Below are 67017 nucleotides of genomic sequence, written 5' to 3'. Positions count from 1 at the left end.
GGTAGCATGTGCCTGTAGTTCCAGCTACCTGGAAGGCTGAGGCGGAAGGATCGCCGGAGCCCAGCAGGTCGAGGCTGCAGTGGCCAGGAGCGGCCACTGCAATCCCGTCTGAGTGACAGAGTGAGACTCCAACTCAAAAAAAAAAAAAAGAAAAAGAAAAAAAGAAAGAATGTTAGATTTCTAGAAGGGCTGTAAAGATTATACAGAGTTTCTTTATATTCCTCACATAGCTTTTCATAGTGCCACCATTTTACAAAACTAAAACTAGATATTTTTATCAAAATCAAGAAGCCAGCAATGGTACCTCACTTTTAACCAGACTCCTGATTCCAAACTCAGATTTTGCCCGATTTTCTACTCATCCCTTCCTGTTTCAGGCCCCAGTACAGGATTCCACAGTGTGCTTGTCACGTCTGCTTGATCTCCTGTAGTCCATGGCAGTTTCTCAGCTTTTCTTTGTTTTTCATGATCTTGGTAGTTTTGAGTACTAGTACTAGTCAGCTGTTTTGCAGGATGTCCCTGAGTTTATGTTTGTCTAGTGTTTTCTTGTGATTGATGGAGGTGATGGGTTTTAGGGAACCATCTACCAGAGGAAAGGGCCTTTTCCCTCATCTTCCTGGAGAGTACATGGTGACAATGTCACTTGGTTAGGGTGGCGTTTGCCAGGTTTCCTCCCTGCAAAGTCAATATTTTTTGTCTTTTAGAAGTTAGTTGCTAAGTTCAGCCCACATTCAAGGGGGTGGAGAGATTGTTTCATCTTAGGGATGGGACATATCTACTTGTGTTACTAGGATTTCTTCTGTAAAGAAAGTTTGTCCCTTCTCTTCCATGTATTGGTTCGATCATTTATATCAATATGTAGTTGTTTTGTACATTGGCTTATGATCCAATGTATATGTTACTCTGATGCTAAAATTGTCCCAGTGTTGGTCCCTGTATCTTTCTGACATGTCCATTCTTTTCTTGAGTACTTCCTCGATTTCTGGTAGTCTGAGATCTTTCAGGCTTATCAGGATGTTCTCTGCCTTGCCCCTGGAATCAACCCTGAGGAGTCCTGGTTTTTTGCATTGGAGAACTCTGTTTAGAAACCATTGTCTGTCAGGGTGCTGGTGATGTTTGTTCTTATTGGAGTGTCATTCTAGTCCTCTGAGGACAGAGTTAGGAAATATACATGTGTATACTAATCCCTGCATCTGTGCACATCCGTGATTGTTTCTGTATCTATCCAGGTATATTCCATATTAAGCAGCTTCCACAGGAAGTTCATACTGATGTCTGTGACTCTAATCCAGGACCACAGGGTTCATTCAAGGCTTCCCTACTTGGCTTATCTGTAGCCTTTGTCTCTAACGAGACACCTGGCTTTGGTCATCCATTTACTTATTTGTTCCAGCCTAGTAAAGCAAGTTAAGAGTTTTTAACCAGTACCCCTGTGAGAATAAATTTAACCATTTGTTCTCAGAAACATTTCGCGGATCACCTACCAGCAACTTGACTGTACTTTTTTGCAAAGTGGTGAAAAACGAGTCACTTCATGTTAAATAGTATGGCGTTGGAACCAATTATTTTATTGTAAAGTTATTTGGCTTACAATGGAATTTTAGACATCGAGGAACTTATTTATGACAAAAAATCAGTTTTATATCTTATATTTTTCTAACGTGGTAATGTGTGAAACAGTCACCAACATGCATTGCATGTTCATTGATGCATGTTGTATGATAGTAATTTGATGTTTTCCACCTGGTGTTTTTCTATTTGAGCAGATAGTACAGTCTCGTTTTCTTCCTCCCACATTAGTAATATGTAATTTATTGTCCAATCTGTAGTTTGAAATTGACGTGAAAGGACGCACTCATAATTCCTGAAAACCACTTCTCAACTGATTGCATAGAAGCTTGACAAACTTCAAATGGGACATAGGTTTTTTGTTGTTTTTGAATGAAAAAGTCAAGGAAACATACATTTTTGAAGAATTTGCACTTGCATAAGTTTATCCTGTATTATCACCATCAGATCTTCATGTCCTCTGAGAGGGGACATCCAAGTGGTTTGCTAGTTTTCCAATGTCCCCTCCAAGGGGACATCTGAGTGCAAAGGGTTAATAACTACCCCCTTCGGTGGGGTTATGTCATTTCTAATTGTGTACAACTGAATTTTATCTTGAAACACCCTCAGCATCTTAGTTGATTTTTAAAAAATTTGTATACTTAAAGTTCAGTCTTCATGTACAGTTCTATGGATTTCGAAAAATGCACAGGTCATGTATATACCACCTCAGTACCATGCAGAACAACTTCAGCACACTAAAAAATTCCCCTGTGTATTTCCTGTTCGGCAGCCACTCCCCAGCCCCCAGCCTCCAGCCTCCAGCCTCCAGCCTCCAGCCCTCAGCAGCAACTAATCTTCTGTAGTTTCGCCTTTTTCAGTGTATCCCATGACTGTAAACATTAAATATATTGCTTTTTGGATCTGACTTCTTTCACTTAGAAAAATGCAGTTATGCTTTATTCCTATTGTTTCATGAATTGAGCAGCTCATTCCTTTTTATGCCTGCATAGTATTTTTTTCTTTTTTTGAGTTGAAGTCTCACTCTTTGTTGCCCAGACTGGAGTGCAGTGGCATGCTCACAGCCACCACAGTCTTGACCTGCTGGGCTTAGGCGATCCTTCTGCCTCAGCCTTCCTAGGAGCTGGAACTATAGATGCACACCATCACTCCTGGCTAGTTTTTGTGATTATAGAGACGAGGTCTCACCAAGTTGTCCAGGCTGGTCTCAAATCCCTGGGCTCAGGCAGTCCTCTCTCCTTGGCCTCCCAAAGTGCTGAGATTGCAGGCTGAGCCACCGTGCCCGGCCACCTGCATAGTATTTATTCTGCTGTGTGGGAATGCTGTAGGTTGTTTATCCATTCACTGTGGAAGGGCATCTCAGTTGCCTCCAGGTGTTGGTGATTTGGGGTAAATCTCCTTTAAGTATTTGTGTACAGGTTTTTGTGTGCATGTAAGTTTTCACTTGAGAAGATATCTAGGGGTTTGATCGCTAGGTCAATGGTAAGTGTATATTTAACATTAGAAGAAACTGCAACTGTCTGTCTTTCAGGTGAGCATGCCAAGTTTTTCATTTTATGGTTCCTACTACTCCCCTTTCTGCAAGAGTGTCACTATCTGTGTTATTATATTTGAAGAGTGTTTCTTTTCTGCTGTTCTTTCTTGACTTTTAATTGGTATGCTTCAATGCCATATATTGTAGTTATTGATGTATTTGGATTGATGTCTACTATGTTATTATTTGTTGCCTCTGTTTTTTTGTTTCTCTGTTTTGTGTTTCCTATTTTTGGGGGGGTTATTTGAAATTTTTTTCTTTTTTTAGTTAGGTACTCTGTAACTTATTGATTGTGTTTTTAACTATAATTCTCTGTATAGCTTTTAAAGTGGTTGCTCTGGGGATGCACTTAATGTTCACATCTACTTAGAATCAATATTAACTACTCGAAATGGCACAGAGAGATTATATCACATGTAAGCCCCTTCGCTTCCCCTTATGCTGTAGTTGTCCTATATTGTATGATATTGCATGCAGTATTTCTGTGTGTGTGTGTGTGTGTGTGTGTGTGTGTGTGTGTGTGTGTGTGATCTCCCCGTCAGACATGATACTTTCTGCTTTCAAACATATTTTAAGGAATTTCAGAAGTTAAGAGTAGCCTATTATATTTGCTGAGATACTTAACACTTTCTTGCTGTTCTTGTATTCCTGATGTTTCAAGTTTTCCTTCTACTATTGTTTCTCATCTGTTGGAAGAACTTTTTTGGCATTTGTTTCAAAGTAGTTCTGTTGTCAACACATTGTTCTAGTTTTCTTCACCTGACAGCGTCTTTATTTTACCTTCATCTCTGAAAGATGTTTTTGCTTAATGTGGAGATTGGGGTTGACAGTTCTTTTCTTTTCTTTTTGTGGTTATTTAGTTTTTATTTCTCTGCAATCCAACCAGACATGGAAAGGAATAAGGAAAATATGTAACGCAAAGAATTGTAGTGAGAGCACAAAGATTATAGGGATACTGCAAGCAAATGGGATGGAGGGGGTGTTCTCCTGAGCTACAGAAGGAATGACCTGATAGTTTAAGATAAAACAAGTCAAATTTATTAGATCACCACAGTCAGCAATGGTGATCTTGCTGGTCTTGCCTTTCTTGGACCCAAAGCCCTCCATGGCTTACACAACATTCAAGCCCTCTTGCCAAAAACCACATGCTTGCTATTCAGCCATTCAGTCTTAGTAGTGCAGAAGAAAAACTGGGAACCGTTTGTATTGGGTCCAGCATTTGCCATGGACAAGATGCTGGGACCTGTATGCTTCAAGATGAAGTTCTCATCATCAAGTTTCTCCCCATAGATGGATTTGCCGTCAGTGCTATTATGGTATGTAAAATCACCATCCTGGCACATAAACCCTGGAATAATTCTGTGAAAGCAGGAACCCTTATAACTGAATCTTTTCTCTCAAGGGCTCAGAGCATGAAAGTTTTCTCCAGTCTTTGAAGAACATGGTGAGGTTGACCATGGCTGATGGGAAAAGGTTCAAGGCAGTAACATCTGCAAAGCGACTGACAATTCTTTTCTTAAAATGATTCCACTTCCTATCGGACCCCATGGTTTCTTAAGATAAATCCATAGTCGGTTGAACACTTTTGTCCCAAGAGTAATGTTAAATTTTTCTGGTTGCTTTCAAGATGTTTTTCTTTGTCTTTAGTTTTCTAAAGTTTGATTAGGATTTCTTTGTATTTATCCTGTTTAGGGGTTGGCTGAGCTTCTTGAATCTGTAAGCTTATGTCTTTCAACAAATTTGGAAAATATTTTATTAAAGTATTTTTGCTTTCGCCGAACTCTTCTGCTGGTATTTGAGTGTCACAAGAATTGGACCTCAGGTACTCTACTCTCCCCCCTGTTCATCTCTAGTAAGTTTACTGACTTTTTCTTCAATTTTCACATACTATAGAGCTTATTTAGTGAGGTTTTTATTTTGGTTTATTGATATTTTTCAGTTTCTAAGGTTTCCATTTGGTTTTTCATTTTTCTTTCTTTTAAGTCAGAGTCTCACTCTGTCACACAGGCTGGAGTGCAGTGGCATGCTCACAGCCACCCCATCATCGACCTGCTGGACTCAGGCAATCCTTCCGCCTCAGCCTTCCAAGAAGCTGGAACTACAGGCTTGCACTACCACACCTGGCTAATTTTTTGATATATTGTAGAGTTGCAGTCTCACCAAGTTTCCCAGACTGGTCTCGAACCCCTGGGCTCAGGCAATCGTCTCACCTTGGCCTCTCAAAGTGCTGGGATTACAGGCTTGAGTCACTGCACTCAGCTCTGGTTTTTCCTTATATCTTTTATTTCTTTTCTGAGTCTGTCTTTCCATTTGTTTCAAGAATGTTGGATTTATTTGTTAAAGCATTCTATAATAGTGGCTTTAATATCTTCATCAGATAATTTTAGCATCTATGTTTTCTTGGTGTTGGCATTTTTTCCTGTACAAGTTGAGATTTTCCTGGTTCTTTGTGTACCTAGTAATTTTGGATTGTATCTTGGACATTTGACTGTCATGTTAGGAGACTTTTGGTAGGTCTTGTTTAACTCCCATGCAGAGTATTGATGTATTTGTTTCAGTGAGCAATCAATCTGGTGAGAGTCAGATTTCGTTCCTGGGGGTTGTGGCACAGTGTCAGTTCTGTTTTCAAAGCCTTTGCCATATTGTTTGGTTCTGGACCACTTGGGCGCACCCCTTGCCAGTCTGGACCCTGGGTAGCAATCTGTCCCATAATTCTGAAAGTCTGTGTTTGCTTGTTGGGGTCAGATCCTCACATGGGTCACTGGAGGGTTGTGCTCCTAAACCCACTTTTGTCTGTAATATCCCAGTCCTAGTTCTCTGTGGCCCTGACCTCTGACCAGAAGGCGGAGCTTTATTTTTCTTTCATGGGGATACATAGAAGTGTACTTCCTGTGGCTACGCCCATATCCAGAGCCAGTTGCTACAGGACAGAGAGAGAGAAGCACACAGTAGGGATCCCCACATTCTCCTGGGACCACAGCTCTCGTGACCAGAGAGGTAGGTTTCCTCCCTTGCAGTTTGAGGTTCTTAATGGTCTCATCACCAGGGCAGCCACTACCGTGAGTGGCTAGACTGGAAAAAAATAGAGAAAAAAGGAGAGAAACAGGTGGTTTCTGTCCTTCTCTGGGAGACCCTCTCCCTCTTCTCGAGCCAGAGCTAGAGAGGATCTCCTGAAACCCTTGGGCGGTATTCACTTCAGCCTGGATGACACCAGAGGCGGACATGTTAGACCTCTCGTTGTGTCTGTGGTGCTCAGTCTTGGCCCTCCACTCTGTGCCCTCGGCTATGTTCTCCCCAGAATCCTCAGTGGCTGCTCCACGCATTCTGCCCAGGTGGTGCTACGTCCACTTGGTTGGCGTGTGGTTACTTTGTTTTTATCTGGAACTAGAACCCAGTTTAAGCCTTCTAATTTTGTTTTTCTAGGAATTTGACAAGAAAACGAAGCTTTGATTCAGATACATTTTGAATTGAAACCCGAGATGTACTAGAGTTTAGATTCTTTCATTTGAATAAGGTAAGATTATTTAATAAAATGTGATCATACCCTTACTATACATTTTCAAACCTATATTTTAATGTGTGCTTTGTAAACATATTTTAGTTTCCCAGTCTAACCTGAGATTCTGACCTCGAAAATATTTTCATGTTTCCTTTACCATTTAAATAGCTAATATTCCTTGTAACAGCAACCAAATGCAAGGGCAGCATGATTACATGTTTATTGAAGGTGTTATATACTGATAATTAAAGCTGTTTGCCTAGAGCAGGAGTCAGCAAACTGTGGCCCACAGGCTGGCCACTTGTTTTGATAAATAAAGTTTTAGTGGAACAGTAGCCACACTTACATAATACATATTGTTTGTGGCTGCCTTCTCACGATCATGGCAGAGTTTTTGTTATGATGATGCCAGTATGGATTACAAGCCTAAGATCTGGCTCTTTTAGAAAAGTTTGCTGACCCCTTGGCCTAGAAGACTGAATCACAGTATCTTATGATGCCACGGTATCTTATGTGTAATTATAATATGTGAAATGGTAGCTAACTGATTTTAGTTGTCATTGTGGGTTGTATAACGAAAACTAATTTGAGATTTAAACATGCACATAAGTATATGTGTACCTACACTAAACCTAATTTCTTGAAGTGAAGGGTTTGTCTTATTTCTTAGAGGACATACTCGTTTTCTGAAATAATATATTTTAAAAATAAAACTTAATGCTGTGAGCAGTTTAATGCCAAGTGCTTATTTCTTAAGTAGAAGTCTTTATTTTACTTAGATTTTCAAAAATAAAGTTTATATGATAAAGATCAAACTTGTTCCTGCTCTAAAAGAAATTTACACGAATATATTTAATTATATTTTGTCTTTCCTACTAAATTTAAACAGAACTAGAGTTTGAGAGTAATGATTGTGTTTTTATTATCTCTTATAGTAACATAGTGGTTTAGAGCAAGTATATAAAGTTTTAAATGAAAACTTTCTAATATAAAACTGCATTTAGTGGTTAAAGTTGGAGTTGCATTTCTGTCTGAGATTTAATTTAAACCATTTATACTTGTTTGTGATTCCTAAAATTATGAGTGTTTAAAAAAACATAAGATAGAAGAATACATTAAAATTTGAGCCTAGAAAGTATAAAATGCTATGGTGCTCCATAGGTATCTCTTGGCTGAAGAAAAAAAAAACAGTTTTAACCCTTTGCACTCAGATGTCTCCTCTCAGGATACATAAAGAGATTGCTAATGATTATACAGGGCAAACTTAGGCCAGCACAGATTTTTAAAAAAATATATGTTTCCTTGAAGTTTTCCATTCAGATTGTACAAAAAAGCAAATAAAGGGATGGAATAAATACCGAGATGTATGTAAAAAAATATCAGCTGGCATTATGTAGAAAGAGAATTATGTGAAGTGCTTTCATAGTGGTACACAGATTGGACAAAGTTACATATTATTAATGTGGGAGAAATAAAATGAGACTGCATTAGCTGCTCAAATAGAAAAACTCCAGATGGAAGACGTTCAACAAATTCCTATTGCACATCATGTATCAGTGAACTTGCAATGCATGTCTACTGTTTCACACATTTACCACATGTTAGAAAAATATAAGATATAAAATTTTGATTTTTTTGTCATAAATAAGTTCCTCAATGTCCAAAATTCCATTATAAGCCAAATATCATTACAATAAAATAATTGGTTCCAACATTATACTATTTAATATGAAGTGATTCATTTTCAGTTTTGTAAAAAAGTACGATCGAGTTGCTGGTAGGTGATCTCAAGATGTCTCCGAGTGCAAAGGGTTAAAATATGCCATATAAATTAGAATTTCCAACCAATATCAAATAAGGATGTGTCTGGGCACCAACTCTGAAAAAGAAATTTTTCTAGTTTAGAGATAATTTTAATAAAATAAAGTATGCTTCTAGACTCTTCATTTCATAATATTTGATTTGAAAAAGAGCCTCTTTATGGCTTGCCTCACCTGAGATATGTTTGGTTTCCTAGTAGACTCACATGCAGTATCTTTGTTTGCTTGTGTCTTATAAAGCACATTTAAAAATTTTTAAAGGAAGAAATTTGAAAATCTGTCTGAAAGAAAACACTTTATAGCCAGGTGTAGTGGCTCACACTTGTAATCCCAGCATTTTGGGAGGCGATGGTGAGAGGATTGCCTGAGCCCACAGGTTTGAGACCAGCCTGGGCAATATGGCGAGACCTTGTCTCTACAATAAGTAAAAAAAATTAGCCGAGCATGGTGGTACGTGCCTGTAGTTTCAGCTACTTGGAAGGCTGAAGTGGAAGAACCTCCTGAGTCCAGCCTGGGTGACAGAGTGAGGCTCTGATTAAAAAAAGAAAAGAAAAGAAAACACTGAATCTTTTTGTACCATTTTATATTTAAGTCCATATGGATTGAGAATGTGAGTGGATTTACATTTGAATTATGAAAGGTGATGAAGGTAGCTGCAGAAGAAGAGGTTGGAATCTTGGTAGCTTTAACATGCTGATGGGGCCTCCTTAGCATTGCAAGTGTTTGGCTGTGGTCTAAACCCAGTTGGGTTGGAGAGTACCTATCTGATTAGAGGCTGAGACTTATGAATAGAGTAATAAATTTATTATGAATAAATAAAATTTCCTTTTAAATGATGGATGATATAAGAAGTTACTACTAAAGTTTTAGCCTCTACTAAAATCTTATGATGTCTTTTAAAAACTTCCCTGATTTATGTCCCATAGTGGTACCTAAAACAAGGGGAAATAAACCTGTAGTAAAGTTCACACTTTGATTTTCTCTTCATATAACCTTGGATTATTTAGATGTTTCTAGGTCAGCATAAAATACTTCATTTAAAAAAATCTAATACTGAGTCATTGCCAGATTGATAGTATCATTGAAATTAAGTGTGTGTGTGTTAAAGGGATAGAATTTCTTCTTTAAATTCAATATACTCTGCTTGAGTTTTAGTGTCCGTGTGGCTGGATGAGCGAAGGCCTGAATGGACTTGCTCTGGAATTTTCTCTGTTCATGTCTTTGAAAGTATTCAGACTAAAAGAGAATGTCAGCTTTTAAATTTTGTAAACCCTGATCAGTATTACTGTGTGGCTGTTATTTGCAGTGTTGAATTTTTGAATTGAGTATTTTAACTACTAACAGCAAGGCAGGCATATGGATTATTTTTATACAGCTGTCAGGGCAGCAAAGAATCTAGTGCGGAAATAAACCTCCAAGGTTTATCCTCATAGGAGATACTGTAAAAATATCATACTTCAATTGATTACTGTGGGGTTGTCTTAAAGAAACATTACATAATGTGTTTTTTGAATAGTATGTTCTTTGTACCCTGTCATTTTATTTGCTACCAGATAAAAAGGTTTTGTGGAAAAAACAATTTTATCCACAGAATTTGCTATCAATCAAGGTCTATATACACTTGAAAGAAAGGAATAAGCCAGGCTCGGTGGCTCAGCCTGTAATCCCGCGCCTTTGGGAGGCTGAGGTGAGTGGATTGCCTGAGCCCGCGGGTTCGAGACCCGCCTGGGCAGGCGAGCCCTCATCTCTACAATAAATCAAAAATCAGCCGGGCGTCGTAGCGCACGCCTGTAATTCCGGCTACTCGGAAGGCTGAGGCGAAAGGATCGCCGGAGCCCAGCAGGTCGAGGCTGCGGTGGCTGGGAGTGGCCACTGCACTCCAGTCTGGGCGACAGAGTGAGACTCCAACTCAAAAAAAAAACAACAAAAAAAAAAACGAAAGAAAGGATAAAGGCTCTTTTTCTCTTCGTTAAAATTTTTTAAAAAACAACTTTTTATCTTGAAATAATTTTAGATGTACCAAACGTTGTAAAGAAAGAACGAGGCGGAGAGTTGCTCTATGGGCTTTACTCACTTCACTGACATTAACATCTTACAGAACCATGGCCAATGCTCAGAACTAGTCCTCACTGACTTACCCATCAACAGACTTTGCTAGAATGTCCAGTCTTAACACCAGTATTTTTCTTCCAGGATCCCACATTACATTTAGTTGTGGTATATCCTCAGCCTCCTCCTGTCTTTGAAAGTTTCCCAGTCTTTCCATGTCTTTCATGACCTCCCTACTTTGGAAGGTGACTGCTCAGGTGTTACTTGTAGACTGTTACTTAGTTAGGGTTTCTCTGACATTTTCTCTTAATTAGAGTGAAGTGACAGATTTTGGGAGAGAATGTCACAGAAGTGATGTGCCTTTCTCCCCACGTAATACTGTGCCATGATTTCAGAGTTTCTTATAACTGAGAATGTTGTCCTCGATCCCCTGATTATGGTGATGTCTACCATATTTCTCCTTTGTAAAGTTAATATTTTCCCCTTAATAAATATTGAGGGGATACTTTCAGGCTCCACAAGTGTCCTGTTTCTTCTTACATTTCTGGATACTGATTGGAACTTTTCTTGGTCGATCCTGCCTACAGCAGCAGTGGTGTCCTAGTGGAGATTTGCTATTCCGTTATTTTCTTGACGTGTCTCAGTTAAAATTCTCCTGTAGGAGAGAGTAGTTCCTCCTCACATGTGTCTATTTAATTATCTATTTGTATCAGTGTGAACTCATTTATATTTATTTTATTTTCTGGATTAGGGTCAGCACTGTTGTTACTTATTTTGTTGTTCAGATTGTCCCAGTTCTGGTCACTGGGAGCACTATTAAGTTTGCTTCTGTATCCTTTCAACATGCTGTGTTGTTCCACCCTCCCCCCCCCTTTTTTTAAAGCAGTTCCTTACTTTCTGGAGACATAAGATGCCACAGACTTATTGTGTATTTTCCCAGCTCTTGTATCACCCACTTCAAGTAACTGAGGTTCATCTTGTTTGTTTGGGTTTTTTTTTTTTTTTTGAGCTGGAGTCTCACTCTGTCACCCTGGCACCCTCACGGCCACCGTCCCCTTGACCTGCTGGGCTCAGGTGATCCTTCTGCCTCAGCCTTCCAAGTAGCTGGAACTACAGGCATGCCCCACCTCGTCCAACTAATTTTTTAAATTATTATTTATTGTAGAGATGAGGTCTTACCATATTGCCCAGGCTGGTCTGGAACCTGTGGGTTCAGGCAATCCTCTCACTTCCGTCTTCCAAAGTGCTGGGATTACAGGTGTGAGCCACCATGCTCAGCCTACTGAGATCCATCTTATTGGAATAGAAGCCAGAAACCAGCATCTGGGTGCTAGGTCTGCTCATTGCTACTGAGGCGCAACTGCTTTTAGGCTTTCTTGGGTCAGAGTTAGGAAATGCATGTGTATATACCACCCGTATGTCTGCACACATCTGTATTTATTTCTGTGTCTACTGTCTGTATGTGCATATTAGGAATCAGTTCTTGTTGATCCTTTCAGCTCCAGTCTATCACCACAGGAATTATCCTAGCATTCATGTTTTGCCTGACTATACCTGCTTTCTCCCATAGGGAGAAACTGTCATCTGCCATATGTTTATGTATTTGTTATACATGTACAGTAGCTCCAGAACTGTTAACCCATACTCCTATGAGAAACAAATTTACCAAATAGAATGGTGTTGTATACAGATCCCTTTACCTTTAACCTCACAGTATCCAGCCAAAGTGCTTTTTTCTGAAGGCAGTCAAGTCAGGCCTTTTCTCCCCCAGCCCCTTCAGCTGACTGGGTCATTCATTTGTATCTTGGTTGTGTTTATGTGTCACAGCTTACATTCTGTCCTGTGTTTCCCTTACAGGCTGGTTGGTTGTTTTTAACACACACACACACACACACACACACACACACACACACACACACACACACACACAGTAAAACTTCCTGTTTGTGTTGTACAGTTATATAGGTCTTGAAAAATGAAGAGTTATGTGTCTGCCAGTGGCAACTCCATAGTTCCACAGTCCTGCAGCTACCACTTTGTGGTTAGCCCCTCTCCACACCCCAACCCTGGCAGCCACTGGTTGTTCATCTGTGTACCCTTTTCCAGAATCTCAAGTAAATGAACCATGCAGTATGTAGCCTGTTAGATCTGGCTTCTTTCACTTAGCACAATGCATGTAGGTTTTATCTGTTTGTCATATAGATATCCTTAGTTTGTGCCTTTTTGTTGCTGAGTAGTATTCTGTTGTGTGTCCCACGGTCTCCTTATTGTTTATCTGTTGAGGTTCATCTGGGTTGTTTCCAGCTTTGGTCAATCATGATAAAGCTACTACAGATGTTTACATAAAGGATTTGTGTATCTGTTTAAGTTTCCATTTCACTTGAGCAAATCCCTAGGAGTGGGACCATGGACTTTATTGTAAGTATGTATTTAACTTTACAGTAGCTGGCAGACTCACACCACTCATATGTGAGTCTCTTGCCCTGCACTCCTCAGCCCTTGGTCCTGTCAAGGTGTTTTGCTTGAGATGCACGTGGAGTAGTGTCTCGTGCTTCAATTTGCATTTTCCTAATGACCAATGCTGCTGAACAACCTTTCATACAGCATCCATGTATGTTTGCAAAGGAGCAGCAGGTCCCGTCTGTTACTCTCTATTTCTTCTTTATGATCAGAGTAGGTAGATGGACTTCCAGCATCCTCTTGATTGGATTAGTTACCAGTCTCTCTGTTTGACAGTACTTTATAATAAGATAACATTTCCATATATAAGTTGTGGTTATCTGTGCTTATTTCAAGAAAATGTATGTATAGTTTTTATGTTGCTGAGTGCTTGAGTGATAATTTCATTGTTGTCTAAAGCTAGATTGCATCATAGGAATCTGTCCAAGGATTACATCTGTAACTGAGAAGACATAAGATGAGATAAAGTCTAGTGAGTTCTGCTAGTGCTAAAGATGAGCTTTGGGTTGACAAATGTCACTCTAGACAAGCATGTTTTAGGGCCTTTGATGAGGTCTTTCCCTTTTGACTGTCAAGGGAACCAACCAACCTGATAAGTTCTAGGGATGTCTGTCAACATATGCAGTCTTTGGTGTGGTCTTTCAACTCATTAGTTGCTGTTAGGGGAAAGAGCAGAAATGAATGTTTTCAAACTTGGGCCACTTCACATACAAATCTAAATGGCAGCCTCAAAATACTTTTAAGACATTGCTTTGTTGAACTGAATTAGTAAGAATGTGTGGAACACACGTCACCTACTTTTTGTGTTGCAAAGTCTACTAGTGCTAAATAACCTGTAATCCAATGACTAATTGAATTCTTAGCTTACGTTGAGTCTTTAAGAATGGATAAAAGGCATATCAAGTTTTAGTGAACGCTTCCTACCCTGTCTGAGCCTGTATTTACGATTTCTTTTTTGTAAAGACTTATATCTACTAGAATATGTGCAGGGATGCTGTGTTACTTAGTTAGGCCTCTCTATTTGTTTGCTGTATAAAGTCCTCTTAAGAGCTTTATATATTATATAAAATAATTTGCTTAAATTTGGAAAATACTGTATACCTTAAGGGACAGCATTCCTGTCACATCATTTGGGTAATTATGATTGATTCTGGTTGATAGTTCAAGTTAACCTAGTTATTCCCTTTTTCAGTAGGAAAAAGCTAAACTATAATAAACAGTGTTTTATTTGCATATGCAAATTCTGAAAACTGTTAGTATTAGAAATAATTACATTTGGGAAGATGACATTTTCTGCTTTAGAATAAGCTTATCTCTTTAAGTGTCCTGTGTGATAGTATGATTATATCACTGATATGTCTGCTGGCTGAACCCAGTGTTATTACTATTCTGATTATAGTCTTTGATTTAAACCAGCAAGTTTTATATTAGAAAGTATACACCTTTCTATGGTGGCTGCTGTAGCGATTGTATATAATATGTTGTCTTTCCTTCTCAGGTTTTATCTATAAATGAGATATAAGTAAGACAAACAGTGTTTTCCAAGACTTGTGAGCGAAAAAAATAATACTGCACATACATATATTATAAATATGGAGGGTACCCAAGAATGTATACACATTTTAAGAAAGGAAAAAAACTATTAAATTGTAATCTTCCATATACACACCGATAACAACAGATGAACACAAAAAAAGTCATGTTTGACTTATGCAATGACAAGAGGTGCTCAGAGTGGTTAGCATCAGCATCCATACACTAATGATTACTGCAGATAAAAGTAATGCATAGATTTCTTCTCTTAAAATGTGTATACATTTTTTTTTGGCACCCTTGGCATGTTTTTTATTTCTTTTTTCCCTTTTGCTGAAAGGCAGAGGGGGAAAAAGGGAAAGAATGTGGGCGTTTGTTGTGTAAGGTTTCGATATGGCCTGCTTCCTTGTTTATAGAAGACTCTGAGGGTGACCTTTGTGACTTCGGTTGAGTGTGCTGCAGAACCCGAGACTCATACAGTGACAGCTGCTTGCAGTTGTTCACTTCTGACAGTTAACATGATCAGTTTTTCCTTTCAGTGTCGGAATCAGCTTTTTTTGACATAGGGGAATTGAGGAAGGTTAGAGTTTAACTTCTTTTGAGCAGCTGTTCTTTGGTTGACTCTGACTCAGGCTCTTTATTTTCCATATTATTTTCTTTAATTCTCACAATTTGCCTACAAGGTAGGTGTGATTGCCCATATTTTACAAATGAAGAAAATTTATTCAAAGTAGCACAGCTAAAATAGTATCAGAGTCAGAATTTGAACCTTTGTCTTTTGACCTATTCATCCACACTTTTACCAGCTATTTTATTCTTTTCTTAACTTATTTGTGAGCTGACATGAATTTACTTCATTCCAAATTCTGTTCCTAGTTGCCAGTGACATGAATTTTCCTCACTGTGGAAGACTGTCTTTTTGGGTTTATAATCTGAATAAAAATATAAACTATGGAACGCTAGTCAGAGTGGCGTGTGAGGCAAATACTAGGTATGTCTGCAACTTTCAGCTGTATTGTGAAAAAGGTGACAATTTACAACAGACCTTTTTGCTTGTTTTTAATGACAGAAGTTTGTGGCAACCAGCTTCAGATTTTTTTTAAGTTTTCACCCACTCTTAGTATTAGGAAAGTGGAAAATGTGCTGGTCACGAATGTGTTAAGATTAGAAAAGTAGCCGGGCTCGGTAGCTCAACCTGTAATCCCGCGCCTTTGGGAGGCTGAGGTGAGTGGATTGCCTGAGCCCGCGGGTTCAAGACCCGCCTGGGCAGCGAGACCTCATCTCTACAATAAATCAAAAAATTAGCTGGGCGTGGTAGCACATGCCTGTAATTCCGGCTACTTGGAAGGCTGAGGCGGAAGGATCGCCGGAGCCCAACAGGTTGAGACTGCGGTGGCCGGGAGCGGCCACTGCACTCCAGTCTGAGTGACAGAGTGAGACTCCAACTCAAAAAAAAAAGATTAGAAAAGTAATGAAAATTATTAGAAAATCTCTCTAAATTTTTTTTAAGTCTTTGGGAGGGAAATTAATATGTAAGACTGCGATGATCTCAGCCCTAGGTAGTATTTTTCTCAACCATCAGGGACTTCGCTTTGGAACACCTGTTTTATTTGTGTTATGTGAGGGAGCTGTCGCATAATGCTCCTTAATGCTAACCATGTGATTAAAACTCCATTTGATAGCTCAGAAAGGACTCTCTAATGACATTAGTGATTAACAAAAGCAAACTATGAATCAGAAATGGTACACGTTTGCATTACTGTTAGTAGTAAAAATATGCATCTCAGAAATTCTGCAAATATAAATTTTTGACAATCTAAACCAGCAGTCTCCAACTTTTTTGGCATCAGGGACTGGTTTTGTGGAAGACAGTGGGTGGAGGAGGGGGAACTAGCAGCAAACCCCACTGCTAGTGTTGATCTGTATTTGCAGCCGCTCCCCCTGTGCTAGCATCGCTGCCTCAGTTCCACCTCAGATCATCAGGCATTAGGTTATCATGAGTGTGCAGCCTAGATCCCTGCATGTGCAGTTCACAATAGGGTTTGTGCTCTTATGAGAATCGAATACCACCACTGATCCAACAGAAGGCAGAGCTCAGGTGGCAGTGTGACTGATGGGGAACAGCTGTAAATACAGATGAAACTTTGCTTGCTCACCCGCTGCTCATTCCTACTGTATGGCCTGGTTCCTAACAGCCACGGATGTACTGGTCCACAGCCCTGGGGTTGGGGACTCGTGGTCTAAACTCTTAAAAATGACACTTAGTTTGATAGTTGCTAAGCAAACTTGTATAGCTTCAAATAATACTTATAACTCCCTTGTCAGTAAACTCATTTTCTGGTAGGTCAATAAATTCATTTGCTTAGCGATTAAACTGTCTTTAACTTAATGGTATTTTACCCTGCAACAATGTTATACTGTCAAGATTAATGACTTTATGTAGAATTGTCAGTTGTAAGAGTTTTTCTTAACATTTTTATTATATTAGCAGCCTTATTGTACGCTTAATGTCCTTTTATCTATAGGCCAGTCTTAGTTATTTAGTCTTTATTTCCAGCATTTAATATTCTACATCAGTAAATATAGATGTTTCAAGTATGATGAAATTGTATGGGTAATTGTTTTCAGTATATGTAAGCAGCCAAACTATAGACTTGTTGAAAAAGTATAAATGTTAGTTGATATTTGGTAAGGAAGAAGCCTAGTACTTCAATATTTCTTTTGTTACTTTCCAGGGTAAAGTATATTGTGATACTAAGTAGTCTATACAGAAGTGTCACCTAAGTCTGTGTTTATTTCAGTGCTGCAGACAGAACAGCAGAGTTGCAAAGGAAAGCACAGCCATAGTCACCTGAAGAGTTGAGGCTGGTGTTGCTATAGCCACAACTGGCTGTGTGACTTGGGACAAGTCAGTAAGCTAGATCTTACTTTTTTTTGTTGTTGTTGTCTGTAAATAAAGTAGTTGGACTGTAGTTTCTAAGATTATTTCTAGCTCTGTGATTCTTTTAGTTTGTTTTCCAATTTTTTTACTGTGTTAAAATGCACATAATGTACAATTTACTATCTTAGCCTTTTTTAAGAGTACAGATCAGTGGTATTAAATACCTTCACAGTGCTGTGCATCCGCCTCCATGACTCTCAGTCTTGTAATCCTATAAGTCTGAAAGGCTGTGCTTGTTAACCTGGAATTTCCATTTCCCCCTCCCCCAGCCTCCAGCCCCTAGCAGTCACCATTCTACTGTCTGTCCCTGTGATTTTGACTATTTAGTACCTCCTGCAAGAGGAATCATATAGTATTTGTCTTTTTGTAACTAGCTTTCATTTTAAATGTTCTGTCTTCTAATGAGTTATTCAAAAAGAAGCACAAAATTATTTTATCACATCCTTTGTGATAGTTTTTATAACTTTCAATAAAATTGGTTACTTTTGTAAAGTATGTTATTTTATACATTAAAGAACATTACTCTATGAAAGTATTCACTGGCTTCACCAAAAGGGTTCGGGGTGGGGGAAAAAGTTAGAAGCAGAAACTTATGCAAGTACCTGCGCCCACATGTTTATTGCAGCAGTATTGACAGTAGTTAATATACAGCATCAACCTAAATATCCTTCAAGAGACCATAGATGGATAAAGAAAATTTGCTATATATACACAATGCAATACTATGCAGCCATGAACATGAAGGGAACCCTGTCATTTGAGCAAGGATAAGCCTGGAGGACAGTCACATTAAGTTAAATAGATCAGGTGTGTTTTTGTAAATGTGGGAACTAAGAAAACAATGTTGTGCTCGTGGACTTCGAGAGTGGAATTGTGGGTATTGGAGACTGGGGAGGGGAGGGAGGATTAGGAGAGGCTAGGAGATACAAAATAACAGTCCCGTTTTCTGCAGCACTGAAGGGTGAATATGGTGTTGAGTAGACCATATTCAAAATTCTGTATTTTATTGTAGTAAATAATTTATTGCATACTTTCAGAAAGCTAGAAGAGAAGAATTTGAATATTTATAACAGATGTTTGAGGTGACAGATAGCCAGTTGCTGTGATTTGATTGTTACACACTGCATACACATTGCAGGTAGAAATATTCTGTACCTCATAAATATGTGCAGTTACTACGTGTCAACCAAAAATTAGAAAAAAACCAGATACGTGTTTGGAGGAAGCAGTGAGTCGTGAACCTCAGTGCCTGTGCGTGTCATTTGCTGTGCCTGTAGGGGGAAGCGAGCCAAGTGTTGTAGCAAGTGGGCATCCCTGCTTGGGTAGTTGCAGATCTGGCCTCCTGGTCATTCCAGTTAATGTCTTGGCGCTGTGGTTGACTCCTCATTCTTTCATGCCACACATACATTTCCTGGGTGTATCTTGTTGGTTTGGCCTTGAAAGGATGTCCAAAATGTGACCAGGCCTCATTCACCCCTTTAGCACTGCCTTGACTGAGTCGGCTTTCCCAAGTGTCTCATCTCGATTGTTCCAGCCTCTGAGCAGCCTTCTGACCTGCAGGAGCTTCGTGATCTGGTTTCCTGTCGCATCTCTGATTTTGCTTTCTGCTATTCCTATTATACCCACACTAGTGTCTTTGCTGTTTCGCAGATGTACCAGATACACATCAACCACAGGACCTTTGCCCTTACTTTTCCTTTCCCTAGAATGCTTTGCTCCAACTTTTAAAAATATGAAGCAGTGTGTAGGCTGTATGGTAGAGGTTGTTGGAGGAAGAAGGCACATGTATGTACATTCACACATATGAAATATATGCGAAACACATATATGAGAAAAGGATTTCAATTTGGGAAGAAAAACAGAAGGTTATCATTTTCTCTTTGCCAAATATTTGTAATTCAGATTTCACCTTTGTAAGTAATTCCAGTGGCAAGATTTTAACATTGTTTGTATAAACGTCAGTGAAAACTTAGTGTCCACCCTTAGAAAATACATGGATATGTATAGAAAATGTATTTATATACATTAAGGAATACTCAACCTTTCATTCTACTTCAGCACCTTATTTATTTAGGTAAATGCAGTTTCTGTGTTGCAAGCTGCATTCACCTTAGATTTTGAAGCCTACAGATGATACCTCTGTCCTTGGCTCAGCAGGTCTTAAGTAGGAGGGGAATGAATGTTCCTGTAGTGCCGACGTTAATTAAGTCTGAGAACCTTCCTATTTGCTTAGAAAATGGTAAATATGGGAGATCTTAGATTAAATCTTACTGAATTCACACTTATTGCTGATAAAATTTGTGCTCCTTACCAATATATCATTCTGTGGAAAGGCAGATTGTATTTGTTTCTTGATTGGTATTCTTATCAACTTTTATGAGATAATAAAAATTACAGAAGCATAAGAAGGGTGTTTTGTTTAAGGGAATGTGTTCTCTGTTTTTTCTGATTATTTGGGACGATGTTAACATACCATATAATAGCTGTTAATTTTTGTTAATTTTTAAAAATATTTGTTAATTAAATGAGCTTATATAGATGGGTGAAGATTACTCTTTTTTAAATTGACTTAGAAAAGAAACATCACTTCATCCATAAACATTTTTCTTTACCTGTGAGTGCCTACTATGTGGCAGGCACTAAATTAAGATTAAATTTAATCTTACAGCCACTTTGTAAGGCAGAAGGTACCATCTCAGCTATACAGATGAGGAGACTGATATTTGGAAAGGTTATCTAACTTGTCCAAGGCTGTCCAGTTTACCAGGATTCAAATTTAGATCTGTTAGGCTCTCAAAGACTCAGGTTTTTCCTAAGATATATCTTCTCTCTTTGTTTATTCGACCTATTTAATGAGTTAATTGTCTATTTTCATAGTATTTATTACTTGAAAAACGGAAATCAAAATATATTTCTCTAGATTAATTTTACCAGTTATTTTAAAAGACAGATGTATTGAGGTATAATTTCTATACAGTAAAATGCCCCATATGGTGTGATGAGCATTGACCATTGTATGTGGCCATTTAGCTTTTTTTTTTTTTTTTTGAGTTGGAGACTCATTCCGTCACCCAGGCTGGAGTGCAGTTGCACGCATGCTCATAGCCACCCCAGTGTCGACCTGCTGGGCTCTGGTGATCCTTCCGCCTCAGCTTTCCAAGTAGCTGGAACTACAGGCACGCTACCACACCTAGTTAATTTTTGATTTATTGTAGAGATGAGGTCTTGCCAAGTTGCCTGGGCTGGTCTTGAACCTACAGGCTCAGGCAATCCACTCGCCTCAGCCTCCCAAAGTGCTAGGATTACAGGTTGAGCCATTGAGCCCAGCCTAACTTTTAACGTGTACAGCGTTGACAGTTGTATGTGGTCATTTAACTGCCATCACAACCATCAAAATCTAGAGTATCTCCATTTCCTGTAGACGTTCCTCCTGTCCCTTTCCTGTAGACGTTCCTCCTGTCCCTTTGTGGTCACTCCTTTCTAACTTGTGTCCCTATGATTTTGTTTTTTCTATAATATTACCTACATGATAAGTGACCTTTTGAGCTTGGTTTTGTCACTTTGTCACTTGGCAAAATGCTTTTGAGGTTGGTTGTTTGGCTGCAGGCATCAGCGTCAGTATGTTGCTGAGTTGTGCTCTCTGTTGTCCAGGTGACCCACAGTTTATCCATTGCCCAAGTGGTGGACATTTGGGTTGTTTCCAGTTTGGAATTATTGTGGGTAGACTGCTCTAACCATTTCTGTTCATCATGGGTTAGTGTAGCATTCTCTCGAGTGACTTAGTTTTAGGTCATTAAGTCTGAGGCACCTCACTGAAGGCTCTGAGCCTCTGTTGGAAATTGGGGATGAACTTGTTGATTGTTTTCAAAATGTGGAGGATAGCTTGGAGGAGACGTTGAGGTACACTGTGTCTCTTAGTTTAGCTTGCTGCAGGAGTAGGAAATAAAGGATTTGGAATGAGGTACAAAATGGAGTGTCACAGCAGACACTGGGCTCAGTTAGAAAGCTGGGTCCCAGGTCTGCAGTCTGTGTTGACTTCTCGCTGTGTCCTTACTAGACTCTGGACAAGTGGGACTTAACAAATTAGCAGCCCTTCTGAAAGAAAACTGGAACTCCCATTCCCACGTTGTTTAGGTCCCACGTTGTCTCAGTGAGTCCTCAGGACCCCATGTGTCCTGTGAGGTGTCCAGCACTCGTACTGGTTTACTGGGAGAACATGGTGACCTAGAGCAGCGAAGACGCTGGCATGGCAGCGAAGCCAATGCATGCTGGAGTCAGCTACATCTGCCAGGCTCCATGCCTGGAAAGAGTACATCATGCCTGTGGGTCATGGGAATAAGGGTCTACACAAGGAGACTTGGAACTGCGGTTTGTCCCCTCTCCCCTTTCTACAAGGTCCCCATTTTCCTATCTCCTGTTCCGTATTCTGTTAACTATAAAATTCTTGAGAGAGATATATAACGTGGTTGCTACTTGTACCATGTTTTTTTAAGTTGTGAAGGTTATGTACAGGGTCAGAGGCTGGGTTACTAACTGTGTCTTTTCATTGTGAACATGAAGTCAAATGGCAAGTAGGAGCCACAGTATAGTCTCACCAGATCGTTGCCCCGTGACCCATCAGCATGCTCCTCAGTCATTTGTTCTGACATGATGCTTTCTGAAGTAGCTCAAAACTGCATTCTACTAGGTCCTCTATTAAGTCAGCTTAGTAATTACTCACATTTGAAAATCACTTTGAGCCCTGATTTTTCCCTATGCAGCTTTTTCTGCCTGGCAAAGACTCTGCCTTGGGATTTTGAACCCTTTGCACTCAGAGACATCTCTCAAATATGTACCAGCATCTCGACCATACTTTTTTATGAAATAGCGAGAAACAAGTCACTTCATATTAAAAAGTATGGCATTGGGACCAATTTTTTTTATTGTAATGATATTTGGCTTACAGTGGAATTTTGGACGTTGAGGAACTTATTTATGGCAAAAAAAATTTATATCTTTTTCCAACATGTGGTAACATGTGAAATAGACACCAACATGCATAGCAGGTTCATTGATACATGTTGTACAACTAGAATTTATTTGACGTCTTCCACCTAGTGTTTTTATATTTGAGGAAACGATGCAGTCTCGTTTTCCTCCTCCCACGTTAATTAAATGTAATTTATTATCTGGGCGCAGTGGCTCATACCTGTCATCCCAGCACTTTGGGAGGCAGAGGCGAGAAGATTGCCTGAGTCCATGAATTTGAGACCAACCTGGGCAACATGGCGAGACTTCGTCTCTACAATAAATTAAAAAATTAGCTGGGCATGGTGGTACATGCTATGGTTCCAGCTCCTTGGAAGACTGAGGCGGAAGGATCGCCTGAGCCCAGCAGGTTGAGGCTGCGGTGGCAGTGAGCGTGCTACTGCACACCACCCTGGCGACAGAGTGAGACTCCGACTCAAAAAAAAAAAAGAAGTGGAATGTCAACTTGTAGTCTCTAGAACTTCCTAGGACAGTTTTGCCACCTTGTACCATAACGTCCTCCTTGCCTGAGCCATGGAGAGTGAATAGGCATTAGGCTTTCCTGGCTTTCCTGGTGAGAGGAGCAATCTGACACAGCTGGAGAAGCCAGGACTCCTTCCTGAGACTTATTTACATGGCATATGGCTGGTTTGACACATTGCTCAGGAGCCAGCTGAGAGCTTTGAGTTAAATACTATACAGAACTTGAAAGAACATTTTAGCCACACTACAACTGCGTTTTTCTGGATACAGAGCAGCTCTTTACTCTTTAAAAAACATTCCTGCTCTGGCCCTTTGTATTCTTGCTTTCAATGCTAGAGAGAATTAAGCCGAATACGTTAAAAGCTCCTTTTATTTATTTATTTATTTATTTATTTATTTATTTATTTATTTATTTATATTTTTTTGAGTTAGAGTCTCACTCTGTCACCCAGACTGGAGTACAGTGGCACGCTCCTGGCCACTGCAACCTCGACCTGCTGGGCTACGGCAATCCTTCCACCTCAGCCTTCCAAGTAGCTGGAACTACAGGCACGTGCTACCACGCCCGGCTGATTTTTTGATTTATTACTGAGGTTGCATAGCTTAAAGAAAAATACAAGCCGGGCTTGGTGGCTCAACCTGTAATCCTGCGCCTTTGGGAGGCTCAGGTGAGTGGATTGCCTGAGCCCGCGGGTTCGAGACCCGCCTGGGCAGCGAGACCTCATCTCTGTAATAAATCAAAAAATCAGCCGGGTGTGGTAGTGCATGCCTGCAATTCTGGCTACTCGGAAGGCTGAGGCGGAAGGATCGCTGGAGGCCAGCAGTTCGAGGCTGCGGTGGCTGGGAGCAGCCACTGCACTTCAGTCTGGGCGACAGAGTGAGACTCCAACTCAAAAAAAAAAAAGAAATAGATTTTTATTCGGAAGCTAATGCATGATGCTAGTAGCTGAAATTGTATCTGCACAAATCAAGGGCAGATGTTCTGCTCTTCTCCAGTTGGTGATAAAGTCTATGGTGATTTGGAGCCAGATTAGGTAATACCAAAGTTAGATGAAAAGAACTTGCACTTACGGGGAGACACCTCTTATCAACAATATGCCTGAACGAAGCATATTTGTGTACCTAACCCTTAACTGTACCCCACAATATCATAATAAAAAATATTGATTATTAAAAAAAAAAAAAGAACTTGCACTTTGAAACCAGGTAAATTAGACTTAAATCTCACTCTGTGCTCACTAATAATTTTTCTTTGACAGAGTTTTAAAAAACTCCTCAGTTTCCCCAGCTGTATGCAGGTGAGCTCCTCTTAGAGTTTGATTTCTGCTGGAAGTATGTATAGCACTTGGCATATGGTGAAACTGCTCATTCAGTGTTTTCTTTCTCTGTAACCTTCCCCCGCCCCCTAAAAAAGGAACAACTTCCTCTTCATTCAAATGAGTTATCTTTTTAACCCCAAACATGTCTCATAAAGGCTTGAAGATGGGTGAGGGTAGCAGAGTTGACCTTCCTGTGGGTGCTGCTACTGCTGCTTTTCTGCAGAAGCTCTGGATTGTGGGAAGACTAGGTTGCCATACAGCTGACACAATCCAGTGGATATGCTTGAAAATCCACATTCCTATATGTGCTGACAGTATGTGCCTTCAGTACGTCTGAACAAGTCATGTTTGAATGGAATGCCTGAATAGACACTGAGAGAAGGAAAAATATACACCCTGAGCCTTCAAGGAGCTCAACCTAGAGCAAAATGCCTGAAGATTCATGACTGATTGCAAACCAGACTTCGAGAATCTGTATGGTTGAAGTGTGAGTCGGGATGGTGTGGGGAGAGTTCCATTTGTACCTGAAAAGGACTTTCTGTGAGATGGAGAGACAGAGTCTGTGGCTCCTCCCAGGGTCCGTTTTCTCCTTCTTAGGAATAGAACCCTGTTTTTTTCACTTGACATTGTGCCTGGAAAAAAAGGCACTTCCCAGCATCCCTTATAGCTAGGGGTGGCCATGCAGCTAAGATTTGGCTACTGAAGTGTTGGCAGTGCTGTGTGAAGCTCAAGGAGAGGCTTGTCCGGGCCGATTGGTTCCGCTGGGAGACAGGCTCTTCTGCCTTCTCCTTCCCCTCTTCTCACCGACAGGGTGGCCGAGGCTCCAGGGGCTCCCTTGGGTTACAGGTGCAGTAGAAAGTTAGAAGGTGTCCAGGGCCCATGAGTATGTCGCTGCATGTCAGCTCCATACTGCTTGCTCCTGGTCTCTGTTGTATGTGGGAGAAGTAGGAAAGGCTGCAACATATGATGGCTTGTTTCTGGTGCCTGTTACGAGCAGCAAAGCCTAATCCTCACATACAGAGACAGCACAGTGGCACAGGCATCTAACTCGCTCTAGCCCCACCTCCAATCATCACTAAAGTTTTTAGACATAGTTCTAAAAATAGCATACAGCACTAGAAATATGGAAAAGGAAGCTCTCCCCTACCTGAAATACAGAAATGAGAAAAAAAAAGTGAAACTGCACATTCAAATAGGTTACAAACCCTTGAGTTCATATGATCCTTTTTTTTTTTTTAAAGCTAATTGTTTAGTTTATTTTTGGAGATTAGGGAGCCAATTCATTATTCTGAGAATTCATAAAGGAAAGATTCAGTCATTCATTCTGTCTTTTTTATACAAACTGTGTACCTCAGGATAACCAAATAGTTAGAAAAGGCAAAATTTTCTTTATAGAATATTCCAACTAATACATCAAGAAGGGTTGGTAGGTCTCACCATTTTGCATCTCTTAATGAAGCAAGCATCAGTGGTTGCTGACACTAATATTGGGCACACTGCTCATGGGTTAGCATTATGACAGCTTTTCTCTTCTTTCTGGGCTACCACTGGACATGATGGCTAAGGCCTCAGTAGCTTCCTTGGGTCATATGATGACTGTACAATGGATGAGGCTGACACGACTTGAACACAGGGGTTAATCATAGCATCATAAAGAGAGACATTTGAACTGTTGTATACACTTCTAATGAAAGCTCCCAACTCTACTGTGAGGTGTTCTTGCTGAAAAGTCAAACCCCGCTTTTATCGGACGTCTAAATCTGTAGTTACTGGTTTACAGGAAATACTGGGGTACAGACTCAGATAAGATTCTGCAGCCATAAAAAAAGAGGAATATAGCACTCCTCACAGGGCAAAAGTACGTACTCTTAATGTAAATGGTTACTTCAGTAGCCAGGAAATTTTAGAAAGTGGTTTTTTATATTTGCACATTAAAAAATTGTGGGGCCTTTGAAGTAAGATGTGGAAATAAATTCATAGGACATGGTCTGGGGTGAAAGGGGAGCTAGCTAGTGGGGGGGCATAATGAAAAGGTATTAGATATAATAAGGGACCAGGGGATGGAAACGAAGAAACACAGTAGCCATGTGAGCAGCATAGAACAGAAACCAGTATGCGGTTTCCAAAGTAAACCGTGCACCAGGAGTAATGGAGAGTGGATGTTAGTGATACAAATGTGTGCTGAGGCCCTCTTCTGAAATGCAGAGAAAAGGAGGAAGAGATGAAAAGAGAAAACTGGAAGAAAAAGATGGTAGACACGAAGGAGGGAGCACAGAGGTGCGGTGGGCATTCTGGAAGAGACCAGAACAGGCTCAACAGGAACAACAATCGAACACACGATAGGCAAAACCTTTCTGAGATGTGCGAACCTGAGCCTGCAGTTGAGACAGGCCTGTTGCCAAACACCAGGAAGATGGAATGAAAAGAGGCTCAAGGCTAGATCTGTCCTGGTGAGCCCTGGCTCTTTTCCTTGTTAAAATTGTCGTCGTCAGCCTCTGGGCAGGGAGGAAAGCAGACAAGCAGAAGCCATTCACAGGGGAGGAAAAGACAGACCAGCGTCCAAGGGTTCTCACGGAAACATCGGAGACAGCTGAGCTGTGTGTACACAGAATGCTGCAGACAACTTGGACCCTCAAATTCTTTTTCTAGCCAAGTTGTTTGATGAAGAAGCAACACGTATTTTCAGATCTTCAAGACTTCAAAATACATACCGCCCACCTACCCTCCTGAAAGAACGTGCCCCAGCTTATGAGGAGCGATGCTTCAGTGTACAGGCACAGCCAGAACGGACACTTCCCCAAAGAAGGCTTTATCTCAGGGCTGAGCTAGCTCTTGAGTTCCTGCTTTGTTAATTTTAGAAAGCAGGAACATTAGCTGATGTCATTCTCACCGGAGCACAGATCAATTATTCTACAGAATCAGTATGTTAATGACCTTAATCTTCAGAATTGCATAAGACAGTTCCGAGTTTGGGCAGCACACTTATTTTCACTTGCAAATGCTACTGGTTAAATATGTACTTAATGCAGTATGTTACTGTGAGGCTCACTGTGGTCCCCTGACCAGCAGCATAGGTGTCTCCTGGAATTTAGGTAAGTTCTTGGGCCCTTTCCCCAGATTTAGTGAATCAGAATCTGGGCCCAGCAATCTGTGTAATTCTGATGCCCAATACAATTTAAGAAGCGCTGGTGTATAATATTGGTTTCCAGACCACATTAATCATCAGAATCCCTTTTCAAGACTTTGAAACATCTTTTCCCAGCCTAGATGAGACTGAATCCTTTGAGTTTCGTCTGGTCCAATAAACAAAAAGACCTACATTCCATACATGATTTCGCCTTGTCAGTGTCAAGCAGCTTCATGTCACTGAGGCTCAGGGTTCTCTGATAAAACAGTATTCTCAAGCCTGCCCATTTCATTGGATTGTTGCAAAAATTAAATGAAGAAATGAAGATGAGAGCACTGTACACTGTAGATAAGGACATCTGTAGCTCAGGTTTCTAATCCTGGATTTTAAAAGGTCTCACCTGGCAGTGGTCCAATTCTCTCAGAGACAGTAGGTACCGTCTGTGCCCTGCTCCCGCAGTGTCCTCTTGAGCAGCTCTGTCCATGCCTTACCTTTCCTAACCACCTGCCATCTTACTTTCTAGTTGATTTGCAAATTCAGTAATTATACTTATTTTACCACCTTTTCAACGTGACTCAAACATATAGAAAACAACTATATAGAGTTTCTAAGTCACTTGAGGGCAGGGATCATACCATGAGTATTTTGGATTTTCCTCAGTATCAGATCTTAGGCTACACTATGTGTATGGATGTATAGTAATACCAAGGAAGATACCTTATCATTGACTTTAGTCTGTTCATTAGCTCATGGTTATAACTATTGCTATAGAAATTGATAAGATTTTTCTTTTTTTACTCCATTAATTTAGTGCTTTGGTGCAAATAGCTTTACTTCCAGCAATTTGGAAGGGTGGTTGTTCTGGGACCAGTCAACATCTGTACTAAACTGCCTAAAGTTATTTTTTATTTTTTATTTTTTTTGAGTCAGAGTCTCACTCTGTTGCCCAGGCTGGAGGGCAGTGGCATGCTCCTAGCCACCGCAGCCTCGACATGCTGGGCTCAGGCGATCCTTCTACCTTGGCCTTCCAAGTAGCTAGAACTACATGCAGGCACCATCATGCCCAGCTAATTTTTTGATTTATTGTAGAGACGAGGTCTCACCAAAGTTGCCCAGGCTGATCTCGAACCTGTGGGCTCAGGCAGTCCTCTCATCTCGGCCTCCTAAAGTGCTGGGATTATAGGCGTGAGCCACCGCACCCGGCTGAGGTTATTCTTAAAAGGTTCATCATGTTCTTTCTGCCTTGTTTCTGGTAAATTGGCATGGCTTCGGCATCCTATTAGTGGTGACACTATTTTCCTACAGCGGCAGGTCAGGTGGAGGGCCCGGTAGGCTTGGAATATGAGCTCTACCCTGAACTGAGAGAAGTTACCGGGCAGTCTTGGTCTCCTTACAGGTGGAGTGCAGCACTGCAGACATGCTTTTCCCCAGCTCCTGAGTGCTTTGTGTTTTTATTTATACAAGTAAATTACATCTAAGGGCTAATACAACAAGCCATCATCATCATTAGTAAAGGCTACAACTAACTTTTACTCTCCATAGTGTTAAAATTTTTGTTTTGTTTTGCTTTCTTTTGTGGCAATGAATATATTTCTAGAAGACCAGCAGAGAAAGTACAAGTATTGGTTCAAGTTGCTTCAAAGCCGATTTGCATTGAGTAGCAGAGCAGGCAAATTTGACCTTTGATGTCACTGGTAATTGTCATTCTAAGGGTAATTGCAGACCATCTGTATTCAAGATATGTTCTTGCCAGAAGTTAAACTAAGTAGGAAAAAAGTTAAAACATTTATTTCCACCCCTCTCCTCTTTTTTGCTGTGTTTAATAAAAAGACAGATAGGATAAAAATCATTTTATCTTAGGATTTCTCCCTTTTCTGCCCTAACTTCTTATACTATCGTTGGTTATTTTACATGCCCTGCCACCTTGCGGCTTTTAGGACATGTAACATTATTTTCAAAGCCTCCAGTGTATGTGGACCAATGAAGTTGGCAAGCTCCATTTCTGTCTCTGGGAACAAAGTGTGCTCTGCAAGCTACAGCATAGTGTCACAGCGATGATGAGCAGAAATGAAGTGATGCACTGCATCTGTAAACTCTCGCTGGTTTTGCCAGACCAGTGGGGATGGTGTTTTAAAAGCTTAATTATTCTAATCCACCTGGTGACCAGGTAGCTTTATGGGAATATATATAGGTAAACATTCATTGTTATAATTCTCATTTCTGTTCCTTTCTAATATTAATGTGGCATGTAATTATACTATTAGATATGAAGAAAATGCAAAAGTTACAGTAGCTTCATTGAGAATTAGAATTAGACAACTTTTCCTACAATTATATTTTACCTGTGTGAACTGTCGATTCAAGTTCAAAACTCAACTTTGTCCAAATCAACGTCTATAAATGTCTGAATTCAGTTCACCAGTTCATGATCTGGTAACCTATAACAAATTAAAATATCTTTTGGAGAAGGGGAGTATTCAGCACCTGAAATACAATATTTCTATATCTGCTCTAAGATATTTTATAACACATCAGTGCACAGACTTTGGAGTAAGACTAACAAACTTGAGTTCAAATCTCTTCCTTAATATCAGTTATATGAACCATCAAGTAATCAGGTAAATTACTTAACATCACAAAGTCTCAGTTTGCTCATCTGTAAAATAGGGAAAGCATGAAAAATTTTTTTTACCATATTTAAATTCTCTTAGCCAGGCATAGTGGCTCATGCCTATAATCCCAGCACTTTGGGAGGCTGAAGTCAGAGGATTGTTTGAACCAGGGGTTCTAGACCAGCCCAGGCAGCATAGTAAGACCTTATCTGTACAAAAAAATAAAAAAAATTAGCCAGGCTTGGTGGCACACCCTTGTAGTCCCAGCTACTCCTGAGGCTGAGGTTGAAGGATCCCCTGAGCCCAGGAGGTCGAGGCTGTGGTGGGCCGTTATAACACCACTGCACTCTAGTCTGGGTGACAGAGTGAGACCCTGTCTCTTTAAAAAAAAAAAAGAGTTCTTATCTTGGCTTTGTCCCTGTCCTCTTCCTCTGGTGAATCTTTTTGTGAGCCCTTAAGCCTTAGTCTTTTCATCTGTAAAATTCAAATAATATATATAGTTCACTATAGGCACACCTTGGAGATATTGTGGGTTTTGTTCCAGACCACCACAATAAAATGAATATCACAATAAAGTGAATCACAGGAATCTTTTGGCTTCCCAGTGCATATAAAAGTTATGTTTACACTGTATATAGTCCTTTGGGTGTGCAGTAACAATATATCTTAAACAATGTACATACCTGATTAAATATATTTTATTGCTAAGAATGCTCATGATTATCTGTGCCTTCAGATCATTATCTTTTTGCTGGTGGAGGGTCTTGCCTCAGTGTTGGTGGCTGCTGAATTCTCAGTGTAGTAATGGTTGGAGGTCAGGTAATGGTTTCTTAAAATAAGACAACAGTGAAATTTGCCCATAGATCAACTCTTCCTTCATGAAAGATTTCTCTGTAGCATGTGATGCTGTTTGATAGCAATTTCCCAGGTTAGAACTTCTTTCAAAACGGGAGTCAGTTCTCCCAGCTGCTGTTAGAGCACTGGCAGAATAGACTTAGCCTAATTCCTGAAGGCCTTGGTGTTTTCAGAACATAAAGGAGCATTGGCTTTAGCTCACCGTCACTGACAGCTTTAGCCCCGAACAAGAGAGTCAGAGCCTGGCCTTGGAAGTGGAAGGCAGGCATTGCCTTCTCCCCTCTAGCTGTAAAAGTCCCAGGGGGCATCTTCTCTTAGAAGGCCACGTTGTCACATTGGCAGTCTGTGTGTCCACCACCACCCCCAGTCTCGCCGGGTCTCCCGAGTGACTCACTGCAGCTTCCCCACCAGCACTTGCTCCCGCACCTGCACTGGATGATCTGGAGACGCGCCTTTCCTTCCATCTCATGAACCGGTCCCTGCCGGCTTCTGCCTTTTCCTCCCCAGCGTCCTCAGCCCTCTCAGCCTTCCCAGAATTGAGAAGTCAGGGCCTGGCTCTGGGAGAGGCTTTGGCTTAAGGGGCTGTCGGGCTGGCTGGAGCTTCTGTCCCGACCATTCACACTTCCTCCCCGTCAGCAGGGCGGCCGCGTCCCTTTCTCATCCTCCGCGTGTCCACGGCAGGAGCACTTCTGACGTCCCCCAAGGACTTTCCTTTGGCTTCCAGTCACTGCGTGGCTCGCTGTTTGGTGTGAGAGGCTGAGCTTTGGCCTGTCTTGGCTTCGACACGCCTTCCTCCCTGAGCTTCCTCATGTCCAGCTTTGATTTAATGTGAGAGACGTGCGACCCTTCTTTCACTTGAACACCTGGAGCCACTCTAGGTAGTTGATTGACCGAATGTCCATATTATTGTGTCTCAGGGAATAGGGAGACCTGAGGGGAAGGAGGAACGAGACAGGGTGGGGAACAGATGGTCAATGGAGCAGTCAGAACCTATGTGACATTCATCTACGTGACGTTCATCGGTAAAGTTTGCCATCTGATAGCGGTGCACTTTGTGGTGCCTCCAAAACAGTTGCAGGTCACTGATCACAGGTCAGCCGTAGCAGATATAGTGAGAATGAAAAAGTTTGGAATAATGAAAAGATTTGAAATATTGTGAGAATTACCAAAGATATGACACAGAGACAGGAAGTGAGTACATGCTGTTGGCAAAATGGTGCTACATTAAGACTTGCTTGACGCAGGGTTGCACAAACATTCATTATCTGCGAAGTATGAAAAAAAAATGAGCCATATACACCCCTTACTCAATTTCTGTGGGATGTTTGCTGAGAAATAGAATCTTAGTTTGAAGCATTGTGAGCCACTTTGTATCAGAGATAATTTTAACTTTGTTACTAAAAAAATAAAATGGACTAGCAAAGTAGCTGTCGAGAATTGACTTTGTTTACATTATTGTATGGGTCCTGACAACCAAAAACATCAGGCCATTCTCCCTTGAGTTAGATCTATCACTGCATGTTTAACCATTTGAATATATAATTTAAATCTTGGTCTATTAAGCAGTAAACAGATGGAACATTACTAACAGCAGTAATTAAGTTGTAAATCTGTTTTAAAGAGTTGGCCAATATACAGCATCACAATCCATACTCTGTTGTGTCAGTTATGTTCATTTTTATTTGGATTATGATTTCCAAATACCCAAATATGGGAAAGAAAGCAAAGTTGTTATTTCAAATGTCTGTTATTTTAAAAAATTGCATACTTAACACTATTTACTCATTCAACAAATCTTTAATGCATGTCTGCTGCAAGTCAGGTGCATTTCTAAGGACTTGGGATACAGCAGTGACCAGGAGAAGCAAAACCCAGTCCTCTTAATTCTAGTGGATTGGAACTGGATAGTCATCTACATATATGATGTATCAAATGGTGATGAATGCTCTGAAGAAAAAGAAAGCTGAGGAAGGACCTGGAGAGTGATGGGAGAGCTACTCTTTTAGATAGGCAGGCAGGAAGTGGACACAGAAGCAGTGACCTGAGTGGAGGCAGGAGCAGGCCAGGGGGATGTCTCAGGAACCATGTGCCAGGCAGAGAGACCAGCTCCTGCAACTGCCCTAACTGGGCGTGCTTGGCTGTCAGTCTTCTTACCTTCCCTCAGTGTTTTTCTTAACACTTTAAAAAAACCAGGGTATTAACAGCATATTCCACATAACTTTTTACAGTTCTTAAATCATTGCATTATTTTTTTAATGCCCACTAATCTATCCTTTAGGGACATGGACAGTGCCTCCCTGCCATGTAATAGTTGCTGAACACGTGCTAACTGAACCAGGCAGTGCATTTGATTATTCATACATTTATTTACTCAGTACCAAGGAATTTCTTTTTCAGAGAAAACATTCTTCTCAATCAAGAAATTATAAGCAATGTGAGTTGTTAGAGTAAATCAGAGAAATAATGAGCAGACAAGCCTTGGCCTACATTATTCAGAGGAAAGAAAAAGCCAGTCACAATTTCAGTGAAGTCTTTTAAAAACATATTTAAAGGCTGGGCATGGTGGCTCATGCCAGGAATCCTAGTACTTTGGGAGGCTGAGATGGAGAATTGCTTGAGGTCAGGAGTTCAAGATCAGCCTGGGCAACACTGCAGAAACTTCATCTCTACAAAAAAAAAAAAAAAAAAAATTTAGAAATTAGCTGGGTGACCGGGTGTGGCTCATGCCTATAATCCTAGCACTGTGAGAGGCTTGATGGGGGAGCAGATTCTGGATCTCGGGTAACAGAAGGCACCACCGTACCCTCCCTCCCTCCTCACAGCTCTCTCACCTCAGCGCTTGGGCTGCACATAGCTGGCGAGATTCCCAGACAGGACTCCAAGCAGATTTTCTTTAGAGAACTTGGGAAAGACAAAGTCTTCAGAAGCACATGCTGTGTCTACAGAACCAAAGAGGGAAAGTCAGCTTCACTCTGCACATGGCAGTCTGCTGCTCCCTGCCTACTCACCCCGAAGGAACCCTCAGCTTCTGCCCAGCTAGCACAGAGATCCCTCTTTCTGTCCCCCTCAGGAAGCAGTCTAACCCCAACCAGAGCATCTTCATGACAGCAGAGGAAGTCTGTGTGGGCTCGGGAGTCCCCCTCTTCAACATGAACAGGTAACCGAAGATCGCCAGGCCTGTGCAGAAAACTAATGGTGCAGAAGCCTAAAATTCCAGAAAACTTGCCAGTGGGGAAGCTAGGACTAATCAGAACTTGATAGGGGAAAAAAGGAGGAATCTAATATATTCAGAGATCCAAGAAGATACTATATCCTTTAAACAAGGATAGGAGGATGGCTGGGCAGAGTGGCTCATGCCTGTAATCTCAGCACTTTGGGAGGCCAAGGTGAGAGGATTGCCTGAGCCCAGGGATTCGAGACTAGCCTGGGCAACTTGGTGAGACCTCATCTCTACAACAAATCAAAAAATTAGCTGGGCGTGGGGGTGCATGCCTGTAGTTCCAGCTACTTGAAAGGTTGAGGTGGGAGGATCACCTGAACCCAGCAGACACAGGCTGCGGTGACCATGAGCATGTTACTGCCCTCCAACCTGGGCGACAGAGTGAGACTCCTACTCAAAAACAAAACTAAAAAAGAATCAGAGGACCAAGTTTTCCTGTTGAAAGGGCACACCTAGTGCTGAAGTAGAGAATCAGACATCACCCCGTGACCTCCTCTCGCCACTACAGACTCCCTGGTATAAACAAAATACCCAGAGGGAAGTCAGACACACAGGGATGAGGATGAGACTCAAGTCAGACTGCTCGTGAATAACTGTTAGTGCGTTAGTACAGTGGAGTGTTGCCTACCACATTTAGAAAGGAAAGAGGATGCAGCTGAGGGCCTGCATCCTGCCAAGCCATTCATCAGAAGTGGGCGTAGAGGATGGTTGTTTTCAGACACCGAAGAGCTCAGCGTTTACCTTCCCTTGGAAGTTAAATAAATGTATGAGGTACACGTTCACCACCAGTTACCTGGGAAACAGAAATTCAGCATTTAATTTTTTAATTGAAAATTATTGTTATTTAAAAAATTTATTTGCTGTCCAAAGGGTTTATTGAGGGGAATATGAGAAGGGGGGAGTACAAGCAACACAGTGAGTCATTGTGGATTCACACCACACAGCAAGTCACAGAGCTGCGGCAGCCAACGGCAGTGAGCCTGCTCCCTCTGCTCTCAGCCAGCCGCAGTGTCCCACATGTTGTCCATGTAACTAATCTGTAATTTCCCATGCTTCCCAGCGAGTCCAGCTGCAGGTGGCCCAGGAATATTTGCACTCCATCTCCACTGGCCGGTGTACCACATGGCCAGCTGGGACGGCAGCCCTGTCAGGACTGGAAGGAAGAGCATTGCTCTGATGTGGTGTTGAGAGTGGACTTGGGGTGGAGTGGTGGGTGCTGGTAGGACCAGAGGGACTAGCGTTCCAGTGGACGAGGTCAGATTCCGGCCATAAACTGAAGGTAGAGCCAGCTGGATGGACATGGGTGAACAAGAGAGGACTAAGGCTTTCAGTCTGAGCAGCAGGAAGGGAGAAACAGGTTGAGAGAGAGTGTCAGGGGATGTTTTGGATGTTGCTTCAGAAGTCGATTAGACCTCCAGATAAAGATGTCACTTACATATGTATCTGTACTTTCAAAGAAAGGTCCGGTTGGAGATGGAATTTGGAGAGAGTCACCCTTGTCTTTAAAAGTATGAGATTGGGTAAGATCACTTAGGAGGGAACAGAGATAAGCAGGAGCATGAGGACTGGGACCTATGGTGCTCTAAGGAGCACTCGAAGAAGACTGGGGAGAGAACAGCAAGTGGGATGTTAGGGGGACGAGAGAGAATGGTGCCTAGAGCCCGTGGGAGGAGGTGTTTCTGGAAGGAAAGGCCGCGTAGGATGAGCACTAAAAGCTCACGTTCGATTTCGCAACTAGATGTCGGTGTCTTCTTTGAAAAAGTCTAGTATGTTTTTTCAGACAACTACTTGGGTGTTAGGACATAAATACTGAAGTTGTTTGACCCTAACTACTTAATAAATGGAATGACAGGCTAAGCATCCCGAATTTGGAAACCCTAAATAAAAAATGCTTCACAATTGAAACTTTTTGAGCACTCAAGGAAACGCTCATGAAGCACTTCAGGTTTTGGATTTGCAGTGAATATAATGCAAGTATTCCAAAGTCTGAAAAAAATCCAGACATCTGAACCCAGGTGTCTCTGTGAAAGGATGTTCTTCTTAGGCATTCCTTTTGGCCTGGGGAGGGGGGTCATTGTGAAAAGTGGCTCAGTATCACAGGAGCCACAGTCAAGGGAGTTGACACACATTTGTCTTAGGGTTTGTGCCGTCTGAGTGTTTCACCAAAAGGGTTTTTTTTTTTTGAGTTGGAGTCTCACTCCGTTGCCTAGGCTGGAGTGCAGTGGCACGCTCATGGCCACCCCAGCGTTGACCTGCTGGGCTCCAGCGATCCTTCCACCTCAGCCTTCCAAGTGGCTGGAACTACAGGCATGTGCTACCATGCTCAGCTAATTTTTTATTTATAGTAGAGATGAGGTCTCGTCAAGTTGCCTGGGTTGGTCTTGAAACTGCAGGCTCAGGCAATCCACTCGCCTCGGCCTCCCAAATTGCTGGGATTACAGGCTGAGGCATCAAGCCTGCCCACCTCTTACCTTTTCTATGTGCAGAAAGTGTTGAGCTAGCCATTTTAAATCTGGCCAGATTACATGCAGTTAATAAAATTGTCTTAAAATGATTGTTGTGTGGTCACCTGCCTCAGAATCTACAGTTCTCACAGTAAGGCCAAGGCACAGCATCTTTAGAAACTTTGCATTAAAATATACTGTCCTCATCCTGTGAGAGGTTATGAGAAACTGAAAGGCCCTTGATCCTGTGAAGTGTCGGTTCACATCTCTGATGCCTTTTTCTTCTTGTCTCCATAGGTATGGTCTGAATATGCGTTGCTTGGCAGCTCGGGTCAACTATAAGACTTTGATTATCATCTGTGCATTCTTCACCCTGGTCACGGTGCTTCTGTGGAACAAGTGTTCCAGCGACAAGGCCACCCAGTTTCCACGGCACCTGAGCAGTGGCTTCAGAGCAGATGGATTAGAAAAGAGAGCAGCAGCCTCGGAGAGCAACCACTATGTGAAGCACGTGCCCAGGCTGCAGTCTGAGGAGGCCTTCGCACAGGAGCAGCAGAAAGCTCCCCCTGTCGTTGGGGGCTTCGGCAGCAATGGGGGAAGCAAGGCGCTAGGGCTCAAGTATGAGGAAATCGACTGTCTCATCAACGACGAGCACACAATCAAAGGGAGGCGGGAGGGTAGCGAGGTCTTCCTCCCGTTCACCTGGGTGGAGAAGTATTTTGATGTCTATGGCAAGGTGGTTCAGTATGATGGCTATGACCGCTTTGAGTTCTCTCACAGCTATTCCAAAGTCTACGCACAGAGAGCCCCATATCACCCCGACGGCGTGTTCATGTCCTTCGAAGGCTACAATGTGGAAGTCCGAGACAGAGTCAAGTGCATAAGTGGGGTTGAAGGTTGGTGTCTGTCTGCTTTGCTTGCATTTTTCAAGCATGATTGTGTTGGGGAAGAGGAAAATGTGACTGTGGGTTACATAGCAGGTACGTTGCTTACTGTCAGGAGGCCGTTCATCCCTCTGACTTAACAGGAAGGACAGGTTAAGTCTGAACGGAGGCAACTTGCTAGATGGTATGATTTAAGGGCTGCTGTGAGAGCATACCTTAACGGATAGGATTATTTCATTAACCTGCCTCAGGATCTGAAACACTCACCAGTAAGGCCAAGGCACAGCTCGAGAAGCTTTGCGTTGAAATGTAGTTTTAACCCATGAGAGGAGATGGGAAAGAGAGGGCCGTGCAGGGCACCTGTCCGCATACCAGGGTGGTCTTGTTCCCTGATTAACTGGCTCTCCCCTCTGGGGGAGGTTTTGAGTCCTCAGGATAAGACGGTGCCTGGGCACTTTTTCTCTGAATTTACGCTGAGCTCCCATAGTCTCTCACTTACTGTCTTTCATTGTCTTTAAAGCCTGGGGCAGTGGGGCTTCCTCATGGGTACAATTAATATGCTGTGGAATTTTCTTTTCAAACCAGAAAGCCAAATTGAATTTGACTTTAAAGTACATCATTGAAACAGGGGAAAGAGCTTAATGTGTTTTGAGATGACTTCATTTGGGTTTTATTTTCCTCATTTTGTTATAAAGTAATTTTATTATCTTTATTAATATTTTAAAATCTGTTGAAACAAGCTTTTAGCTTAGTATATATTTTTGCTTTGGAAAGAAATGTGTGCTCTGTTGGTGACACTGGCTGTTTTCAGATGCCCTCAGGTTGAAGGCCTGTAGCCATGGTTGTGACATTAATGGTATGTGTATTCAGCAAATCGAAATTGGGGTCTGCATCTTCGCTGTGGGAGTTTTTCCCTCTGTTTTTCCTAGTTATATAAGTTTTTAATAATATATTTACCAAATGCTTAGAAGAGGGAAGGACCAGATTCACCTATATTCTCACCACATCAAGAGAATTAGTACCATTTTTGTATACCTCTGGAGCTTGCTATACTTAGATATATGTTTAACATGGTTGTTATGATGTTATACAGTAACTCAGGAGGGTAATAAGTTTGTTAGAGATTTCAAAGATATTCATGACCAAACTTTTTTTTAATCAATTAAAAAAAATTTATCAAATGTTTAGGTGCTTAGATTCCAAAATTGAAAAGTAAAAAGCATCCATAGCCACTATTAATATTTTGATGTTTTTTCTAATCTTTTTGTTGTCGTCACCGAAGTGCACTTTTTAGCTGGACACAGTAGCTCATGCCTGTAATCTCAACACTTTGGGAGACAAAGGTGAGAGGGTTGCCTGAGCCCAAGGGTTTGAGACCAGCCTGGGCAACTTGACGAGACCGTGTCTCTATAATAAATAAAAATATTAGCCAGTCGTAGTGACTCACACCTGTAGTTCCAGCTACTTGGAATGCTGAGGGGGAAGGATTGCCTGAGCCCAGTAGATTGAGGCTGTAGTGGCTATAATCGTGCTGCTACTCTCCAGCCTGGGCAACAGAGTGAGACTCCTATTCCTCCCAACCCCCCAAAATGCATTAAAAAAAAAAAATTGGTATCCTACTGTATATTTGTATTCTGCTGTTTTCACCTAACATATTATGACTATTTCTCCTTATTGGATATTTTTTGAGCATTTTAATGATTAAATTCATAGTGAGGACATGCTCTTACACATGTTTGTAGTGGATGGGATGCTTCTCTTTAGTTGGACTCTGGGTCATTTCCAGTTTTTGCCATTATAAATCTTATAGATGTTCGTTGTGAATCTTCATTTTCTGTTTTATATTTTATTCTATAAGAGTATGTTTTATATTTTATTCTATAAGAGTATGTTCCTAGCCGGGCTCGGTGGCTCAGCCTGTAATCCCGCGCCTTTGGGAGGCTGAGGTGAGTGGATTGCCTGAGCCCGCGGGTTTGAGACCCGCCCGGGCAGCGAGACCTCATCTCTACAATAAATCAAAAAATCAGCCGGGCGTGGTAGCGCATGCCTGTAATTCCGGCTACCTGGAAGGCTGAGGCGGAAGGATCGCCGGAGCCTGGCAGGTCGAGGCTGTGGTGGCCGGGAGCGGCCACTGCACTCCAGTCTGGGCGACAGAGTGAGACTCCAACTCAAAAAAAAAAAAAAAAAAAAGAGTATGTTCCTACTCTGAGAATATGGTTAACTGCCATAGCAAGGGCACTGCCAAGCTCATGGTCTGATTTGCCTCCTGCTTCCCAGAAGGCGGAGCTCCCCACGCCTGCGCTGCTGACTCTGAGGGCACCCCTGTCACTCTCTTGCTGTCATGGGACATTGTTTTCTAATCTGCTTTTGACAAAAAGATATTATGATGGTCTTTCTTTAGCAACTAGCAAGATCAGATGTGTTTTCGACTGTGTCTTCATCTCTCTCCCCTTTTTCCAATGTGATGAGTGTGTTTGCATGCATTTGTGTGAGCTCTCACTCGTATAGTAAGAGTGGCAGCACCACGTTTGTGAAGATGCTGTCTTCAACTCGGTTGTCTTCTCACTTTACTCTCGGTTGGTTGGTTTCAGAAGTTTGCGGTTCTATTTACTGAACTCATAGGTTTGGGATCTTTGTACATCTTTGCTTTATGTTTCAGGCATTTGCCACACTATGTCAGCTTTCCATTTGTGTTTTCTCTAAGAGTTTTATTTTTTTTACATTTGACTTGTTGAGTCCCACTAACGGGACTTCTATTTTTACAGGTGATGAAAGGTCAGGGTCAGCCGGGCTTGGTGGCTCAGCCTGTAATCCCGCGCCTTGGGAGGCTGAGGTGAGTGGATTGCCTGAGCCCGCGGGTTTGAGACCTGCCTGGGCACCTTGGCGAGACCTCATCTCTACAATAAATCAAAAAATTAGCCGGGTGTGGTAGCACGCGCCTGTAGTTCCAGCTACTTGGAAGGCTGAGGTGGAAGGATCACCGGAGCCCACCGGGTCGAGGCTGTGGTGGCCGGGAGCGGCCACTGCGCTCCAGTCTGGGCGACAGAGTGAGACTCCAACTCAAAAAAAAAAAAAGGTCAGGGTCTAATTTTAACTATCTCCCCCAACATGTATTGAGTGATCTCCTTCCCCCCCTGATTTGTGATAGAGGCTTTGTCACGATTCTGAATTCCTCTGAGTACAAGAGTGTGTTTCTGGCCTACTGTTCTGTTTTATTGACTACTCTCCGTTCCTATGCCAGTTGAACACTACTGCAGTGATCACCTTTCTTTAATGAGGTTATATGAACCCATCTTTTGTTAACTGGAAATAATTCCATTTGAATTGGAGGACCCCTTCCTTGGAGAAAGGGTACAAATGTTAAAGAGCCTGCCTGTAGCCCAGTCTCCTGGCCTGGGTAAGCCCTAATTCCTTAGACATTTACAAAACGCATACAACTTTGTAGGTTCCTGGTTTCTTCTGTACCCATCAGATGCTTGTTAGTTTATCTTAGAACTGTGACAGGAGTTTCTCTCTCAACACACATGATTCAACAGTACAGTATTGTGTGCAGTATAGTCTTGGAATTTTTATGTAGAAAACTACTAAAATAAACTCTCATACCAAATATTTAGAAGTTGTGCTTAGAACTTACTTTAATTCATTAATAAGTTATTTCAAGAATCTGTGGTTAAATGTAGGGCTTTAATTCATTTAATAAAAACACTTTTTGTTCTTAAGAATTATATTTTGACAGGAAGGATACGATAAAGAATTTCGAGCCGTGCTTACATTTTATATTTCCTAGTCACAGCTGGCTTCTTAAGCGAATACTTTGACTATCAAATGGTATATTTAGTTATTAGACCACACCTTGACACTGGAGAAAGAGAGGTGTGTAGTTAACTTGATTATTAAATGTAAATGTTTAAGAAAATTCCATAACCTAGACAACATAGCAAAACCTTATCTCTACAAAAAAATCAAAACATCAGCCGAGTGTGATGGCTCATGCCTGTAGTCCCAGCCACTCGGGAGGCTGAGGTGGAAGGATCACCTGAGCCCAGGAGGATGAGGCTATGGTGAGCCATGTTCGCACCACTGCACTCCAGCCTGGCCGACAGAGTGAAACTCCAACTCAAAAAAAAGAGATAATTTCAGGATTAATATTTAAAATCAAACCATGGTGACATTATGTGCATGCAAATCGTATAGAATTGGAGTATATGAAATGGTATTATGAAACATGACATCTGCAGCTTTGAGAAAAAAGTAACACACGTAAAGAACCAGTCTTTAAAAGGGAATCTGTAACATTGCATTGCTGTCAACAAATGATGCATGAGAGTGAATGAATACTTAATTTCATTTTTCCTATTGGTTAACTTGGTGCTAGTTTCTAGTAATTATGGAAGCAGTACTATAAGGGGCTTGTAAGTGTCTGATACCAGAAGTCAAGCAGTGAGGAGTGGTATTCAGGGCAGACTTGTGAGTGCCTGGATGTGGTCATTCGTGTGCTTCTTTGTGTTCTAGGTGTGCCATTATCTACACAATGGGGACCTCAAGGCTATTTCTACCCAATCCAGATTGCTCAGTATGGGCTAAGTCATTACAGCAAGAATCTGACGGAGAAGCCTCCTCACATAGAGGTGTATGAGACGGCTGAGGACAGGGACAGGGACACCAGGCCTGGTGACTGGACTGTGCCGAAGGGCTGCTTCATGGCCAGCGTGGCGGATAAGTCCAGATTCACCAATGTTAAGCAGTTTAGCGCTCCAGGTAAGTTAGGAATTACATGTGGCTGTTAACTGTATGTTGATTTATAGTATCTGATGATCCTTGAAAATTTTAATTTGGTTTTAAAAAACACATGTGCAGGCCACTTATATTCCATATATAAAGAAACAAAGGGTGCCACCTAGATGAAATCTCTGAAGAAGGAACAGCTAAGAAGTCAAGTTTATAAAAAAGGGATATTTACTGTGTAAAGAGCCAAGCCATGGATTGAATGTTGAGATCAAGATTACTGCAGTGTGTGTCTTCCCTGATCCCACAGAAGTGAAGTTCCTTAACTCATTTTGATATTGCACTACAGTAGAGTTCAATTTTTAAACTTTTGCATTAAATAGAACTTTTAAAGGAGAGAGCCATCCTTTCCTCCTCCTGTTTTTTACCAGTAGTTTTTCACTTTTTCAAGTTAATACACCATTGCCAAACAAGCTTGCTTTCCATATTGGATTTTGTTAATGCACTAGATGATCTTAAACGTCATGTAAAACCATTTTCATTAATAAAACCATTTATCAAATCAAATTAACTTTATGCAACATTTCCCCTTTTGCTAAGACAGTCTCATTAATTAGGATGTAATGTATTTTTCTGCACTAACCATTATCCATGAGAATTAATGAGTTCATTACTTAAAAAGACAAAGAAATAATTTTAGCTAGCACCTCAGGCTTAATCCTCTGTGGGAAATGCTGTCAGGAACAAAACTGACTTCACCCTCCCCTAGCCCCACAGTAGGGAAGTAGAAGAGAAAAAAGGTTGAGAACCTCCTCTGCATTCTCCCCTGTTCTTTATCGATGACTGTGTGATTCACAGACCTTGAAAGCCACAGTACAAATCAACTCCTTCTAGTTGGCCTTAAGGAATGGATTTAGGAGTGCTTAATGCACTCAAACAATGGGTGACCTGTCATTTTTGTTCTGTGACTAGAACTTCTTTTCTCCCGTGGCATTCTGTGATTCTTCAGTACATAGAGCATCTGCTTTTTGTAAAAAGCAGGCTTGGCTGGGTGAGAAAGTACATGGAAGTTTTTAAGAATATTTAGCTTGTGGCACCTAATTGCAGCAGGAAATGATTAGGCTACACAAAAGAACACTTCGTTTTGGGTGCACCCAAGAAACTTATTTTTGCACTAATTAATAATGTAATCTGGGTCAGGTAGAAAACAGCAACCCTCACTTTGATCTCCTTGAGGGTCTGGAAGGTTTTCTAGAACAATCCTTGGAACCCTATCCTATTTAGAGCAACAGATTTCATTGTTGCTCTAAATAGGACAGGGTTCCTAGGATTGTTGACTTTGGGTGTCCTGGTCATGCAGGGTTACATCCCCACATCCCGAGGAGGGTCCTCACCTTAGCCCTTCATTCTGTAGCCAGTAGCTGGAGAGAAAACTGCATCCTAAAGTGATCTTAGGCACACAGAGAGCTCTGTCTGTGATGGCCATGCTGCCAGTGGGACACAACTGTTCCGGGTGGAACCCCTTTGCCAGCTGGGAATGATGTGTGTGTTTTGCCATCCCGTGTGCCTTGACATGCTGAGGATCCCTTATCCTAAATAAGGGGCCAGGGGTGTTTTGGGTATGGGGCTTTTTAGATTTTGGAATATTTGCATTTATATAATAATGAGATCTTGGGGAAGGGACTTGAGTCTAAGTGTGAAGTTCATGTATATTTCATGTGTTCCTTAGACATAGCCTGAGGGTGGCTTTATGCAGTATTTTTAATAATATTTGCAGCCTGTCCCATGAAGGCAGGTGTGGAGTTTTCCATTTGTGGCGTCATGTCGGTACTCAGAAAGCCTCAGATTTTGTATTTCCAGAGTATTTTGTATTTTATTTACGAGAGATGAGAGAAGGCGAGTTGGAGTTGCATGGGTTATCTATCATGCACAGAGCAGGAGGAAAAATCAGAGGGGAAGACACTGTATGGAAGCACAGGCACGAGGATGAGGTTCTTACAGGTGGGGGCTCTCAGGGGATGCACTCCCAGAATTCTGTTAGGGAGAAAGGGGACCTTGGACATGAGGCGCAGGCCCGTGGGGAGGACCGTAACACCGTAGTTTATTTATAAAAACAGTGTGTTTATTCCTATATGGTTAAGCTTTGGTCACCTTCAGAATACTCTCCATTTGATGCAATACATACACCTATCGAGATGCTTTTTCCACTGCTCAAAACAGTTTTTGGACTCTCCATTTTGCTGCCTTTGAGTGCTTTTGCCTTTTTTGTTTCACCTCTTTCACATCAGCAAAATGTTTCCCATTGAGGACTTTTTTCATCCAGGGAAACCAAAAAAGGTCATTCAGGGTGAGATCAGGTGAACAGGGAGCGTGGGCACGAGGGTCATACTGTTTTTGGTCAAAAACTGCTGAACACTTAGCATGGTGTGGGCAGGTTTACTTGTAAATCACCTATCTTGAAATGGGCAAATGCATTGAAGGAATCTCTAAAAAATTCACTGAAGCCGAATGCAGCCTCTCTCACCACGCTAGCTGGTCCACAGATCCTATGAGTTCCTAGAACACTTACCTAGCAGGGGAAGCCTGTGCTGCAAGGGGCCTGCCCTCCAAAAGATAATTCCGGTTTTTTGGCTTACCTCTCATACGTGAGGCAGGCCCTGGAGGACCAGGAGCTGAATGCTGCTCGTCCTGTTTTTGTTTTCTTGGCCTTGTCTTTTTTTTCCCTGAAAGAATAAAATCATCTGGATTAAAGAGCCCTGTGATATGGGTCCACACCATGTCTTTATTGTTTTATTTGTTGAGAATGTTTTGTTCCTCTTCCTAATTATAAAAGTGGATGAATCGACACTTTATACCTGTCTTGGGCTGTTGAACTCAGTTGGCTTCCTTTTCCCGACACAGTCTTCGTTCGTCTCTCTGTGCTCACTTTCTCCTTCCTGGGGCCTCTTTGGGAACCTCTCCTGCCTGGCTCTTTCTCTCGTGCTCCTCAAGGTTCTGAGTAGGGCCTGTTCTCACTCTAAAGAGTTTCTGTTATATGTGAAAACATTGGTTCAAAGACTATTCTTTTTTTCCAGCTTATATACAGACTTGTGTATATTACAATGTGGTGCTTCGATTTATGTATGTGTTATGAAATGACTACCACAGTCAAGTTACTGACACATCCGTCCCTCACGTGGTTACCTTTCTGTGTGTGGTGAGAACATTGCGATCATCTTAGCACATTTCAGTTACAGACTGTAGCTGCCGTGCTACCCATCAACTCCCAGGACTCACTCATCTTACAACTGGAGGAGTGTACCCAGTGACCAGCATCTGCCCATATTTCCCAGCTCCTGACAGCCACTGTGCTGCTGTGTGTCTTTGACGTCACTTGTTTTAGCGTCCACAGTGTCTGTCCTTCTCTGACCTGTCGCACCTGGCATCACGCCTCATGCTGTCACAGCAGCAGACCTTACTCCTTTGTTATGGCTGAATACTGCCCCGTTGGCCGTGTGCCATGGTTTCCTTATCCATTCATCCATTACCAGACACAGGTTGGTTCTGTGTCTTGGCTTTTGGGAGAATACTACAGAGAACACAGGCGTGCAGGTAACTCTTGGGGTGTCGATTTCATTTCCTTGTGTGTGTGCCCACAAGTGAGACCACAGGATCACAGGGCAGTTCTAGTGTTTCTCATAACAATGGTGCCAGTTTACATTCCTGCCCGGAATGCACAGAGGCTCCCTTTACACCAGGTCCTTACCAACACTTGTTAGCTCTTGCCCTTCTGATGGTGGCATTCGGCACATGTGGGCGATTGCTCACTGTGGCTTTGATCTACCTTTCCCTGGTGGTGAGTGACAGAGAGCATCTGTTTATGTACCTTTTAGCCACTTGTTTGTCTTCTGTGGAAAACTGTCTTTTCAGATCCATGGCCCGTTTTAAATCAGATTATTATTATTATTTTGCTATTAGTTGTATGAACTCCTGATGCATTTGGGTATTAACCCTTATCAGTATGTAGTTCACACATATTTTCTCCCACCCCATAGTTCCTTTTCATTTTCTCAATTATGTCATTTGTTGTACAGAGTCTTTTTATTTATTTATTTATTTTGTGAGTTGGAGTCTCACTCTCACCCAGGCTGGAGTGCAATGGCACACTTACAGCCACCCCAGCGTCGACCTGCTGGACTTCAGCGTCGACTTGCTGGGCTCCAGCGATCCTTCCACCTCAGCCTTCCAAGTAGCCAGAACTGCAGGCACATGCTACCACACCCACCTAATTTTTCGATTTATTGTAGATACGAGGTCTTGCCAAGTTGCCTGGGCTGGTTTCAATCCTGTGGACTCAGGCAATTCACTCACCTCGTCCTAAAAGTGCTGGGATTACAGGCCGAGCCACTGAGCCTAGCCCAGAATCTTTTTAGTTTGATGTCATCCCACTTGTTTATCTTTTTTGCTTGTGCTTTTGGTATCAAATCCAAAAGAAGCATTGCTAAGACCAATGTCAAGACCACTCTTAACTATTTATCATTTCTTGCTGTCTGAAGTACATATGCCTATGCCACATTTACTAAAAGTTAGCAGTTGGTAACTTTGGGAACACCTTCTCTGAGAGAGGAGGAGTCAGGGATTTCAAACAACAGAAAACTCCGAACCTTCTATCAGGCTTGAAGCAGGGACCTCTGATAGCATCACACTTCCTGTAGAGATCAGAGCCTCACCCAGGCTTTCCAGGCTGGCCACCACTCATTCGTAACATTCCGATCCTCCTGAGTGATGCTGGCAGGTTACTTAGCCTCCTTTGTAAATCTATAAAATGGAAATTAAAAGATCCATCTCATAAGATTGTTGTGGAGACTATTGGTTGTTAATTCAATTTGAGGGCTGTGACTCCTTGCCACTTCTCCTGTGTGACTCAGTAGTCCCCTCTGCTGGCGGTAAGGCTTTACGAAAATTACTACAGCCTTTTGCCGAGGTCTCTGTAATGATCTATTTAGACATGAGGTGTGGCAAGACCTCATCTCTACGGTAATCAAAAAATTAGTCAGGTGTGGTAGTGCGCACCTATAGTCTGGGCTACTTGGAAGGCTGAGGCAGAAGGATTGCTGGAGCCCAGCAGATCGACGCTGGGGTGGCTGTGAGTGTGTCACTGCTCTCTAGCCTGGGTAACAGCGTGAGACTCCAACTCAAAACAAAGACATGAGATGACTGGTTGAACTGTGCCCTTTCATTAGATTGGTATAAATCAAGTGACAATCAGAATGGAATTCTGGGAGGAAATGAGTACTCCTTCAGCCTCCTCCTGTGTGAACCTCTGAGATGGGACTCACTGTTACCAGGTGGGCCAGATGGATGCCATAGTTAACAATGTTGTCTGATGAATGAGGCGTTACCCAAAGAATGAAAATCTAAGCAGCACTCAAGCTAGTCTGCCCTGCTGAATATAACTTATCCTTGAGTGGTCCATGCATCAGTTTAGACTCCTGCAGCATCTCAGGGATGCCACACTGAACTTCAGATCCCATTTCGCCGGTTTCCTAGAGTTGCAGAGCAGCGCACACTGAGCACGTGCATTGGCATTTTGCCGGATGAAGCAGATTTTGACTATTAGAAGTTTACCTCTGAAATCATCTTTTAGAAGTCACTTGAGCTTTCCTTTTTTTTTTTTTGAGTTGGAGTCTCACTTTGTCACCCAGACTGGAGTGCAGTGGCCGCTCCCGGCCACCTCAGCCTCGACCTGCTGGGCTCCGGCGATCCTTCCGCTTTAGCCTTCAAGTAGCTGGAACTACAGGTGTGTGCTACCACACCTGGCTAATTTTTTGTTTTATTGTAGAGATGAGGTCTCATCAAGTTCCCCAGGCAGGTCTCGAACCCGCGGGCTCAGGCAGTCCACTCACCTCAGCCTCCCAAGGCGCAGGATTACAGGCTGAGCCACCGAGCCCGGCTCGAGCTTTCTTTGATGCATAGTTTTTATTGAGTTGTTCTCATTCCTGACACAGCTTCTGTAGTTGTTCCAACGAATGAAGTAAGAGCCTTGGGCCAAGTATACCCCTACTGGTAGAGCCCCCGTTGTGATAGTTAGATGAGTGACTCAGCTCTCTGGGCTGCCCACACTGTGCGCACCCACATTGGTCCCCAGTTCTGGCCTCTGTCCTGGTGACACCCTAGAGACTTCCTCAAGGACTTGTCGGAGCAGAGATCCGCGTCTGCGCTGTCTGAGAGAAGTAGCCTTGCTGTTCATACTCTCAGGAGTTTTCCTTTCCAACCATGTGTCTTTCTGAGTCTGAACTGAGTCTGGAAACCTGGGTTCCAGTCCCTGCTCTCCCTCAAGCTTGCTTTTGGCCTTGGGTGAACGATTTAACCTTGTGAGCCTGGTCTTTTCACCTCTGAAGTGGAGACAAGAATTCCTGCCCTCCTGGCAGAAGGTAGTTGAAGGGACCCAGTGAGATAATACCTGTGAACATGGTTTGGAAATTGAAGCCGTCGTGATTGCAGTGCTTGCATTTCCCTGGGATCGTTCAAAATGTGTCCTGTACATGCTTTGTTGTCTTGCTCTTGCTGCTGCAAGACAACAAAGTGTATGGACCACAGCACACTCTGACTCTTGTCTTGGTGGACCTGGTGAGCAGTGTTAGAAAGTCATCTTGCAGGGAATTGGCCATCATTATACTACAAATATGCAAGAGAAATTTCCTCTTTAATAATTTGTCAGATATAACAACTTTTATGATTGTGTTAGCCTTTCAAGCCAGTGGCTTCAGAATAATAACAACCATCATTTATTACTGGATTCCAAGCCACTATTTTTTAATCCTTACAACTACCCTGCAAGGGAATGTTATATCCATTTAACATGTGAAGAAACTGAGATTCTAAGAGGTATGGCTGGCCAGAGATCGGGGTAGAACAGGACACAATGTTGAGGCTTTAACGCCAAAGCGTGTGCTTTCCACTACCCACCCACCACACACTTTTTGTTGTATACATGAGGCTACTGCTTAATTTCCAGAAATTTTATTCACAAATCTAGCAGATATCTGAAAACAGACCTGTCATTTTCAGCATCAAGTTAAGAACATGCATTGTGGAGTCAGACCTGGGAAGCTGGGTTCACATCTGTGTCCCCTGGGCAAGTTACCTTATGTCTGTCTCTATGTTGGTTTCTCAGCCATAGGTGGGAGTAATCAGGGCATGAGTAAATGGGTGTGAAGCACTTAGAACATAGTAACTGTAAGTGAAGTGGTAATTAAATAAATGTTTTACAATCCTCTACACTGGTCCTTCTAGTCTCCCCTGCCGTGTCCTAGGCTGAGACAGACTTTGGCTGCCTTTTTTCCTTTTGCAGAATGGGCGTGCTAGAACAGTTGTTGGCTCCTGATCAGCTGGCATTAGATCCCGGACAGGCAGTTTGATCAGCAGTGCCTCTGCCATTTGCTCTTAATTTCTCATGTGGACCAGACAGGGCCAAAGGCAAGAACTTTGGCCTGATGCTTACAAGCCAGCGTGAACTCACGAATTCTGTCATTTGTTTTGGTTAACTTAGTAAAAAATAAGAAAGTAGCGATCTTTACACAAAATAAGCAAGTGTCAATTTTGAATGATCAATTGTCAAGAATGAATTACAGTTAAACTTCAAGGCTATGTTTATTCTAACCAGTCTCTGGATGCATTCCCCTATAGAAACCAGCGAAGGTGTGTCCTTGGAACTGGGCAATACCAAGGATTTTATTATTTCATTTGACCTCAAGTTCTTGACCAACGGGAGTGTGTCCGTGGTTCTAGAGACCACAGAAAAGAACCAGCTTTTCACTGTGCATTACGTGTCCAACACACAGCTGATCGCTTTCAAAGACAGAGACATTTACTACGGCATCGGGCCCAGGACAGTCTGGAGCACCATCACCAGGGACCTGGTCACCGACCTCAGGAAGGGAGTGGGGCTTTCCAACACGAAAGCTGTCAAGCCAACCAAAATAATGCCCAGGAAGGTGGTCAGGCTGGTCGCGAAGGGGAAGGGCTTCCTCGACAACGTCACCATCTCCACCACGGCCCACATGGCCGCGTTCTTTGCCGCCAGCCACTGGCTGGTGCGGAACCAAGACGAGAAGGGTGGCTGGCCCATCATGGTGACCCGCAAGCTGGGGGAGGGTTTCCGGTCCTTGGAGCCGGGCTGGTACTCGGCCATGGCCCAGGGGCAGGCCATGTCCACGCTGGTCAGGGCCTATCTGTTGACTAAAGACCACACGTTCCTCAATGCAGCTTTAAGGGCAACCGCCCCCTACAAATTTCCATCCGAGCAGCACGGAGTCAAAGCCGTGTTTATGAACAGGCACGACTGGTATGAGGAGTACCCGACCTCGCCCAGCTCATTCGTCCTGAATGGCTTCATGTACTCCCTGATCGGGCTGTATGACCTGAAGGAGACCGCGGGGGAGCAGCTGGGGAGGGAGGCGCGACTCCTGTATGAGCGTGGCTTGGCGTCTCTGAAGGCCATGCTGCCACTGTATGACACCGGCTCGGGGACCATTTACGACCTCCGCCACTTCATGCTGGGCAGCGCCCCAAACCTGGCCCGCTGGGACTACCACACCACGCACATCAACCAGCTGCAGCTCCTCAGCACCATCGATGAGGCCCCGATCTTCCGGGAGTTCGTCCGGAGGTGGAAGAGCTACCTGAAGGGTGGCCGGGCCAAGCACAACTAGGGGCTCTGTGGAGGCCCAGCCTCTGGCCAGGCCACCTTCTCGGAGGCTGAGGCTCGCAGGAAGGCAGGCGGGGTTTCTGTGTGTTCTCCAAGTGATGGCAGCCATTTCCAGTCTTCCGAATCCTCGCATTCCATGGGCTGGGCGTTCCAGAGAGAAGTGCCCGGGCAGCAGCTGGACAGAGCTTGTGCTCCACCCTGCGGTCCCTGAGGGAGCAGCCGGTAAAGATGGGAGGAGTGGGGACTGGGGTGCCCCCGGCCAGCACTCCTCTGAAAACGTGATGTGAGCAATTTTAAAATGTGATTATTTATATTTATGTTGAGAGCAGACTTTAAAAAACAATGTGCTGTAATACAGTGAATACGTACTTGTAGCCTGGATAGTGGACTGTGTTCAAGTTTTTAAAAGGATGTTTCTTTTCTATAGATTAATTTCTTGGGAGTATTTGTTGCATTTGTTCAATTTGTTATATATGGTGAATATTTTAAATTACAGTTTTCTTGAAATATGTAAATTAAAAACACAACCAGTGTTCAGGCTTCAGTTATATAATGTAAGCACAACTAAAATGAAACTTGTTGATGCACAAGAAATTACAAAAATGTTGTCTGTGTTGAAACTTGATCTACAATCAGCAAGAGTTTGATAATCAGTCTGTCCCTCCCCACCCCCATAGTGATGGCTTCTTTTGGTCACTGTCTAGATTTTGTATTTTATTTCAGACTACACTTAAGAGTTTTGTGTATTTTGAGGGAGACATTTTTGGGACATTACTTAGGAAATTTATTATGAACCTAAATTTGGAAAGGAGCTAGTCATTTTCAGGCCACCACCACTTTGTAAAGTATGTTTAAAGAAAAATACTGGGTCAGATACTACATCAAGAATCAGAGAAGGGCTTTTTGTTTTTATTTTTACACAGATCATTCCTGATCATCTGTGTCCTAAGCCATCGATTCTGCGTGTCATTGCTTATCCCTTGACATTTAATTGTAAATTGTTTTCGCTGTTAGAGGAGAAGCTTGTGCGTTGCTGCCCGAGTGTGACCAGCTCTTTATGTGGTTGCGCATCACGAGATACCCCATGCCAACAGGCCTCAGAGCCCGCATGCCAGGCGGTGTCTGCTGTGGGGCTTCTGCACGTGGTGGCTTTGCTCCTGCTTTGGCGTAGGGTGTGATGGTCCACAAAATCAACACTGCATCTTACAGTTTGGAAATAGGAGACCCCATGCCCTTGGGAGACTGAGTCTGATGACCACGACGCATTTATCTGCGACCTCCCTCAAATGCATGTTGAGAGCAGGTGGGGACCTGCCGCACACTCTGTCCTAACTCGATTCAGCCCACTAAGCACTACTTAGAAACTGGAAATCGTACACACACAGGTGTATCACATGGGTGGCTCACACAGGGTAACATCGGAGGGGCAGGAGCAGAGAAGCCCGAGCCACACTGAAGACAGTGGTCACTGGCTGCAGGAAGGGAAGCTCCAGTCCCAGTGTAGTGCCCACAGCTCTTAACTCTGCCCTCCACAAAAATACCAGTGAGCTCCTGGGCTCCCTCAGCCTCTGCCCCTTGTATTTCTTGTAAGTTAGCTATCTCAGCAAGACTGCCAGATGCCCCTAACTTACTTTAAATGCCAGTGTTCAAAACAAGCTTTCTCCAATCTGCAACTTTTTCCCCCTTCCTCGTGTATCATTTAGAACGGTGCCGACTGCTGCCTTGTGTTTGCATACTGGTCTTCAGATTAGGAGACGTCATAGAAACAGCATGGTACTGCTTCTGTGACAAATACCAGTGCCTTAACCGTGTGGCCGTCCTCTCCCTTGAAGAAGGAAGGACTGTGGAACCGAGCGGTGGCATGGCTGTCTCGTGGCTGTTGCTCTTACAGCAGCTTGGCTTGGCTTGCGATCCCAGAATGTTCTAAGAGGACGAGCTGAGCCTGCGGCAGCATCATCAAGGCAGACTCGGGGTTCTCAGACTTCAGATGCCTCAGAGCCTCAGGCAGCCTCCGAGAGGCAGAGCCCAGGCTCCGGGCTGTTGGCCTGTGCGGCTGGTCCTCTGCGTTGTGAACAAGCACTCGGGCGCTTCTGAGCAGGTGAGCAGGTGGACTTGGAGGAACCCTGCCTGGGGCTTCCAAGGCCTGGTCGCCTTGAAACGACTCGAGTTCTCTAGGGTTTTAAATCATCAAAATGTTTACTTATTCTGAGCTTACAATGGGGGGTTTTATTTTGTCTCTCTGCATTTTTCTTTAAGACTCTAGGTATTATGGGGTTATTTTGTGGTTTTTTTTTTTCACTCATCTTGAGTTCGCTTTGATGTTAAACCTGTTGCCACTTGAGTTGTAAAACCAGCCAAAAGTTTCCGGGTGAAGGTTTGACCCCTGAGGAGTCACTGTACGTCGAGGCTTCATCCTAGAACCACCGGTGGATGTGAGCGACGGTGCCCAAGCACAACCCCAGGTGCGGCCGCGCTGCTCCCAGCGCGACTGTCCCCGACAGCTGCTACTTCACCCTCTTCCTGTTTGTGTTCTGTCTCTCCCGCTTCCCATGCGGGCTGTAGACCATGTGTTGAATATGCAATAACGTGTTTACTGGATGCCCTTGGGAAGGGCCGACCTCCGTAAAGCTGTACAGACTGCAGTTAAGCACAATGTGCACACGCTAGTTTTATATACAGTGAAACTTGATTTTTTGCAGATGGAAAGATATTTTGTTTCTATACGAAGTAAATGGGTTGTTTGTGCTTAATGTAAAGCTGCTTTATAAAGTTGTAAAATAAAAAGTTTTTATCTTAAAACAAACATAGCTGAGTATTTCTCTTTCTTCTCTATGTGAGGAAGATTTGAGCCCAGCAAGCAGATTGCTGGCTATCATTCCTTGGTCAGCCCATTAACGACTAGTCGGGCAACAAACGTTCAAGAAAGGCTTGCCAGGCCCTGTCAGACAGTGTGGGGGACAAAGGCCCAGGAGCTTTAGTCCTACAAGGGAACATAGTGTGGATCAAACAAGCTTGGAACAAAGTGGAACTGTGTAGTCAGGGAAGGTGTCATGAGGAAATAGCGTGTAAGCCAGGGCTCTAGGGGTGGGGACAGGATAGAAGAGGGGAGGAGGTACTGGGAGTAGTGAAGGTGCCTTTTTTTTTTGAGTCGGAGTCTCCCTTTGCCACCTAGGCTGAGTGCAGTGGCACAATCATGGCTCACTGCAGTCTCTGCCTTCTGGGCTCAGGCGATTGTCCTGCCTCAGCTTCCTGAGTAACTGGAACTACAGGCGTGTACCACCACACCCGGCTAATTTTTAATTTTTTTTTTTGCCAGGTGCAGTGGCTCACACTTGCAATCTCAGCACTTTGGGAGGCAGAGGCGAGAGGATCGCCTGTACCCAGGAGTTCAAGACCAGTCTTAGCAACTTGGCAGGATCTCAACTCTACAATCAAAAAATTAGCTGGGTATGGTGGTACACGCCTGTAGTTCCAGTTACTCGGAGCCCAGCAGGTCGAGGCTGTGGTGGCTGTGAGTGTGCCACTGTACTTCAGCCTGGGCAACAGAGTGAGTCATACTAAATTTTTTTGTTTTTGTAGAGATGAGGTCTGGCTGTGTTGCCCAGGCTGGTCTCGAACGCCTGGGCTCAAGCTATCTTCTCGAGGAGGCCCTTTTGGTACTAACTCAGGCTGGGTCACCATTTTTAAATTCAGATTGATTGAAGAGCATGTCCCTCGTATCTCCTGTACTTTCCTCTTCAGAATGACACGCGTGAGTCACCTCTTCCCCTTCTCGGAGTCAGAACTCGGGCTCCCAGGTGCATGCAAAGCCAGAGGCCCGTGTGGCTGTCTGTCACGTTCCACTGCTCTGTGTTTTCTGTATTGGAGACATTCTGCACCATTTGTCCTGCAGAGTTCCAGCTGGTCCCCATCACCTTTTTCCAGCCAGTGGTGGCAGTTGGCGGGTGGTTCATGTCCCTGCAGCCCTCCCGCCTGCCTCACTCAGCCGTTGGTGGACAGAACTCATGAGCATGTGACCTTCGTTTCTGGGTGAGGCCTCCTTGGCTTGGATTGTGCTGCTTGTATCCAGACTGACCTCCTGCTGGCCATTCGGCATCGGCATGGACTCCTGGATGTCAGTCCCTTCAGGCCCTCTCCCCACAGAGGACTCAGCCTCCTCCCCTCATCCACGACTCTGACAGCTGCTGTGACCCTGCCTCCTGTGGCTGTGACCTTCAGATGAGGGGCAAGTCCCTTGCTCTAGCTGGCCGGCCAGTCTGTCTTTCCCCCAGGAATCCAGACTGGGACAGATAAAAAGTGGAACCAGATCCATGTGAAAAGCAGGAATGAGGACAGGACCCTGGCCAAAGCTCCAGACCCGGGTCTGTGCACTTCAAAGATGGCTGCATCTATCAGTCCCACAAGTCGCCACCACATCCTTGGGTGAGCTCTCTGGGGCTTTGCCCCAGCTGGCTGCACTTGGCTTCTGCAACCTTCATAAATGAGCAATGTCTTCACCATAGAGAAAGATGCAGTATGAATTCCACATCCTCCTCCATCCTGTCACCAGACCAGCCTGCCAGCAACAGAAGTCAATTTTGCTCATGATTCTGGGAGCTGAAGTCCCGGTTCAAGGCGCTGGTGGGCTTGGTCTCTCTGGAGGCCTCCCTTGGTCTGTGGATGCTGCCTGTTGTGTCCTCATGGAGTCCTCCCACCAGGGCTGTGTAGATGGCCCTCCCCTACAGCCTCATCTGAATCGCCTCTTTAAAGGCCCTGTCTCTACATGTAGCCAACTGCGAGGAGCAGGCAGTCAGGACGTCAGCAAGGGAACTGCGCAGGGAACATAGTTCAGCCCGTGACAGCCACTTGGCATGCAAAGAAACAGAAGTAGCCAGGGCTGCTGTTCCATGCAACACCAGTGAAGGCCAAAGCTCAGAAATCTGTCAGGAACGGTAACTGGGCAGGAACCCGAACTTGGGACTCAAGAGCTGCCTCCCGGCTCGGCCACCGTGGATCCAGAACCGACTCACCCCTGGGCTTCCAGGAAACCCGCAGCTCCAACCTCTGGGCCTGTCATCAGTGAACACGGAAGCCACCACCTTGAAACAGCGGTTAACAAATAGGCCCGTGTGAACGGCCAGATTTTTATCCTCACCCATGTGCCATTTTCATCAGCACATTCTGAACATAGGGAGAAAAGGACAGATAAGAGTACATAAAAATGGCAAGTTGTGAGATTGTGTTTAATGATCATTTTTTAATCCCAAGTCTGTGTCACTATAAACAGTCAACCGTCTGGGGATGAAATACCAATTTTTCCTGACACCAGCTCACCAGGGATGGCTGTTGGGAGTGGCTGTGAATGTGAATGCGTGTCGGGGGGAGTCTGAGCACTTGCTGCTCAGGCTCTGGTAAAGAGAGGCCGATGCCATCTGCCGAGGAGGGCGGGTCACTCACGTGTGCACCCACGTTTCCGGAATGCGGAACAGAAGCAGTACCATGCAAGTTGCTAATCCTTTTCCAGGAGTGAAAGGATTTTGCTAAATGACAGGACTGCGAAGCAAGCCACCGAGGAGCAGCAGCAGAGAGGGTCAGGGCACATCCTGGGGAGGACCAGAGCTGGGCAGGCTGACCACTGTGTGACACATCAACTTCGAGGGGATCCTCAGGCAACCCAGAGCCCCTGCAGCCAAGCTCCATGGAAGGAACTGGGCCCTCCTGGGACACTGCTGTTCTCGGCAGCACCTGGTGAACTCACTAAGAGAGGGTGCTCCGAGCTGGGCACATGGGGCTCATGCCTGTAATTCCAGCACTTGGGGAGGCAGAGGCGGGAGGATCGCTTGAGACCAGCCTGGGTAACAAGGTCAGACCTCATCTCGACAACAGAATTTTAAAAAATTAGCCAGGCATGGTGGCGCACACCTATAGTCCCAGCTACTTAGGAGGCTGAGGCTGCAGTAGCCATGTTCATACCACTGCAGTCTAGCCTGGGCGACAGAGTGAGACCCTGACTCAAAAAAAAAAAATGGCTGTGAAGGGGGAATTCCTGGCGTGGAGTGAGGTCTTGGACCTGAGCAAACAGGGACATGCGTGGTGTTAATTTAACACCTGTTATTCTGCCGCCCTTCCTTCCAACACCAGCAAAGCCGGATCCCTGTGGTTCATTTGAATACAGTGGGAGTCCCCACCATTCCCCAAATCCCAGTGATGGCGCAGCAGAGGACCTGACAGAAAGCATCTGTCTGCCTTCTCCCCTGCTGCAGGCATAGGGAGAGATACTTTTCCTGTGAACCTAAAACAACTCTCAAAAACAAAGTCTTTCAGGAGAAAACAAGGTGGCTGCTACCCCCCGGCTAACCCCATGGAATTGTCCTCCAGGTGGCTGAGGCCAAGGACTGGCTTGAAACAGTGGGCATCTTTCCTGCTGGATGGAGGAGAGGGAGCTGAGGGTGGCCAGGAGAGGGCCCGACGGGTGTGTAGGAGAGGAGGGCAGTGTGGTGTGGCCTCCCGGGTGCTGGGGCTCAGCAGCTTCACCTGACTAACTGAATTAAAATAGGCCGAGCCAGGCACAGTGGCTCACACCTGTCATCCCAGCCCTTTGGCAAGCCGAGATGAGAGGACTGCCTGAGTCCAGGGGTTCGAGGCCAGCCTGGGCAACTTGGCGAGACCTCGTCCCTACCATACATAAAAAAACTAGCCGGGCATGGTGGCACACCTGTAGTCCAAGCTACTTTGGAGGCTGAGGCGGGAAGATCGCCGGAGCCCAGCAGGTCAAGGCTGCAGTGGTGATCATGCCACTGCACTCCAGCCTGGGCGACAGAGTGAGACTCTATGAGTTAAAAAAAAAAAATAGACCAAAGGTTTCCAGACTCAGGCCTGGGTCTCCCCTTTGCTGATTGCACGAGGCATCTCCAGGGCCTGCAGAACCCCTGCCCCGCCCAGTGAGGAGGGAAGGGGAGACCCTTTGGAGAACTACAAAAGCCAGGGACTCTTTCACAAGAACAAGGCTCAGGGCCTAGCATGGTCCCTGTCCATACTTGCTAGGCTTCCAGATGCTCTGAATTTCATCCAAGGATCTGGGAAGGGCCTACAAACCCCAAGTGAAAAATCACTATAATTTTTCTTTCAAAATTCAAACTCACCAGCCTTCAGAAACCAGGCAGGTAAAAAATTGTAAGTGAATAATTGGATCCGTGGAGGATAAGACATGCTGGGACCATGGCCAAGATGAAGCATTTAAAGTCATTCCAAAAGTTAGATTATGGGCGGGGTGTGGTGGTTTATGCCTATAATTCCAGCAAGGCAGGAGGATTGCTTGAGGTCAGGAGTGTGAGACCAGCCTGGGTGACACAGCGAGGCCCCGTCCTTGTTATAAAATAAATAAATAAATCAATCAAATCAAATCATTACTAGATAGACCAAATGAAATAAGTCTTTGAACTAAACTCACGAGCGACCTGTGTGTTGTTCAGAACTTTCCAGGCCTCATCCCTGCCTCCGTCCTCTGCAGACAACGCTCTCTAGGCCTGTTCCTCCTCTGTCTCGCTAGATGGTTCCCTCCCTCTTCACCTCCACACACAGCCGGTCCTCCTGGGTCTGCCCGCCTCCAAGTCTCCAAGTAAACAGTGCCTCCACCACGAAGCATCCCTGACAGCCCCACCACAGCCAGACCTGCGTCATCCACCCTCCCGTTTCCCTTTGGGTGGGCTCCTGGAGTCCTCTCCGCTCGGTTGCCTGCACCCACCCCCAGGCTGTGGCTCAGCGGGAGTTGTTTTGCCTCCTAGGAGGCATGGGGCAACTTCTGGAGACATTTTTGACGGTCACCCTTGGAAGGGTGGGAACGCTACTGCCATCTGGTGGAAGGCCAGGGATGCTGCTGAACACAGGACACAGGACAGACCCACACCTGAGGAATCCAGCCCCGTGTGCACGCCCAGGAGCAGAGACTGTCCTCAGCCAGCTGGGAGTCAGCCCTGAGGGAAGGCTGCATCTTGGTGAGTACAGCGCTCTCGGACCCGGGACGCGGGACACGGGTCTGGCCACCCAGCACTCCCGGGACACGGGACATGGGAACTGACCACCCAGCACCCCCAGGACCCAAGACACGGGTCTAACCACCCAGCTTTCCCAGGACCTGGGACACAGGGTCTGACCACCCAACACTCCCAAGATCTCGGAAATGGGGTCTGGCTACCCAGCACTCCTGGGACACGGGACATGGGTCTGACCATCCAAAACTACAGGGACACAGGAAATGGGTCTGACCACCCAGCACTTCCAGGACCTGGGACATGGGTCTAATCACCCAGCACTCCCAGGACCTGGGACACTGGGTCTGACCATCCAACCTCCCAAGGTCTGGGGAATGGGGTCTGACCACCCAGCACTCCCAGGACTCAGGACACAGGGTCTGACGACCCAACACTCCCAAGATCTGGGAAACGGGGTCTGGCCACCCAACACTCTCAGGACCTGGGACACAGATCAGGCCACCCAGCACTTCCAGGACCCAGGACGTGGAATCTGACCACTCAACACTCCCAGGACCTGGCACACAGGGTCTGGCCACCCAGCACTCCTGGAAGCTAGGACAAGGGGTCTGGCAGGCAGGGGGCACCCAGCCCAGGCATGTGAATGGGGCTTCATGGCAGAGGGTCCGTCTAAAGAGAAAGCTCCAGTCTTGGCCCTGAATAAGCTCCCAGCTGGGTCAAGGAGGCCCAACTGCAGGCGACATAACCAGGGCCTGACCCTGGGACAGGAGGGGCTCTGGGAGTGGTCTTCCCCGTCGCAGGAGGGGCACTCAGAGTGGCGGGTGCTTGTGTGGGGCCCTTTACTGCAAAAGCAGAATCGCACCCAGAGCTCCTTGGGTGGGGGGGCAGGGAGACACCCATGAAGGAGCCCCAGGCCTGGGGGTGTGGCTGGGAAGAGGGGACGGGGCAGCACTCCAGAACCTTCCATCCGGGATATGCTGACACAGCCCCCACATCCAACCCAGACTTCTCTGCTCCCCTTGACCTGAGACCCTATGGGGCAACGGATCCATGAGCTCAGTATCCAGGGGCCTACAAGACTTTTTAGGGGGCTTCAACAATGTTTTGATTTTCATCTCTTTTAAAATCAGAAGAAGAGACATGTAATAATAATGAGTATAAAATAATGACTCCAGCCTGGGTTGTACTCACCTTGACACCAACACAACCACACCGTCTTTTTCTGGATTTTTCTGGAGACAGGGGCCCAAAGGCACTGCCCCTCCCACCCCCTCCCCACCAGGACCAGCACACCGGGTTTCTCAGGAACAGCTCACCCTGGGCCCACCTGGAGCATTCCAGATACAAACCCACAGCTCAGAAGTCCCCGGGCAATGATGGGTTTTCCTTGGGAAAGGGTTTTCCGGAATGGACTTCATTAAGTCAATTTAGTTCTTTGATCAATTTTCTAAAAAGCTCGGTAAAACTATGTCCAATTTTTCCACTTTTTCATTTGCAGTTCACCAAAACCATTTTCATCGGGACCCATTCTTTTTCACTTAAATTTCATGTTACAGATTTGGTTCACCAATCGAGTTTTTGCCGGCACCAGCCTTCACTGGTGACAGCGTCTGCCGTGGCGGGTTTGCTTTTGTGGACTTTATTCTTACCAAGTCCATTTTCCAGGGTCAGATTTCGTACCAAGTCTTGCCAAGAACATTTGATTCTCCTGTGAGTCCTGCTGGATAACAACCTCTGATCTAGCATCTTGGGTTTTCTATGCATTGGATAAAAGACTTTAGAGTTTGTTAACTGTTTCTTGACATAAGCCACGAGAAAACTGTGATTTTACTTACGAGACAGAGAGAGAGGGTGATGCCAGAGCAGAAAGGCGACATGGTGGCTCACACCTGTAGTCCCAGCACATTGGGAGGACGAGGTGGGAGGATCGCTTGAGACCAGGAGTTTGAGACCAGCCTGAGTAGAAAGAGCAAGTCCCCATCTCTACTCTAATAATTTAATTAAAAAAAATTTAAAAAAGAGTTTAAAGGAGACATGTTTAGCAGCACTATTCAGGTGTGGGATGCTCATGGGGTCAGAACGTCCTGGGCAAGAGGGGAGGAGCAAGTGTTAAGATCAAACTGTGTTTTCTGTTCCAGTTCATCTTTGTGTATGATCTCTTGTGTCATAGGTCACATATGTCATAGGTCACTGCCCAGAGCTGCCACCCAAGCCAGCTGGAGCAAGCCAGACTTCCTTAGAAAGCAAGTAAGGCACAGGCACCAGGTGTTTTGGGACAAGGAAAGAACAGTCTTCATCTGTACCATTCTCATCATGCAAGGAAGCCTTCCATCTGCACTACTGCACGGGATTTCTTTTCCCTTTTCTTTTCTTTCTTTCTCTCTTTTTTTTTTGAGACAGAGTCTTGCTGCGTTGTCCAGCCTGGAGTGCAGTGATGCGATCCTAGGTCACTACAGCTTCAGCCTCCTGGGCTCAAGCCATCCTCCCGCCATGGCCTCTCAAAGTGCTGAAATTACAGGCGTGAGCCATTGCGCCCAGCCTATGTTGCATGAGTTTTAAACAGTGCTGTGAGGCAGGCAGGATCACCTCTGATTTATGAATGATGGAAGAAAATAAAACTAGTTACAGGGATCCTCTTGGTTCAAACCCAGTGATTTCCCATCATGCCTTGCAGTCGCTCAATGGAAGGGGAAGAGGGGAGGGGAGGGGAGGTCTGCGGTCTGTGGAGTTCCTGGGCCTGGAACAAGAGTAACGATGGAGGTGACTTGCCATGCGTCCAAAAGGTTGTCGTAAGGCTCACGGTCCTTAAAAGAAAGAAAGATGTCTTCTTCTCCACCCTGAACACATACACTTTCATATGCTAAAATTGAAAAACCGTTGTTTTTCACGAGAACTGGTTTTTATATGACCGAAAGTTAGTAAAATAGCAGAGACAGTGAATCTCATCATTGCTTTGTATGTCTGCGGATTGTTGGACCAATGCTGTTTGAATGAATAATAAAATAAAAACCCATGGAAGTTACACGCTATTGACTTATTTCATAAAATCCATCTCTATTGATTTCAACAAAATGACCAGTTATATTGATATAATAGAAATTTTTGCAAACACTGTGCTCTCAACGATGGGACACTGGGACACCAATAAGGGGGAGGTGGATGGGGAAGGGAGTTAGGGTTCAGAAATTACCTGTTGGGTGCAGTGTTCACCATCTGGGGAAAGGGTGCCCCAAGACACAATCACCACCACGATGCACTATGTCCACATAACGAACCAGCATGTGCACCCTCCGGCCCTAAAATAAAAATGGATAAAATGTATGTTCTATGGCAGAAGTGCCAGGTTAGATGTTCTTTTTCAGTCACTGTTCTTAGACGGTTTTGAATTAAATTCGATTTTCTGTGACATCAGCAACTGGAATGACCAATACACTATATTCCTAAAGCAGTACTTAAATTCAGAAATGAACCACGCATTTTACCTGTCGTGTTCCAAAGCACGATAGGCTCCTATAATCCATGAGCTCACCATTGTCAGAGAACATTGCCCGGTATTCTAATTTTTCCATATAAATTTCTGTCTCTTTTCAACACCCCCTGAACACTGGCTAGCTTGGAGCTGCTCAGAGCACCTGTCTATAACGTTGGCTGCTGGTCTGTGCTGTTCAGTTCAGCGGCTGTTTTTTCATAGTTAGACTTTCTCAGTGAAGGCAGCCAGGCGTTGACTTACATTCCTTACTTAGCACTAAGAATCTGTGTAGCATTTCTTAAGTTCTTCTTCAACATTTTTCAATGCTAGGGTAGCAAGAAAACCAGAAAAACCAGTAATTTGCTCATTGTCCAAACCTCTCTTCCATTGAGATGCTGCCTTGATCTAGAATGGTTGGAAAATGGTCTCAGTTAACAAGACTATTGGAACTTTATAATTGTATGAGCATTTTACTTTTTTCTAATTTCCTCACATTATATTGTAATATCATTTGTGTTGTATAGCTTAGATGCAGGCTCTTTCCATTTATTTATTTTATTTATTTATTTTTTGAGTTGGAGTCTCACTCTGTCGCCCAGACTGGAGTGCAGTGGCTGCTCCTGGCCACCGCAGCCTCGACCCGCTGGGCTCCGGCGATCCTTCCGCCTCAGCCTTCCGAGTAGCCGGAATCACAGGCATGCGCTACCACGCCCGGCTGATTTTTTGATTTATTGTAGAGATGATGTCTCGCTGCCCGGGCGGGTCTCGAACCCGCGGGCTCAGGCAATCCACTCACCTCAGCCTCCCAAAGGCGCAGGATTACAGGCTGAGCCACCGAGCCCGGCTTCCATTTATTTTTAAAAACTAATTTGTTTAAACATTTAAAAATATTTCAATCCGGGCAACCCCCTCGGGTTTCCTCCCATTCTGGGAGCTTTTCTGTCGTCTCAATAAATCCTGCTTTCTAAAAAAAAGTACAACCTACTTAGATCTGTTTGAATTTCTAAGATAACGTTTTGCTAACATTACTTATGGAAAGCAACAGTTTATCCCAAATAATTATGAATAGCACAGTTTTTAAAAAATTTCCTTTCTGTCAAAGATCATGATTTGCTCTTTATTTGAGGATCTTCTGCTGTTTTGCTGAACTTTTCTAGTCATCTTGTATTTTGTCTGAGTTATATCCAATTGCTTTAAGAGCATCTTGCTGGCATTGCCGTCAAGTGTCTACAAATGGTTGTAGGTCAAATCTGATACATGTTTCATCTGTCTTGGGACAGATCCAGAAAGCATCATACACAATCACTGAATTAACCAAAGAGTGCGTCAACCATGCTGTATTAATGTGTACAGTGTATTGGTAATTTCAGGTTGCTATTGTTTCAGAAAATTGATTTTAATTAAAAAACCATCTAAGAACAATGACTCAAGAAAAGTCATCTAATTTGGCCCTGCTGGCAATAGAACACACTTTTGTAAACATTTTTTATTTAACAATGCATTGAAACCATGCCCTGAATATAGCACAGAGAATGTCTTCATTTTTGGCTAAAGTTCTGGCTCCTATGCTTTTTCTTTACAGTCCTGTTTTTGGCATCACCACAGTGTTACCTTTGACAATTAAAAAAAAAATGCCTATAATTGAAATCTGTTTATTCAGTTTGTTAGCTAAATCAAAACCTTTACTTTTTATAAAAGATGTAAAACCAATGAAATACTCCTTAATTTTGACTTTGTTTTCTTTTCCTGTAGTTCAAAGCTCATACAATAAATGTTAGTTGTTCAGTGTGGCTTCTGAAACAATCTGAGTGATATTTATGTTAAAGATATTTCATGTCCAATTTCCTCTCTCTCTCTTTTTACTCACCAAATTAGTAAATTCATTATCAATTCTCCAGCCTGGATAATTATTTGTTTCATTTTCTAAGCAATTCATCTTACATTTGGCTGTTTTCGCATCAAAATTTCAAGTCATTTCTATTAAACGTAAGACTTTGTTATTTTGTTTTCTGCATATGTTATGCGATTAGTGCCTCCTCTCCCCAAATAGAATGTCATGTTTGGCTGACCATGACCATGTTTGGCTGACCATGGGACACACATTTTTATTTTTTCAAGAACATTCCGTCAACGTGCCCTAGACTTGCCCACTTCTCTCAATGAAGACCACCTGTAGTGGGCTGTTTGCTCAGCTGCCTTTTCTGTCTCTAGTAATTGTATGTGTGTATTTGGGGTCTACAGGTGAAATCTGAAATCTGCTCATTTTTGTTGTTGGCAGGTTTTTTGTTGTTGTTGTTTTGTTTGTTTTTTGAGACAGGGTCTCCTCCAGGCTGGAGTGCAGAGGCAGGATCCTGGCTCACCATAGCCTTAACCTCCTGGGCTCAGGCAACGCTCCCACCTCAGCTTCCTGAGTAGCTGGGACTACAGGCACATGCCACCACACCCAGCTAATTTTTGCATTTTTTTGTAGAGATGAGGTTTTGCTGTGTTGCCCAAGCTGGTCTCAAACCCCTGAGCTCAAGCGATTCTCCCACCTCCGTCTCCCAAAGTGCTGGATTATAGGTGTGAGCCACCATGCCTGGCCACTGGCAGTTTTAAAAATTTTAAGCAGACTGCCTCTTTCAAGATTTTCTATTTCTTTTTTCTTTTTAATCTTTTGTTCCTGAGTTCCACTTTTATAACTTTCCTTTCTATTCTAATCTTTGTTTGTACTCATTCTCAACAATCCAAGGGCTTAAAAATGAAATCAATTATATTAAGAATATAACATTCATCATAAAAATAGAAACTAAATCAATAGTAAAAATTAACTTTTTGAAAATGTAAGTGAAAAATAAAATTATTTTATTTAAAATATTATAATTTGTCTAAATATTACAAATTATCTATTAAAGGTAAAAGGCAAAATACAAAGTATATCAAAACAAAATAAAATTACTTAAACCTGGAATTCTCAATTTAACTTTTGAGATGGTAATTAAATCTTATTAAATGTTTAATGTATTTATTTTAGAGATGGGTTTTCTGTCACCCAGGCTGGAGTGCAGTGGTGCGATCATAGTTTACTGCAGCCTTGATCTCCTGTGCTCAAGCTATCCTCCTGCCTCAGCCTCCTGAGTAGCTGAGTCTACAGGTATACACCACCACGCCCACTCATTTTTTAATTGTTTTGCAGGGATGGGGGGGGTCTCTCTATGTTACCCAGGTTGGTCTTGAACTTCTGGCCTCAAGTGATTCTCCCACCTCGGCCTTATTAAATATTTTATTAAAAAGAAGCAAACTAACACCAACAACAAAAAAAAAAACCCACTGCAATTCCAGCAGTCTCTGCTCATCTAATTGGCGATGTAAGAGATGGCATCGGTCTCCTGGACACATCACCTTTGCTGAACAACTACTAGCATTTAGAAGGTGCATACTATGTGCTCTCAACAACTGCTAGTAACTAGTAGTTGCATACTACATGCTCTTACAGCTGGTGAAGCAGGAGGGACTCTGTGCCATTTGAAGTGGGCTTGCCCATGTCCTCAGCTAGGGAAGGGCAGGACCCGGGCTTGAACCAGGTTTTTCCAGGTGGCACCCTGAGTCCTGCCCTAGACAGTTCACAGGGTGGGGCCCCCAATGGTCTCGGGGGGGGTGTCTCTCTGTCTCCACGAGATGCCACAGCGGCTCCCTCGGCTCCTTCAGCCTCATGGCCTGGATGCTGTAGCTGGGGGTCTGAGGGGTTTGGGGAAGGTAGAGCTGGCCACATGGCTGAGGCCACTGCCGCCTCCAGGACCAGCCTGCGGGTGCCACCTGCAAGTCAATGGTCCCCAGCAGCCCCTCGCTCCCAGGAGGACCAAACCTGGAGATATCTGGGCTGTGTCCCCCTGGGTGTTCCACAGGGAAGGGAGGCGGTCAGGACAAGGCAACTCGGAAGATCCTCACCACTAGCTCACCCTCATCTCAGGTATCCCTTTTTGCTTCTTCCCCCAGCTGAGGGACAGTTCTTTCTGATGTCTTACCACAATCCCTCAGACTGCAAGGGAAGCCTTTTACTGCAGAGTATAGGGCAACCCAAGCACTTTTTGTGGTTATTGTTGTCATTTGTTTTTTGATAGAGACAGTTTTTTGCTATGTTGTCCAGGCTGGTCTCAAGCTCCTGGACTCAAGCAATCTTCTTGCCTTGGCCTCCCAAGGTGCTGGGACGACAGGCATGAGCCACCCTACCCGGCTAGTAAACATGTTTCCCTGAGTTCTGTGAGCCACTCTAACAAATTCATCAAACTGGGGGTGGGGATGGTGGGAACCTGGATTTATAACTGGCCAGTCAAGCTCCAGGCTTGGGGTTGGTGTCTAAGGTGGAGGCGAACTTGGGGAACCAAGTCCTTACACTGTGGGATCTGACATCTGCAGTTGGCAGGGTCATCACTGACTTGGAGGACGCCCAGCTGCTGTCCACTGCAGAACTGATTGCTTGCTTGTTGGTGGGGGACACCCACACATTGGGATGCACAGCACACTCTGTGCTGATGCTGTGGTGTGAGAGCAGGGAAAGCACTGTCAGTTTGTGGTTTTTCCCTCTCAGGTATCTATTTTCAAAACAGGAAAGAAAGGACCTCATGTCGTACCCTAGACCTGTACGAAAATTAACTCAAAATGGATCCTAATCGAGGCCTGTGAAACTACCGGCAGAGATAGGAGAAAATAGCTGTGAGTCTGGGTTAGTCAAGGAATTCTCAAATACCAAAAACATGATCTACTCAGGAAAAAATGGGCAAGCTAGATGTCATCAGTGTTAAAAACTCTTGCTCTGTAAAAGACACTGA

General features: G+C 43.7%; 1 protein-coding gene across 1 annotated transcript; it reads left to right on the top strand.

The window, feature by feature from the left end:
• Positions 1-6526: 6526 nt before the first annotated feature.
• GLCE (glucuronic acid epimerase) lies at positions 6527-50808 on the top strand. The gene is made up of 4 exons (XM_008071258.2): positions 6527-6617; positions 36770-37368; positions 41869-42114; positions 49750-50808. Exons 2-4 carry the CDS (start codon positions 36783-36785, stop codon positions 50772-50774), a joined length of 1857 nt encoding a protein of 618 aa, XP_008069449.1. The 5' UTR covers positions 6527-6617; positions 36770-36782; the 3' UTR covers positions 50775-50808.
• The last annotated feature ends 16209 nt before the right edge of the window (positions 50809-67017 follow it).

Source organism: Carlito syrichta, unplaced genomic scaffold, assembly GCF_000164805.1.
Source record: "Carlito syrichta isolate Samal-C Ts95f unplaced genomic scaffold, Tarsius_syrichta-2.0.1 Scaffold314258, whole genome shotgun sequence".
Classification (NCBI taxonomy): domain Eukaryota; kingdom Metazoa; phylum Chordata; class Mammalia; order Primates; family Tarsiidae; genus Carlito; species Carlito syrichta.
Note: the sequence above shows the minus strand (reverse complement) of the source record. Positions and strands in the feature narration are given on the sequence as shown.

Coding starts and splice junctions, on each gene's coding strand:
- GLCE (XM_008071258.2), top strand. CDS start 36,783: ATGCGTTGCTTGGCAGCTCGGGTCAACTATAAGACTTTGATTATCATC. Junction 37,369..41,868: donor GTGCATAAGTGGGGTTGAAG/GTTGGTGTCTGT, acceptor TTTGTGTTCTAG/GTGTGCCATTATCTACACAA. Junction 42,115..49,749: donor TAAGCAGTTTAGCGCTCCAG/GTAAGTTAGGAA, acceptor ATTCCCCTATAG/AAACCAGCGAAGGTGTGTCC.